The sequence below is a fragment of the Oryx dammah genome, unplaced genomic scaffold (genome assembly GCF_014754425.2).
Source record: "Oryx dammah isolate SB20612 unplaced genomic scaffold, SCBI_Odam_1.1 HiC_scaffold_29, whole genome shotgun sequence".
NCBI classification, from domain to species: Eukaryota; Metazoa; Chordata; class Mammalia; order Artiodactyla; family Bovidae; genus Oryx; species Oryx dammah.
In genome coordinates, this window is record NW_024070213.1 from 101,409,031 (window position 1) to 101,481,119 (window position 72,089).

At 36.7% G+C, this 72,089-nt stretch overlaps 1 protein-coding gene across 1 annotated transcript; it reads left to right on the plus strand.

Moving 5' to 3' along the window:
• Window positions 1-20,183: 20,183 nt before the first annotated feature.
• On the plus strand, window positions 20,184-52,937 carry RASSF9 (Ras association domain family member 9). The gene is made up of 2 exons (XM_040234473.1): window positions 20,184-20,488; window positions 47,617-52,937. The coding sequence occupies exons 1-2, from the start codon at window positions 20,442-20,444 to the stop codon at window positions 48,875-48,877; spliced, it is 1,308 nt and encodes a 435-aa protein (XP_040090407.1). The 5' UTR covers window positions 20,184-20,441; the 3' UTR covers window positions 48,878-52,937.
• The last annotated feature ends 19,152 nt before the right edge of the window (window positions 52,938-72,089 follow it).

Sequence of the window (72,089 nt, forward strand, 5' to 3'; positions counted from 1 at the left end):
TCCTGCTGTATTTAGGAGGAACTTCTGACTGTGACCTTTATTATCCTGAATGGGCCTCTGATTCCTTCTCTGTCTGTATATTTCAAGCACACTGGGCTTCTGACTTTTCCCGAAAGAAGCCAACATTTTCCTTCGGAGATCTTCAATTAATACTGGAATTAGATAGAAACTGAAAGTGTTAGTCACTCAGTCCTGTCTGACTCTTTGTGACCTTCATTCAGCAAATACTCATCTCGTGCACCCTCCCAGAGTGGGTAGAATATACTTCCATACCCTTGACTATGACTTCGGCCATGAGGCTTGCTTTAGTCAAGGATATATTAGTATACAGGAGATATTAGTACACATAAGGAAAACAAAGCCTTAATATCAGTTGCATCTTGGGACTTGCCCTCTTGCTTCTCTGCCACTGCCACAAGAAGAACTTTCCCTGCTTTACCCCAGAATGAGAAGAAACCTCAAGCAAAGCAGAACTAGTCAACTTGCAAAACTGCAATGGTAAAGCAGAGCTTCCTGAGCCTAAGGTAGGGTCATGCTGACTAACTCACAGATATACAAAGAGAATTAAATTATTTAAGTGGCTGAGTTTTAGGGTAGCTTGTTATGCAGCATTTTCGCAGCAATGGTTGACTGAAGCAACTGTCTATTTTAAAACTTATCCCACTGCTACTTGATTCAATCTCTATAGTCTTTATTTGTCCACTTATTTTTGTCTTTTGTGCATAAAAGCAGGACTTTTTTTTTTTTTTGGTCTTAATTTTCATATTACCAGAACATGAAATAATGCTTTTCCATGGTAGGGACTCAGTAAATACTGTTAAGTGGATGAATTAATGAACTAACAAAATTCTTAGTACCCATCCCTGATGGTTTTAGGGTGGCTATTTCTCCTCATCTCTCACAAAGACATTTTCACTCTGCAGTCTGTGTACAATGAAATCCAGGAAGCAAATTTCTTTTGGAGAGAATTTTACTCAAATATATAAGAGAATGCTTCCCTTCAGAGGAGTCTTGAATTTTATTTTTAATTGCAATTAATATTTTGCAAGTTATCATTAAGGAAAAGTGGGAGTATGGTGGTCCTAAAAGCACATGTTGATGTTTCCAATTTGTACAGAAAGTATATAGAGGGACAAGTTGTTAGAGGCAGAGGCCTACAGTCAACAAGATAGCATTCTGCATCTAGAAACAGCCACTGTAACCAATCCACAGTCCTCAGAGTAATAAAAAGATTAAATTTGAAATTTATTTATTGAAAACCTGCACTATGATAGACACTGTGTGAGATTAATTTGATTTCATGTAACATAACATACTATGAAGCAGGGTTCACAGAATGATATTATTCCCATTGTGTTGGTTTAAAAAAACTAAGGCCATGGTGAGTTTAAATAAGGATAAGGAGACTTATTAAGTAGAACTTGGATAGGACTGAACAAGGCTTTCATTTCTAAAGCAACAACTAATCTTTGTAATATTAATGCTGGATCCAAGTACAAGTCAGAGAAATCTTGTATTAACATGCTATAGAAAATGCTATGCCAAATAAAGGGCTGGCTAATACTTTTAACCTAAAAGTACATTTAGTAAAAGTCAGATTGGGTTTTATTTTTAAATTGATTCTAATTCATCAGCTTAGCCTTGTTTTTCTCCCTTTTCAGGTTTAGATGTGTTGCACATATTTAAAAAATGAATAAATAATCATAAAAATAATCTCAGAATCCTCTTCTTCTGAGTCTAGAAACAACCACCGTAACGAATACCATAGACCTCAGAGTAACTTGAAGGTTAAACTTGAAATTTATTTATTGCAAATCTACTCTGTGACAATCTATGGTGCCAAATTAATTTGATTCCATGTGATATAACCTACTATGGAGGAGGGTTCATTATAAGGGCTCTGTTGCATCTCAGTGGCTCTACGTGCATTGAAATGTTTCAACTGGGGCAGTAAATTAGAAAGGATGGAAGAAAAATCAGAAAATTAAGTGAGGTTACAGTTTGTGGAGAGCTGGAGTGAGTGATCTGAAAAGGAGCACACTTCCCACTTCGGACTCTGGGTGGAGGCATTTGTATGTATAGTATGAAAACACCACACAAGCACTCTGGGGAATCAGGTCATATTTTAATGTCATCTTAATTCATGAAGCCAAAGAATGAATTAAGCCAAATTAATAAGCAGTTTTACATTTAAATTTTAGAGAAGGGAATACAGATCTAGACATTCTAAATGAGTTACAAATCTCCTCTATTTTCCAACTGTTCATCACATTGGTCATGATTGCATAGAGTCTAACTTCAATTCTTATCCCAGAGGGAGGTTATTCTTCAATATCAGTCAAGTGATTTTGAGAAATTAATTTATCTTCTATGGGTCTCTCTGTTACAGTACAGCATCCCCACGACAAGCTGGAAAGCATCCAATGGGTATTAGTCCCTGTAGAATGGACTTTTATTTTGGACAGGTCTGTTTTTTTGTCTTCTTTTATGTAAGATCTTTCTTTGGGCATTATCAGGTTTTGTTGCTCTCTTTCAGTAAACACAAATCCTTTAGCTTCTACGTCATAGATTCCTTACTCATATGATCTTTTGTCCCCCCATTCACAGTGTAATATGACCTTTTCCCCTATGTCTTCTCTAGCCCTGAATTCAGAAAAACATGGTCATAAATTAGGTGCATGCATGCCTTCTCAGTCGTGTCCCACCCTTTGCGACACTATGGACTGTATTCCAGGCTCCTCTGTCCATGGGAATTTCCAGGCAAGAACACTGGAGTGACTTGCCATTTCCTCCTCCAGGGGATCTTCCCAACTCAGGGATCAAACCTGAGACTCCTTTGTCGCCTGCATTGGCAGCTGGGTTCTTTACCACTGAGCCGCAAATGCCTTTAGGGACAAGGAGGTGACTTGTCCTATTTAAGTCCTATTTAACGGGACCATCTGTTTGATCCTGGGACTTCCCTGCTGGCTCAGATGGTAAAGAATCCACTTGCAATGCAGGACATCCAGGTTCAATCCCTGGGTCAGGAAGATCCCTTGAAGAAAGGAATGGCAACCCATTCCAGTATTCTGGCTTGGAGAATCCCATGGATTAGCCTGGTTGATTACAATCCATGTGGTGGCAAAGAGTCAGACACAACTGAGCAACTAACATTCACTTTCTGCTTGATACCGAGCTTCAGATGATTTTTTTCCACATGGAAACAGACCCCAAATGGCAAATTTTCCATTTTCTCAGTATTTTCCAAAATTTTAGATTCTTATGGAAAGTCACAATCATTAAATGCAAATATTTTCTTCAATTTTCTCTTTTGCAGTACCAAGCAAACTGAAATGTCTGTGTACTGAATTCAGCCTCAATATCCACCATTCTGCTACTCCCTGCTTTTAGTCCTGTTCCAATAACTTTCTCCTTGTGGCTTTAGACTTTAATTCTCTGAGTCTGTATTATCATCTGTAAATTAAAAATAATAATTTCAGTCTTCCTTGGTGATGCAGATGGTAAAGAATCTGCCGCCTGCAACGTGGGAGGCCTGGGTTCGATCCCTGGGTTGGAAAGATCCCGTGTAGAAGGGACTGGCAACCCACTCCAGTATTCTTGCCTGGAGAATCCCATGGACAGAGGAGCCTGACAGGCTACAGTCCATGGGGTTACAAAGTGTCAGACACAACTGAAGTGATTTAGCACGCACACGCACACATTCCCAGTGAACTTCTCTGACATCACAAATTATTTAAAGCAGGGATAACCAACAGTTTAAATGAACATAAATGCTAACACCAACACTTCTCAATAATTGTCTTTCATTATGTCATCTTAAGAAGTTGTCTGATAATCAGACAACATGATCACCGTATCAGTTTGAGATGCTATCTCAACATTTCACTATTTTAAAATGCATGTATGCTACCTGATTGAATTATCCTTTTCTTAGTAGTTGGAATCCTTCAATAAATTTTATTAAATTGTCTAAGTTATCAAAGTTATTCATATACAATTTTTAGTAATATTTCTTTACTATCTTTTTATTGTCTGAGAATTTCTACAGCAACATTCTCTTTTTCATTGCTGATATTGCTTGTGCTTCTCTTTTTTTCATTTTTTCTTGATCAATTTTGTGACAGATTTTTTAGTTTTATTCATCTTTCAAGAAAAGCTACATTTGTCTTTATTTTTTCTATAATTTGATCTTTATTTTATTGATTTTCAGTCTTAGCTTTATTCCTATTTCCTTTTTCTTACTTTTGGCTTATTCTTCCTTCTCTATCTTTTAAAGGTTAGATTTAGAACGTTAACTTCAAACCTCTTCTTTTTTTCCTCCAATATAAACATTTAAACATTTTAATTGTTTTATCAGATCATGGTTTTAGCTGTTTCTCACTAATTCCGATTAAAGTGTATTTTCACTACGATTTATTTTAAAATATTTTCTACTTTACTCACAGGTTTTCTTTCTGATCCACAAAGTGCTGGATCTTACCCTGAAAAGCCCTTATTGTGTAGACCAGGTTGGAGTCACATAATCAGCATTTCCAACAAATTCCCAAATGATGCTAAGGCTGCACTCAGGCATGGTCCTTATTCTCCAAGGATGGCCCTTCTGAAGATTCTTCTCTCTGGCAGTTTGGAAACCCAATTTCTTCCAATACTGGGCCACTTCCAGAATCTCTGCTCTCACTTTCCGAGCAATTACTGCGTGCCTGTATGTGGAGCCAAGTCTTGCAGGGCATTGCCATGCGTTTGTTTAGTCGGACATCTGGAGGGGCCACTGTGCAAATTTCTGAGGCTCCTTCTCTCTCCCTCTCCCTCTCCCTCATCTCTGCTGGCCTATGCCATGGAATATAGCAGCTTTAGCAGCAACAAAATAGAATCACTGTTTTCTTTGACCAGCAGCTTTGCTCTCTTCCCAGGGAGTTCTTCATCCTTAGGCAGCAGTTTGAATGTGCCCAGGTTAAAAACCGAAGGGAATGTGGGACTCAGTTCTGGAGTTATCCTTCTTTGATGAATTATGGTTGTATGCTGTGTTTCTTCCCAAAGCTTAAAAAGGTGTTTTGTATATTTTATCCTATTTTGTTCATTTTTTATGGCAGGAACATAAACCTGACATTCAGTATTCCACTGTGGCCAGGACTGGCTGTGTATATAAATCATTATCGCAAACTCTTACCCTCAAAGGAATGAAAGATGTTCTCTCAAATAGCTCATTACTTTTCTTTTCCTCCACTCCTCATTTTCCACTCTCCAATTCCTGCTCCAATTGTAAAAGACACAGCAAAATACTCAATACTTGGAACTCAACTAAAAGGGAACGTCAATGAACGAGAAATCATTCTCTAAAGTAACACTTCGATTGAAACAAGGTAAATGGCAACAAACCACCTGATGCAAAGAAAATTGTTTTTTAACTGTTGATTCATTTTAAATTAATTCGTTCCATTTATATTTATTGAACAGTGACTTTTTGTCAAGCACTAGGTTAAAGATTGGGAATTAAACAATGAGGAAGAGAGACATAATTTTTTCTTTCAATTTTAAGAGAGAAAGCCGAAAGAAAAATCTCACAGTGGAAAAAAAAAAATAGAGCATTTCAACCGCCTAGATACCAAGAGTTATCTTTGGTTAGTATCTATATTAGTGAATTTGCCATGATTTAGGATTCAGAAAAATGACCATGTCTTAGTTTTAAATATAATCAAATCCTAGACAACTTAATTCATGATAACTGAACTCACTGAAGAGTAAACAGCAATTTACTCTGAAAGAGCGATTTCTTAATATATAATCTAAACTACCCTCAAAGTCTGCTGCCACACCCTCAGACCAAAACATTCTTTCATTTTATACAAGTCTATTATAATCAAGAGTTGTTTTGTGAAAATGAAATCAGCACAAAGATTGCTAAATGATAAGAATGGTTTCTGGCACCAGGCTCTGGTAATCTAATACTTCGCTTGCACAGTAATAATAGCTAATATTTATTCAGCCGTTATTTTCTCATAGTATTTTGAAGTGGTACATACAATTATAATCCCTGTTTTACAAACAGAGATACTATCTCACAGAAAGATTGAGCACCTAGCAAGTGGTAGAGTTGGCATTCCACATGGTATCTGGCTCAAGGGCCCAAGTTCTCAACTGCTTTGCTACAGGGCAATACAGAGTCACATACAGCATAGCTCCAATGGACTCATATTCCACATAGCTCCAATCTGCTAGAGCTGTCCAGGGCACTGTATTCATTAGCATCAGCTATTAACAATTTCAGGTATTTTCCTTACATAGCCCTGATATGTAGCTTAGCTTGAAGGAATCATTTCTGATATTATTTCATCAAACTGTATATAGATCTAACTTACTATTTTAATAGAGCCTAAAATTGGAGTACATTATTTATTTAAATACTTTCTTATTAAACTGTATTCAAAATGCTTCTTTTTATGAGAGGCAGCCTATTGTAATTGGTAAGAACATAGCTTTGCTTCTCTGTCCGCTGTTTAGTAGCTTTGCAACCTCAAGGAAGTTACTTCACTTGTGCACATTCCAGTCTCCCTTATCTGTGACATAATTATATAAATGTTGAAGCTGAAACTCCAATACTTTGGCCACCTGATGCAAAGAGCTGACTCATTTGAAAAGCCCCTGATGCTGAGAAAGATTGAGGGCAGGAGGAGAAGGGGACGACAGAGGATGAGATAGTTGGATGGCATCACCAACTCAATGGACATGAGTTTGGGTGGACTCGGGGAGGTGGTGATGGACAGGGAGGCCTGGCGTGCTGCGATTCATGGGGTCGCCAAGAGTCGGACACGACTGAGTGACTGAACTGAACTGAACTGAGTTATGCAAAAAATGAGCTTACAGCATAGACCCTCAAAAGAATTAAGGAAAGTGCTAACATGTAATGTGATCGTTACACAATTTGTTTTTCACTATCACATGTAATGATACAATAGTGCATCATTTGGACACTTACAAATACTCCTTTAGGTTAGATTTTTAGAAGCAAAACCACTGAGTCAGAGCTAGTGTACTTTACATTTTTATCGAGTGTACACTGGAAAATTATTCCCCAGACAGATCATTTTTATTAAATACCCACAAAATGTGTATACCCTGGTAAATATTATTTTTAAAATTTGGCCAATGTAATGTTGAAAAAGTTACTTGCCTTTGTTGTTCTATTTAGCATTTCTCTGGTATCTAGTAAGTCTGATTATAACAGTTATCTAACCATATAATATTGTGTAATATTGTGATTTATAATAAGAAATATTTATTTGATTTTCATATCCATTTCTGGCACAGAGGTTGTAAAACCCTTGGAATTTACTAAGTGAGAATGGTAAAGATGTCTCTTCTTATGTAAATGAGGTGAATTTTGGATGGGATAATAAGAAATATATATTTGATTTTCATCCCCATTTCTGGCACAGAGGTCCTAAAATCCTTGGAATTTACTATGTGAGGATGATAACGATGTCTGTCTTTTTTATGTAAATGATGTAAACTTTGGATGAGGGTCTAGTTGCCAGAAGAACTAACCATTTGATTAGAGGTTACACTTGTCCGTCCCCTGCCCCCCCATCGACTCCAGGGAGGGGAGAGGGGCTGGAGGTTGAGTTCACTCACAAATAGCTAATAATTAAGTCAATCATGCCTAGGTAACAACACCTCCATAAAATGTTAAAAGGATGGGGTTCAGAGAGCACCTGCGTTTGAAACTGGGAGGAGAGTGGAGCACTCTGAGAGGGCATAGAAGCTCTGCGTCCTTTCCCCGTACCTCGCCTTGGATGTCTCTTCTATCTGGCTGTTCCCGAGTTACATCCTTTTATAATAAATCGGCCATATGGTCTCTTCTGCCATTATTTGTCAGAAGAAAGTCACTAAGTCAAACCTACGGCTATTAAGTGTGTCTCCAAGACCTGTCAACACACAAGGGGAGGAGAATTAAGCTTCATCTTATTGAAGGAAGGAGCATCAAAAACCTGTGGAAATATTTTTAACACTTCAACACTGGATATTTCTAATCTTTCTATGAACTTTCCGTTTACAAACATGACCATTTATTTTAAAGTCATAGGTTTTACAGCTCTGATGCATCTGAGAATCTCCAAATTGTAAGCCATGAGATTGGAGTAGCAACAGAGTCACGTTTTAAAAATATATCTCTCCCATCAATCACCTGAGTGACTGCCTATATTTATGAGGAAATCTAGTATCACCTCTCCCTCTCTCCTTTACTTTCTTCCTTCTTTAGAAAAACAAAGCAATCCTGCTCACAGAAAATATCGGGAAGGGAACTTTGCAAATGTGAACAGCTTCCTTGCAGTTCTAGATTTTTACCTGTCCCTGTCCCTTTCACTCTCACAAGGTTCCAGTCTCAAAAACTGGAACCGGAAAGTCAGATCTGTGTCCACTGCCCTAAAAAGCAAGTGCAGAAAAGGCAGCTTGGAAGGTCACACATTTCTTCCTAACCTACACTAACAAACATAGGTAGAATTGGAACGTCTTTGGTGGCTGTGCTTTGACAGTTTTCCAGAATAAGTCTTCCCTCACAGACTAGAGTTTTCTGATAGAACACTAGTGAAAAAGACACAACCTGAAAACTTCCTTCAAGTTGACCTTGAATCACCCTTGGCCACCCTGGTATCTTTTTGGTCCAAAATGGCACCTTAATTCACTGAGAAATTCTTTAATATTAAATCTCAAAGGGAAGGTATGGACTAAGACCCCTGCACTTCTCAGGAGGCTCCCAGATCAAAGTGCAAACTCCTCCACCTCTTCTGCAAGAACACAAGGAATATTAAAGGAGGGGGCTTTTTTCTTTGGGACAAAAGGTTCTGGTTTGTTCTTCCCCAAGAAAGATTAGTCCAAATGTATCTGCTTCATATTATTGGTATATTAGTCTGCTTGGACTGTCATAACAAAATATCACAAACTGGGTTACTTAGTGACAGAAATTCATTTTCTCAGAGTTGTGGAAGCTAGAAACTCAAAACCAAGGTGCTGGCAAATTTAGCTTCTGATGAGGATGTTCATCCTGGCTCATAAACAGCTGTCTTCTCTCTTGTCCTAATGACCTTCCTCTCCATGCCTACAGTGAGAGAAGGTGCTGGTGCCTCTTCCTCTTCTTATAAGGACGCCAGCCCTATGGGAGCAGCGCTCCACACTTATCTCATTTCACCTCATTTAGGTGATTCCCCAAATATCCTCTGTTCAAATACAGTCACACTGGCGGTTAGAGCTTCAGTTTATTAATTCGGGGAGGACACATTTCTGTCCATAACTATTGATATTAGTGCTTTGACACATATGAGGCTACTACGTTCTACACATCATAAAGAAAGATGGCTGATAGTGTGGTGAACTAAAAATACATTCACAAAATCTTTACTAAGTTTAAAAAAGGAAACAATCCCAAATGTACTTAATAACATATCTATTAAGTATCATCTGAGGAAAATTTTCCAAAGATCACAGAAGTGATTATATTATAATTCTAAATTATTATTGTTGCATACATTCATAAAATGGAAATAATAATACCTAGTTCTCAGAGCTATTATGATTTTCCTCTGTCTTGCCTTAATAGATTTAATTGCTTCTCCCACATTTCAACACTGTGTTTTATGCACAGCTTAATTCAAGGGATGATGCTTTATATTACCATTGTTTTTCACATTCAACTCAAACTCTTTGAAAACTAGAACAGTGCCTTCTCACCTTTTAAGAGCAGACTTTTAATTCAGTGCCTTGCATACTCTAGTGTCTAATAAACATTTATTCTGTCAAAGAACTTATTAGCCTTAAGCCAATGTGCTTGTTAAACATGAACCAAACATAAATGAGAAGAAATACTAATTAGCAAATTATTAATTTATGCTTGTATCTTTTGACACTAATAATTTAACTGTTTTTAACGTTTGTTAAAAAATCATCAAAATTTGCCATTCTCTAAAATTCTCTGCAAATTACCACAAATTAACTTTAATTTCTCACTCACAAAATGTATTTCAAAGAAGAAAACCCGATTTAAGGTTTTAATTTTGGTTATAAGTAATACTTGAGGCAATCCAAGAATCTTAAGCCAATAGATGATTGCCCTTTATAACATTTTTAAATGCTCTGATTGAAGAATAGTCTAATTATTTCTCATCTTCAACATATAAAAGTTAACTCCTTTTAAATATTTACTAACAATAACTATAACCTAGTCAAACCTGAAGGTTGACAACCAACTTTAATTTTTCGCTAGTAATAATTCTATCAATTTCATGTGTGAGTGGTTGAGGATGTGAAAAGAGAGGAGGTGACCCCAATTCTGTCCAAGAACAATCCATCCAACAGGATAATTTGAGCCTGAGTCATACATTGTACAGGCGGCAGTGATCAAGACCATCCCCAGGAAAAAGAAATGCTAGAAGGCAAACTGATTGTCTGAGGAGGCCTTACAAACAGCTGTGAAAGGAAGAGAAGTGAAAGGCAAAGGAGGAAAGGAAAGATAAGCATTTGAATGCAGAGTTCCAAAGAAGAGCAAGGAGAGATAAGAAAGCCTTCCTCAGTGATCAACGCAGAGAAATAGAGGAAAACAATACAATGGGAAAGCCTAGAGATTTCTTCAAGAAAATTAGAGATACCAAGGGAACATTTCATGCAAAGATGGGCTCATAAAGGACAGAAATGGTATGGGCCTAACAGAAGCAGAAGATATTAAGAAGAGGTAGCAAGAATACACAGAAGAACTGTACAAAAAAAAAGATCTTCACAATCCAGATAATCATGATGCTGTGATCACTCACCTAGAGCCAGACATACTAGAATGTGAAGTTAAGTGGGCCTTAGAAAGCATCACTACGAACAAAGCTAGTGGATGGTATTCCAGTTGAGCAATCTCAAATCCTACAAGATGATGCTGTGAAAGTGCTGCAATAAATATGCCAGCAAATTTGGAAAACTCAGCAGTGGCCACAGGACTGGAAGATGTCGGTTTTCATTCCAATCCCAAAGAAAAGGAATGCCAAAGAATGCTCAAACTATCACACAATTGCACTCATCTCACACGCTAGCAAAGTGATGCTCATAATTCTCCAAGCCAAGCTTCAATAGTATGTGAACCATGAACTTCCAGATGTTCAATCTGGATTTAGAAAAGGCAGAAGAACCAGAGATCAAATTGCCAACATCTGTTGGATCATTGAAAAAGCAATAGAGTTCCAAAAAAACATCTACTTCCGCTTTATTGAGTATGCCAAAGCCTTTGGATCACAACAAACTGAAAAATTCTTAAAGAGATGGGAATACCAGTCCACCTGACCCTCCTCCTGAGAAATCTGTATGCAGCTCAAGAAGCAACAGTTAGAACTGGACATGGAACAACAGACTGGTTCCAAATAGTAAAAGGATCGATGCATCAAGGCTGTATATTGTCACCCTGCTTGTATAACTTCTATGCAGAGTACATCATGAGAAATGCTGGACTGGATGAAGCACAAGCTGGAATGAAGATTGCCGGGAGAAATATCAATAACCTCAGATATGCAGATGACACCACCTTTATGGCAGAAAGCAAAGAAGAACTAAACAGTCTCTTGATGAAAGTGAAAGAGGAGAGTGAAAAAGTTGGCCTAAAACTCAGCATTCAGAAAACTAAGATCATGGCATCTGGTCCCATCACTTCATGGCAAATAGAGAGGAAAACAATGGAAACAGTGACAGACTTTCATTTTCTTGGCCTCCAAATTCACTGCAGATGGTGACTGCAGCCATGAAATTAAAAGATATTTGTTCCGTGGAAGAAAAGTTATGACCAACCTAGACACCATAGTAAAAAGCATACTTTGCCAACAAAGGTCTGTCTAGTCAAAGCTATGTTTTTTCCAGTAGTCATGTATGGATGCGAGAGTTGGACTATAAAGAAATCTGAGCGCCTAAGAACTGATGTTTTTCAACTGTGGTTTTGGAGAAGACTCTTGAGAGTCCCTTGGACTGCAAGGAGATCCATTCAGACCATCCTAAAGGAAATCAGTCCTGAATATTCACTGGAAGGATTGATGCTGAAACTGAAACTCCATTACTGTGGCCACGTGATGCGAAGGACTGACTCATTTGAAAAGACTCTAATGCTGGGAAAGATCGAGGGTAGGAGGAGAAGGGGACGACAGAGAATGAGATGGTTGGATGGCATCACCAACTCAATGGACATGAGTTTGACTAAAGTCCAAGAATTGGTGATGAATAGGGAGGCCTGGCATGCTGCAGTTCATGGGTTTGCAAAAAGTTGGACACAACTGAACAACTGAACTGAGCTGAACATACACACCCAGAGTGGCAGGGACTGCAGGTTTATGGAGCTGACTTGTATTGATCAGGTATAATGTACTTTGAATGTTATCTCTGTTGCTATACTAATTTTCATAATAGTCACATTAGGTGGATTCTATTTAAAATTAGTTAGGAAATTATATTACCTGACAATAGTTCTCTCTCTTAGAACATTTGACCCTTTTCTTAGAGAAGGGAATGTTGACTGGGAGCTTCCATTAACAATATGAACCAAATCTTGAGCACTCACTGTATAGTTTTCTATTTACATCAGTCATAAGATGGGCCATACCAACAGTCTGCCTGTTTACTCAGGCTCTTTGGACCATGTTCTAGAATTTTTTTTTTTTTTCACCCATTTAGTTCATACACAGAAAGCATGTCTTTTGTCTCTGAAATCTTCCTGGTGGCTCTACACTGAAATGCTATTTACCAAATGTAAAATTGTGTATGATGTTCTTGATTCTGTATCATTCTCTTATTTCCCCACATCAACAGGGTTAGAAGCCTGCAAACTATATTTATGAGATGCTTTGCCAAGCTCAGCCATGTCAGACATGACTGAGTGATTGAACTGAATTTGCCAAGCTAGTGGCTTCAGTGCCAACTTTCTCTTAAATTCTGACATTGAGAAATGTGGGCAGTGTTTGGAAAACTGGAGAATCTGAGAGATTTGCAAATATTGACCCAGTGCTATTGAAGTGCACACTCCAGGATTTTCGCCAGGAATAGTTAAAACACAAGTGGAAGAAGTTGAAGAAGTTTCTCCAGAAGCTGAGAATCTGGTGCTAGCTCATGGGTTTCAGTACAATCATGGTAGCAACTTCTTGATATTCTGCTTATATTTCTCCATTCTTTCCAACACCTTTGTAACCAATTTGCTGCATCAAACCTCACTTATCTTGAACTACCTAAAGTAGTGTTTAATTTCCTTACAGGAAACATATCACCTTCTCTTATTCATTCCATATTATATTTGCTAACGGAGAGTTTTGAATGTTAAAATTGTTAGTTTCTGGCATATTAAAACTTGAATAGTAAATTTCTCATAATAAACACATCACATGTCCCTATAAGACAAATAATTTTTGCAGCAAAAACTGTTAGTGCTTCATGAGTTCATAAAATTCCTGTCACTGAATTAAAATAGTTTTCCTTCTTTATTAACTATGAAATAGAGGTCATTTAGGCCTATGAGATTTGAACTGGTCATTTAAATGCTTGAAAATAGATTAAGGACATACAGTTATATAATTTTACAAGAATACTGAATTGGGAGAACTGTGTTTCAAGCCTACGACTGCATTAAATTTGGAAATCTACTCTCCTCTGCACTTAATCAGTAAAATGAGCCCTTGCACAGATGAATTCTAAGGTCCGTGTTTTTAATTATGCTATTTAGGCTGTATATTTTTATTTTGTTCTATTCTAATGTTAATCAAAAAGCTGTATTTGAGTTGTTAATATAGCCAACAAGGTCTGTTCTTGGTTCTACTTCATGCTAACACCTGTTTTTTAGAAAGTGCATTTACAACTGAGTCTCGTCTTCTTCATTTACATAATGAGATATTTGAAATAGAGGCTAGAGCTATGCTTCTTATACTAAAGTCATCTTTGACTCCACATTTTGTTCTTTGTTTTGAGTAACAGGTAAACCATCACATGGCTCTACGCCTCAGTTTTTCTTATTTATAAAACTAAAACAATATTTTCTCTTTTGCTGAACATACTGGGATCAGGTGTATAAATGCTTTGTGTAAAGCACTAAAACTTAATGTTATAATTATACTATTTCATATAACAGGTGAATGTATATTTGAGGATGCTTATATATTCATATACACCCATTTTATTTTATTAAAGTATCTGTGTTTCACAACATAATCATTGAAGTTGATCAATTTCTAGGAATAGCCTTCCTTATGTGGCTTTGTCACTTTATCTCATTTAGGGTTAATAATAGTCATGGCTGTTAAGGGAATAAATTTGGCCTTTTATTTAGGACACAGGTACCTGGCCAACACCCAACAAGCCAGCTTTTCAAATACTGTTTAATCAATTAAAAGCTTGAAGCCACCTATTGAAGCTGTATGACTAACTAGACATGTGCTTACGTAAAACCTTCAAAAGCTTCAAAGTGCCATTCTAAAATTTTTCTTTTTGGAGAATCAAAAGAGCATTGCCACTGTAGAATCCCGGAACTGAAATGAACCTGTGCTTCTGGCCTTTTTTTCCTCAACCATTCAAGATAGTTCTTCCTTGCTCATACTTTTAGAGAGGTTATTTCATAACCCATAACACATCCATTATTTAAAAGATTCTGTGAGAAAAAGTACATCCATTCCCCTTTTTAGACATGCTTTCTACTTCCATGAGCACCCTTAAGAGAGGAACGAACTTTAGAAGATAGACACTTATTGGAATAATGATAACAGTAATAATAGCTCTGGAATTCAATTTAACCACATCTTTCACTCACTTTTTTTTTTTTTTTTTTTTAGATTTTTTACCTTTTGCTTTAAACAGCTCTGTTCCACAGGGTGCCCTTTTGCTGCATCTTGACTGGCCAAAGATTCTCATCCAAGTTTGGATTCCACTCTTCTGGCTAGTTTTAATTATCTCTGAGTTCTTCACTGTCCAAATAAAACAGGTTCTCTGTCTTACTGTGCTATGTTGTGCTGTGCTAAGTCACTTCAGTTGTGTCCACCTTTGTGACCTCATGGACTGCAGTCCGCCAGTGTCCTCTGTCCATGGGACTCTCCAGGCAAGAAAACCACAGTGGGTTTCTACACCCTCCTCCAAGGGATCTTCCCAACCCAGGGATCAGACCTGAGTCTCTTACATCTCCTGAATTGGCAAGTGTGTTCTTCATCACTAGCACCACCTGAGAAGCCCTCTCTGTCTTACTATTCTTCCCTTAATTGAAAGTGGGGTTTTCAGTAAATCAGTAAACTAATTGATTATAACAAGCTGTTATATTTAGTAAAATATAATAACATATAGTATGCTATTTCTTCACAGATTACCATATGGAGTGGAGTGATTAGCCACTCATTCATGTGACCACATGGACAGTAGCCTACAAGGCTCCTCTGTCCAAGGGATTCTCCAGGCAAGAATATTGGAGTGGGTTGCCATTTCCTTCTCCAATGCATGAAAGTGAAAAGTGAAAGTGAAGTCTCTCAGTCATGCTTGACTCTTAGCGACCCCATGGACTGCAGCCTACCAGGCTTCTCCGTCCATGGGATTTTCCAGGCAAGAGTACTGGTGTGGGTACTCATATCTACTACCCTTTTAATGAAGTAACACTGCTAAAGCTAAAAGTCAGCCAAATTCATATAATAAAAAGGCCAGCAGAAGTGTGGACAGGGTTGAGGGAGGGGGAATTGGAGGTAGGTGGTACAAACTTCTAGTTACAAGATAAATAAGTATTGGGATACAACAAACAGCATGATAATTATAGTTAACACTGGTGTATAAGTACATTGGGCTTCCCTGGTAGCTCAGATGGTAAAGAACCTGCCTGCATGCAGGTGTCCTAGGTTTGATCCCTGGATCGAGAAGATCCCCTGGAGAAGGGAATGGCAACCCACTTCAGTATTCTTGCCTGTAGAATTCCATGGACAGAGGAGCCTAGCGGTCTACACTCCATGGGGTCCCAAAGAGTCAGACACAACTGAGCGATTAACACTTTCATTTTCAAAAGGCATACTAACTTGAAGAGAGTAAATCCTGAGAGTTCTCACAAGAAATTTTCTTTTTCTTTTTTTGTTTTCTCTTTTTGTTTTCTCTATAAAATGGATGCTGGCTAAACCTACTGTAGTAATCACTTCACAATACCTGTCAGTCAAACAATTATGCCATTCCCCTTAAACACAGTGATATATGTCCATTGTATCTCAATAAAATTGGGACAATTCTGTTTAAAAAAAAGACTCTCTAGGAAATTCCTTGGTGGTCCAATGGACTGCATGCTTCCACTTCAGGGAACACAGGTTAGATCCCTGGTTAGGGAACTAAGATCCTGCATGGTCCAGCCAAAAAAAAAAAAAAAGTCTTAATATAAAGAGAGGCTCTGAATAAACTGGACCCCAAATTCATACAAATATCATGTTATACCTCCTTCTAAAGCAGGCCTTTCTATCAGAATGCATGTTTTAACAGTTTAGCTGCTGATGACAGCTTAACCACAGATTGCACAGCATTCATATGAGTCAGGGGGACATTCATTCTATTGTCAAGTATAATGCAGCATCTTCCTTGTTGATTTTCATCTTAATTTAAATATATAAGGAAATATACTATTTTTATTTATTTTGGCTGAGCTGCATACTTAACTATGATTAGAGGAAGATTCCATTTTCTACCATCAAAACACATTTTACACGTTTTATTTTTAATGAAGATAGGGATTGTACAGGTAGTTAACCATATTTTTGCTATGAAGATTTCCCATTGGTTCAGAAAAGGATAGATGCATGCTCAGAGTTTTTCTAAAGTATATTATTCAAAAACCTGAGCTGTATGAATCTCATGCAAATATTAATATATAGTGTGCAAGTGTCAATGATTAACGTATTAGTGAGGAATTCAACAGAATTGTAAAGCCAGTCCAAAAGCAGATAGGAAGGACTGTCATATATATTAATAGTTAGTGAATTAAAGAAAGAAGGCTGAAATAGTTCTAAGTTAGATGTAAAACTGGTTGATGTCTCACAGGGCAATAAAACTATAATCTTTTGAGTTATCTTTCTACTTGCATCTTTCTTTTCTTCTGTTTCTTTTTTCTTATACAACTTAAGCCCTTATTTCACAGAGTTTGGGCCTAATCAGTAGTAAATAGTAAGTTCAAAAAATCTCATTCTTCCAGGGAACTGGATAGTCTTTGAGAGGAACTGTTAGAAAAAGTTCCTCTATATCATTGAATGGCTATGCAGTCATTAGTTTGCCTTATTTTCAATATAAGATAATTTTTATACTACTTTTTACCTAATAAAGAAAAATACACAGTTCCTTGTCTAATACTGTGTCAACACTTCACGTGTAATTTTTTATTTAGTTCTCAACAGAGCCTTTTAATGAAATTGAATATTTCCTTAAGAAAAATTCTTATGAGGAAAAACTTGGATAAAAAAGTTCAAATATTTTAAAGGTTATTGATGTACATAGCCAAATTCATTTCTATCAGGGATATGACCATCTGTACTATTTATGTCGAGTAGAATACTCTGACCATCAACTAACACAGCTGAGCATTATCATTTTAAAAATCAGGCAATTTGGTAGATGAAAAATAAAATCTCATTTCAATTTATCTACATAATATCTGGTTAATAGCTGTTCTTTAAAAACATGGTTTTGTTATTTTCTTTCAAATTATTGTTTGCTTGCATTTCTATTTAGATAAAAGTGACCATGTTTTCGATTCCTTTCAGCTTTTGATATCTAAGGGATATTAATCCTTTGTGTTTAATTCTCATGTATCAAAGAGCTTGTCATAAATAGTATTACTAGAATATTTTATGTGAGGAATAATTACATCCTAAATGAGGTTCATTTGTGCTAACATGAAACTCAACATAAGATTATGCTAATAAAGATATAATGTTGTTTCCTCTTGTTCCATTAAACTGCTCTATTAAAAATTGTTTTATATGAAAACTACATATATAAATAATGTTAATAAGGGTCGAGGACTGAAGCTCCAGGAAACGCAAGGATATTTGTAAATGCAAAATTCTTTCCAACTTGGCTGCAGCCATTGTTAATAAGTGAACAGTATAGCTTTAGGGGATTCTATTTTGAACAACTTAGAATAACTGGGCAAGTTTCCATGATAGTATCATTGGGGGGGGGATGTGTTTATAAAATAAAGTGAAGGACTGAAACTGAATTATATCCAAGACTGTTTTATTTATGTTGCATGTAAAGTGTGTATGTATATATATATATACACACACATATATACACACATACATGTGTATGGCGGTGGTGGTGATGGTGGTTTAGTTGCTAAGTCCTGTCTGACTCTTTCCAGTCGCATGGACTGTAGCCTGCCAAGCTCCTCTGTCCGTGGGATTTCCCAGGCATGAATACTGGAGTGAGTTGCCATTTCCCAGGGATTAAACCTGAGTTTCTTGCTTGGCTGGCAGATTCTTTATCACTGAGCCACCTGGGAAGCCCCATACAGGTATAAATTAATATGTATATATATAAACATATAAAACAAAATATGTCATTAATACTTACTACTGTTAGTATTTTAAAGATTTTCTCTGGCATCATTGCCACAGATGCATTTAAAAGATGACTGTATTTTTAAAAAATTATCCTATTCTCCAGGAGTAGATAAAAGGTAAGGGAGCCCTATCAGTGCTTCAGTCCATGGGGTCACAAAGAGTTGGACACGACTGAATGACTGAACCGAACTGAATGGAATTAAAGCACTGGCTATTGTAATAAATGAGCTAACTTATAACAATTAGGGATACATATGTGGCTTGTAATATTTATGTACAATTACAAATAATAAATTTTAAATAATAGTGCTATATAAAATACATATATGTATGTACAGCACAGAGGACTAGGTAAGAATTATGATAGTAAATTTTGGAAAATAGTTTTTTGAGCTCTGTAGAATTCAGTATAAATCAGTGCATATAAAAATTATAGAAAACTTTGAGATCACCCTTTTTTCGGTGTGCTTTTGTTGAGGGTCAGGAGTGTGCTCCCAAAGAAAGTATGAGCCTTTCATGTCCTTTGCTGAGGGCTAGAGATCCACAAGCCTGAAGTGTTACTCAGACTGAAGCCACAGTGCTTTGATTTTTTTCTTTCCCCCCTCCCTTCCTCCAAGCAAAGATCAGAAGAGCGGAGGGGCTGGGGGCGGGCAGGAGGTGGCGCGAGGAGGTGGTAGACGAGAGGGGAGTCGGAGGAGAGGGGTGGAAATGAAATCTGAGAACAAAAATGTCTTGGGAAAATTCTGCAAGGCCTCGCCCCTGGACAGCGCTTTGTTTCTCACGGTGTTTTGCGCAAGCGAGCAACGCCCGCCCGGCACCCACGGGTTGCCGGGGTCCCGGGTTCGAGCCTGCGCGGGACCGGGAGATGCCCCCAGCCCCTCGACCAGCACTACACACTTCCGTTCCCAGAAAGCGCCCGGCGCGTCCTGTCTCAATTTACTCGTCCAGGGGTGAGAGCAAACAGTTGGCTCTTCCTTCAAACTCTAAAAGGGCTAGTCAATGACAAAGATGGGGCGGGGTCGAGACCCCAAACCCTGACTGGTTCCTGTGCCCGTGCTGCGATCTTTCAGCCCTGGAGCTCTTTGGTCCTTCAGGTCTTCCAACTTTTGAAAGATGAACTGGAAGAGTGGAGGAGCTGGGGACCTCTTAACCTCCTGAACTCGGGGGGCTCAGATTCCCAAGTGGTCTTCGAGTCTACCAGGACCCAGGCTCCAGCTTCGCTCCTCTAAGTCTGAAACCCCAGGCAGGGATTTTTGTGGCGAATCGGTAGGCAAAGAATTCTAGAGCCTCACTCCTGCTGGCCTCGGTCAGATTACTTTTCACAGACTGGAGCTGGCTGGGAGGTGGGGGATATTAACTTTTAAATCTTTTGTATGTGTTCACTACACCTTGTGTGGTTGGGTGTGGAGAGCGGGGGAGGGGGTGGTTTCCAAAACTAGTGAAATTCCCATTCGTGGGTATTATCATGCCTGTGGGGTTGGCAGTTCTTTAAAGTTTAGCAAGTCTGCAAATAACTACAGAACACAATACAGTCCCCCTCCCTTCCTCTCTTGCTCTCTCTCTCTCTCTCTCTCTTTTTTTTTTCCTTTTCCTGCCTCCAAACGCCTTCTTGGAGGCTGAAGCTGGGCAGGTCTCCAAAGGTGCAGCAGTCACAACAATCCCGCAGTTCAAAGTTAAGCAGCAGTTGCACAACTTTCAGCCGCTCTCTTTAGGCGGCTACTAATGAGCTAAGAAACCAGGAGCATCTGAGGAGGTGAAGAGGAAGCTTCCAGTTCTCCTCCCTCCACTCTACAAATCCAACCCCCCCACCCCATCCCACCCCCACTCTCAGCCCCGAGAACTTTAAGATATCATCCTTGCTGTTCGCTGGCCTGGCGAACCATGGCTCCCTTTGGAAGAAACTTGCTAAAGACTCGGCATAAAAACAGGTAAAAGTTCAGCGTGTGTGTGTTCGGAAGCTTCTGTGTGAAAGTATGTGCACTGTGGTAGTTAGATTCTGATTAAAAAAGTTCTTGGGGGAATAAAGTCCTGTAGACTCAGGGCTTGTATTTGTACTCCACTGGTAACGATATTGTTGCAGTCGCAGTGACTGCAGTGACCGCAGTTGAAGGATCTCTGAAAATAAAAAATGATGTTTTTAACTCCTTTTTTTCTTCCTTTGGCCACTGCTGGTTCCACCGCCAGCATCCCGCTCTTTGTGCTTGTTGCCTTGCTTATTTGATAGTACTGGAATGGCAAGTTTTCTTTTGTGTCAGACAGGATTTTAATGTATTAGATGAAGATAGAACTAGAATTTATTAGCTACTAATTAGAAAAAAAAAAAAAACAGAACTGCTGATATCATCTGGAAACAATGCTTTGGCTCCCCTTTGAGTGGGGCATTCTTGAAACCTGGAAAGTTCCCAAAGTGAAAATATTCTGTAGAGAAACTTTTTGTGAACTCATTCTTTCGAAAATCTTTGAGAACTAGGTGATTTTAGGCACTGAAAAAGGATTCAAACAGATGTCCTCCTTAATCCTTACTATTTGATTTGATTTGCCATTTTTCAAGCCAGCAATGCCCATAGTGTAAATATATGTATTTCACATACATGCAAATTTTTCTTGATATGTATTTATGTGTGTGTCAGTCCTATTAAATACTTTATTAACTCAAATACCACATTTTTATGCCTAAAAAAATGTGAGGGTAACTGTAGAGATGGGCTTTACTTTTTAAATATATTTTGACACAAGGGCTTTTCCACAACTTTTCTCTCATGCTTGTTTGTACTTGCCATAATTTACTTAGTATAAATTTGAAAGAATGTAATTACATGGCAGGAATTGATATGATTATTTTAGAGGGTCTGCATGACATTATAGTGGTACAACTTTAAAGTCAATCTCTAGACTTTAATTTGGGCCTGAAAGTCTACTTGAAAAACACTGTCATTATCTCTTTCCAAGTGTCTTTAAAATTTGACTAAATTATAAGTTGACTAAAGTAACTTAAGAAATGAAAGCAACAATAATCAGTACTATCAAACTTTCTAAATATGTTTTATTATCTAATAATTTGAATACATATCACAAATATTTCTGATAGTTAATAAGACTATGTATATGTTAAATGTATCTTAAAGAAAGTGAAAGTATTAGTCACTCAGTGTCCAGCTCTTTGTAATCCCATGGACTGTAGCCCGCCAGGCTCCTCTGACCATGGAATTCTCCAGACAAGAATACTGGCGTGAGTAGCCATTCCCTCCTCCAAGGGATCTTCCCAACCCAGGCATTGAACCCAAGTCTCCTGCACAGCGTGCAGGCAAAATTTTTACTATCTGAGCTACCAGGGTAGTCTTTAAAAATATGGTAGTGATAGTTATCAAAAATAGGCTTGTATTTTAGTACTGCTGATGCATTAAAAATTATTTCAAACAATTCCCTATGCCAAAAGAAAATCCTTACTGCTTTTTGAAGGGTATTTCAGTACCATTATTTCTGAAGTGTGTTTGTTTAATGCTGTAAAGATATACAAAGATTACTTTGGGAAAGTTCATGGTGTTATGAAACAAGTTATGTTTTTGGTATAGTGATCTTTCTGAATAGCACCCCTGTAGATCAGAGTTGTTTTGTATTTGTGTGTGTGTGTGTTTTAAATAATTCAAGAATTCTGTCATTGGTACGCCAAATAACAGTACAACAAAACTGGGTACACCCCTGGGACTTCCCCCCACCCATGTCTACTTCCGTTGCCTCAAATTGACTCTTCAACATCTACCCATACAACTGGCTTTTTTTCAGGGAGGTGAGTATATGAACATTTTAATATGACCTTTTCTATGCAAAATTATGGAAAAGTGGAAGCAGACAATGAAAGACGGGGAAGCTTAATAGTATTTTAAGTTGCTCTGAGAAAATGGAATGGTATTGAAGCAATCAAAGGTGATGCTTTATTATGAACATGTGTTTTGGTGAAAGTGGTAATAATCTGTAATGACTGTAATAACTATGTTATTAAAGATTTGTGTTTTTCCAATCCTTAAGAAACACTTAAACCACAGAGGTGACTTGGGACGTAAAACTGTGGGTATTTCCAACTAAGCAGCTAAATAAGCCACGTGGTGTATTGAAAGAGAATTAATGTATGTTTGTTTGCTTCAAGGTTTAGTTTTGCTATAGATGAGATTTTTTTTTTGTTTTGTCTGTTTTGTCTTTCCATATTCTCAAAGGTGAAACTACAAGTGAAGTTTAGTTACAGGATTAAGTTTATCAGTTTCAGTTCCTGAGTTCTATAATGATTTAAATAATTATACTCCAAAACATGAAACCAAATAACTTTCCTTAAATGACAGGTGATTCATCCTTTGATTGATTCATTCTTTGATGATAAAACAGTTATCTGATAACAGCCAATGCATTCTTCAAGTACATAGTATACAATTCCTTGTAAAAAGTAAAGGAAGAATTTGAGCAATGTATTTGTATACACTGTGATATAAAGTGTATGCAGTTAAAAGATTATTTTATCTTTGTCGGCAGGGAAAAAATGAGGATTTTTGGAGGGAATATTAGGATTTTGAGATCATAAAATTTGAAGAAAGTTTGTTTATTGAAGTTTTCTCCATCATGTTCTCTCTCTTTTCAGTTTTGTTCACTCTTATTAATAGAATGATATTTAATCACCCAAGACTGAGTCTCTTAAGGTAGTTCTGTCAGTAGTCTCATAATACATGGATATTTGAGAGTGTTAAAGACAGATGAAAAACAAATGAAACTTCAAAGTATGAAGCATAGAAACTTTTAGAAAGCATGCCCTGTAAATGTTGAGGAGGGTAGAGCCATATCGGGCTGGTCCCCGGTTGGTTCAGTCGCTCAGCCATGTCCGACTCTTTGCAGCCTCTTGGACTGCTGCGCGCTAGGCTTGCCTGTCCATCACTGACCACCGCCATTGTCTACTCCCCATTGGTTCTATTCTCAGAAAAGTGCCCGACACGTGATGGACTTATATAGTACAGCTGTTTATGTAGTTTTATAAACTAAAAGTGTTACTTGTACTCAAATAAAAAAACATGGCAACATTCTATTCTCTCGTCATCGTCTGATATCACCTGGTATTATATAAATGTGAATACTCTATAAAGGATTAGTTGACAGTTGATGCAATCCAAAAACCAGGGAGATGGCCAAAAAAATTATATGGATTTGAACACTAAGCTAATCCTACCCTACCAGAACATATTTTCTAAATGTTAAGAATCAGTCAATTCAAAAACTGGAAAATAGTCTTCAGGAATACTGAGGATAATACTTGGTCACAAAACAATTTTATTTGGACACATAAACATTTTATGCTTTTCATTTCTAACTTTCATGTAAATATTTAAAAGAAATGGAGCCAATCTAAAATCTTTATGCTTCAATCAGAATAATTGTTTTACAACTTTCTGATCGTTATAATATTTAACAGGAAGAGTACACTTTTCAGAAGACCCTTTGGTCTCAGGAAGTGGACTGTTTACTTTGTTTCCAATAATAATTAGAATGTCCTGTGACGGAATCCCAAAGATTGAGGATTACCTTCTTATGCAACTTTTTGTTCACATAAAGAATAAAAATGTTGGAGAGTCTAGATATTTTCTTTTCAACGAGCACTTAAAGTTTATGAAAATGTTTTTTAAAAGTTGCCAGGTGGCTTTTGTTTCTCATAGAAACTCCAGAGAAGCAAATAATGAAGTGTGAATTCATTGGTATTTAAATGAACATTCAATAATTGAATTTAGATTATTAACATATTTAGGTATTCATATAAATTCCATCTGTGAGTGTGCTTATCTTTGTATTGTACTAAGTCACTTCAGTCTTGTCCAGCTCTTTGTGACCCTGGCAGGCTCCTCTGTCCATGGAATTCTCCAGGCAAGAATACTGGAGTGGGCTGCCACGCCCTCCTCCAGGGGGTCTTCCCAACCCAGGGATCGAACCTGCGTCTCTTATGTCTCCTGCAGTGACAGGCGGGTTCTTTACCACTAGCACCACCTTGGAAACCCCTACAATTCCTTGGTGTTTAGTAAAATTTGGGGGCAGAGAATTGGTTGGACTTTTTACCAAACCTTGCTAGAAGCAAAAAATTGCCATTGTAAAGCAGTACTTCATACGTTTATTGGAAATATAAAATTAGAATACTTTTTTCAGGTGATTCACTGAAAATTCACAATAATTATGAAAGAGTCTAATTGTGTGAATAAGACCTTATAATTATCGTTAGGTATCATTCACCTGGGCTTCTCAGGTGGGGCCAGTGGTAAAGAACCCTCATGCCAATGCAGGAGACACGTGTTTGATCCCTGGGTAGGGAAGCTGCCCTGGAGGAGGCCTTGCCAACTCACTCCAGTATTCTTGTCTGGAGAATCCCACAGACGGAGGAAGCTAACGGGCTACAGTCCATGGGGTCACAAAGAGTCTGACATGACTGAAGTGACTTAGCATGCATGGATGCACTATTCAGACAACTTGTCTTTCCTTTGGCATTTTACTATACCTTTATCAGAGGTGATAACAAGCTTTGTCCTAATATCAACTTGAAATCAAAAGTCTCCAAATATTTTGTAAAAAAAATTATTAGTAGTAAATAACATAGCTATATTGTTTTATGATTGACATATAATTTGCATTAAAATTTGCTTTTAAATGAATGAAAACATATCTAACCAAGTTTTCTAAAACCAGGTGCCTCATATTGCTCTCTGAAGCTCTGCATGCCACAAATACTTCATCAGAAGGAAGAATTAAGTTTTGTGCTCATGATAGAAATTGCTGGCAAGCCGGATGTTTTCTTTTTGTAATTAGAAGTATGGTAATTTATGAATTCTGTAAAACAGGAAATTATCATGTTCTATTTTGTCTAACCTCCAGTAAGTATTTGAAATGCCCCTGAAACTGACTTGAGAAATGCCAGATATTTGAGTACGTACATCTTTTCAGTTCCCAGGTGTTCCTGAAAGAGATTTCCCCTGATGATACCTGGTAACTTAAGCAGTTATTACTTGGCAGCAGACAGACAGTGCATTAGGAACAATGATTGGAATTCTCTAACCCTGGCAAAAATACCCTGAGAGCAGTGGCTGTGGTGAAATTGAGCCCTAGGTTAAATCTTGAATTGTTACTCAAAAAACTATAAGCCAACTTAGAGCCCAGTACATAAGATGCTTTATTATGCACCATATTAATTCATGAAACATGTACAGATGAAAATCTTAAGGATTTTTTTTAAGTATTTAAAAGTTTGTAGCTGGTTAACAGTTTTATTTATATGGCCTTTTTATTAGCTAGACTGTATGACTTAGAAAGTTTTGATGTTATTTGTTTGGTATATATTTGGGTAGATCTGATAACAGCTCTAATTCACAAAACTATGGCTCTCTTCTTTTGATTTTATTTCTAAAAATTGAAGAAAGTTGAAGTAGTAGTATGAGTTTACCTCTTCCAGGTAAATGTGGATGCCAGTCCTTGATAAGAAATCTCTTAGTAACATATTGGCTTCCTTAAACAAGGCAACATGCCATCTGCATTGTGTACACGTGACCGGAAAACATTCAGCATACTTCTGTGTAATAATGTTCTTTAGTGTATACTTGCTTAGGAGTTTTAAAAGATATCCATTTGGCCAAACATGCATAACAGATACAACATTGATTTCTTTATATTTCTTTTTTTAAAAAATGGATTGTGATTCAATTGTTGTGGAGACTATTGCAAGGCTACACCTTTTAGAGAAAGTTTGCATATCTGTTGATTGTAATTTGAAGTAATTACTAATGCAAATGGTCACCCAACAGCAAAGTATGTAATAATTACTTGTGTGAATGAAATAGAGTCTTAGGGAGATGTTTAGCATTGGCAGTGATCAGTGAACTATTTCAAGAACAAAAATGAGTGATGGGTATTAAATATGCTGACTGACAAGGCAAATTACTCTCAATGGTTTATATCTGCAGGCTAGAATACCCTCTGTTTTTATAAGTAAAGTGACTTAAGATACTTATAAAAAATTCTCATAGAGTATACACTCAGTGAGATCAGGGACCTCTCCTGTCTTGTTTCTTTCTAGATAAAATTGAGTAGGTGCTCAATAAAACCTGTTGATTGAACAAATGAATTCATATACTCTCCAAATACAGCTGGTCCCCATAAAGCATTTGCATCAGAGTTGTACATTTGTGGTGAACAGATCATGGGTAGTCAAAGAATGAATACATAAATTCATGGCTGACCTCTCATCATCCCTGCTTCTAGGCCCAAGTCCTTGCTTTCAGATGGTTAAGGGCCATCTATGAGAAATAGAGGCTGTAAGAGACTTTTACTGTACTCCTGGTAAAAAACAAACCAAGGCACAGGGTGATTCATTCTTCTCTAGGGATGCTTTCACTTCCGCTCATGCTCCTTGAATGTAGCCATGAATGTATGTGAGTTAGGTTTGGCGGGTGACGGTAGCTGGCTACTCTAGACCCCACTGCTGAATGTAGCACGTTTCCTCCTTCTGTGGAGACAAGAGGGCAATACAATTGGGGAACTGTTTGTTTTCTCACATGAAAGGAGGATTTATGCTCTTTGTATAAGACAATTACAGTTATGAGACAACGGGACAATGCTAGAAATAGGCAGAAAGTAATCTTAATTGAGAACTCCATTTCTTTAGTCACCTAGAGTTTAGGTCTTATCTCGGATTTGCCATCACTGGTTGTGTGCATCTTTTTTTTAGTCTTTATTGAATTTGTTACAATATTGCTTCTGTATTATGTTTTGGTTTTTTTGGCCTCAAGGCATGTAGTATCTTCTCTCCTGAGTAGGGATGGAACCCAAACCCTCTGCATTGGAAGGCAAAGTCTTAATTACTGGACTGCCTGGACAGTCCCTATTTTATCTTTCTAATACAACAATAACAGTAACAAAAGCAAGCAAAGGCAAATTTTTTTTTAACAGAAAACAGAAAAACTCTGTAAAGCAGTTATCCTGCAAAGGCAAAATGTTAAGTTTGACAGTTGAAGAGATTGCTTTTTAAGTAGAGGAAATACACAATTATGATTAATAATACACTAAAGTCATTATGGGGCCTCGGAATGTGACTGTGCAAATGAGGAAGCCCTTATGCCTCAACTTCATTAGATTCAGAGTAAATCCATTTATAACACATCTTAAAACACTTACTATGTGCACTAAGTAATTTACATAATACTTAAAATTGCCCTGTGAAGAAGGTACGAATTTTCCCCCTGTTTCGTACATTAGTTAAGACCCAGAGTAGTGCAACAATTAGTAAGTGGCAGAGACAGAATTTGAATCCATCCTGTTAACCATTATTTTGCATGGTTTATTTAGTATTTATTTTTCTCATCTCTAAAACAGAGTTAATCGTAAACCATGAAGAATTTGGATTAAATCTGAATATAAATAAAAACTTAGCACAGTACTAGGACAGTAAAAATTCAGTAAATATTCACTCCTTGTTCAAGTCTCTTGGATTAAATATGTTATGAAGTATATCTTAATTTTTTAATACCTAAACATGATATTTTGGGCTTCAAAATTTCAACCTTGACTCACTAGAACTCTGGTCTCTTTTCCTGATCACCACTGATCTCTTTTCTTCCCTAGATACAAAGAGGTAACATCAAAAATTACCAAATGTAATTAAAAATAAGTATATAAATGTTGCACAGTACTAACTTTGGATCTTGATGAAATATTTCAATTCTGACAGTTTTAGCTTTAATTGTCACACCTCATCTTAGCAAAAATTATGAGATGATTAATGATTTTGCAATGTATAGAATAGGGCTTCCCAGGTGGCGCTAGTGGTAAAGGACCTCCTGCCAATGCAGGGATCGCAAGAGACATGAGTTCCCTCCCTGGGTAGGGAAGATCCCCTGGAGGAAGGCATGACAACTCACTCCAGTATTCTTGCCTAGAGAATCCCATGGACCGGGGAGCCTAGTGGGCTACAGTTCATAGCGTTGCCGTCAGACATGAGTGAAGTGACTTAGCATGCAGCAATGCTCAGCATAGTTTAAGAGACAGTTCTTTATGTGCCTCTGTGAACTTTAACTAAAATGAAATGATACATAATTTGAATATTTTAGTATTATCTTTGTTTAATAATATGAGAGACTGAATTAGATACTTAAGGTGTCTTGCATGTTTCAAGCTTCTGTGATTTTAAAATTCCCTCTGCAGAATATAATTCAATTTTCTTGTCCTGCTTTTTATGCCTTTTCAAGAAAACTTTTAAAAATGGAATTGAAAGAAAGATTTTTTCTTGTAATTTTATTTTACTTAAACATCTCATGCATTGCCACATAACCTCCACCATGAAAGGTAACATTATGGTAAAAGTCAAATGGTTTATTTTCAATTATAAAGAGACATAATTAGTTTATAAATTATAATATCTAAGAATTATTGAGTATTTGCTAAGCACAATTTTAAGTTTAGTAGCACAAATGTAAAAATATTAGGAATAGCTATCATTTTATTTTATTTCTTCAGGACTGGTAAACTCTGTATTTTGAATTGTACCAAACATGCAAAGACACAACCTCATTCCTAAGAGATTAAACTCCTAATTGAGAAAACAGCACTATAGTAGCTCATGCATGAAATTGTTTTCTAAAAATCACTCTTCCATGGGAAACTATCATTGACAGGGTAAATAAAGTCATAATCTTTATACTACAATTTAAAAAAAGGAAAGTATAATCTTTTAGAGGTGAGGAAGGCTGTTCCTCTGTAAAGTAGCTGCTCACTAAATGGTTTTGATTGACTCTAAATAGAAATGCATAATAGAGAAGTAAATGGAGAAAAATAAAAGGAGCATTGTCATAATTAGATAGTGTTTATTAGTGTTTATTAAACTCCCACAGTCAGGTGACATGCTTGGACAAGAGAAGGGAACACAACAACGTATATAAAGAGAGGTGGGAGAGGACTGAATCATACAAAGCTAAGAATGACTCAGGGTGATCAAAAGAGAAGAACTCAGGAAGCAGGCAGAAAAAGGGTCAGTTTGGCAAGAATCCAGAATCTTGCTTGCGTTGGTGAAAACAATATTTTACAATTGAGAAAAATGTTAAGGATGTGTTTATATAACAGTAATAGACTTACAGTCAACTTTAATTGACTGATGTTTATTCTAATAATCATGTTAAACTGGTCAGTCTATCAGTTTATAGAATTGAGTTGTTCTACTATTTTGTGGATCTTTTTAAATTTTAGCTCTACTAATGCAGATAGTGGTACAATTTCAACAAATTTTCATCCTCACTAATTATGGTTATAACTGGTAGGAATTTTGTGTCTGGGTTTTACTGATGTACTACACAGTATATACTTGGTCTCAACCAATGACTGAGATATTTGATAGCCACCTAAGATGTCTTTGGTTACTCTTATGCTCCTCATTTACTCTGATTTTTTTCAGTCCTTCTAGAATTCCCTGCAGTTATGGTTAACAGGAGATATGTAAGAACTCTTAGCAGTGAATCAGCTTGAGAGAGACCACAGACCTTCTTGGGCTTCCCAGCTGGTGCTATTGCTAAAGGACCCATCTGCCAACACAGGCGACAATAGACATGGGTTTGATGCCTGGGAAGATCCACTGGAGGAGAGCATGGCAGCCCACTCCAGTATTCTTGCCTGGAAAATCCCATGGACAGACGAGCCTGGCGGGCTACAGTCTGCAGGGCAGCAAAGACTCAGACATGACTGAAGTGACTTAGCATGCATACCCCCACAGATTTTGAGAGTAGAACTTGTAGATGTGTATTTTTAGCTTTGTACATAATTGCCTTTGTCTGGAAGCTATGAGAGATGCTATTGAACAACCATGGATGTCTCCATGGAGTAGACATATAATAACTACAATCTCATAAGAAGAAAAGAATTGTACACAATTAGCAAAAGCACTGGAGAAGGCAATGGCAACCCACTCCAGTGTTCTTGCCTGAGGAATCCCAGGGACGGGGAAGCCTGGTGGGCTGCCATCTATGGGGTCACACAGAGTCAGACACGACTGACACGACTTAGCAGCAGCAGCAGCAGCAGCAGCAAAAGCACTTATGAAACTATAGTGGACCTTTGAGTTCTACCATTTTTAATGCACAGTAAGTCAGGCACTTTATAGCAGGCAACCACAAAGTATTAGATTTAATTTCTTGACTGCTTGTTCTTCTACTTTGGTACTGAAAGTCAAAGAACTTTTTCTTAGAATTAATAATAGGCATGGAACTTAGACTAAGTTTTTTTTTTTTTTTTAATGATCATTTTTAGTGGTTCTACTTTTAGTTAGGAGAACTTGCTTAATCGCAGTTTAGAGAATAAAGTAAAATGGCAGCTTTTGCTATGCAATGCCTTATGTAGTCTCAGCATATAATAGTATTGCTTTATTATCTACCTTAGCATCTGAAAATAAAACATTCTCAACTCTCCCACTCTATCAGATTTGGCATCTACTTGTATATATTTCCCTTGTTTGGACTCAAGATAATGGTTATTTGATGATTTTTAAAAATTCAAAACTATCAAATGAACCTCTTTCTTTGGGGGCATTATTAAGATTAAATGTGAATCAAACATGGACCTTACTTTAAGGAAATTGTTGCTCGGTAGACACACAAGCATACTTTAAATAATTAAAATACAGGCAGGTATTTTAAAACATCATAATAAAATCTATGTTTTCAACAAAAATATTTATTTACCTTAAGATGTGTGCCACACGTTTTTCTATGTGTTGCAGATAAAAAAGTGAGAAAGACAGTCAATCTCTCTATTCTTATTGAGGTTATAGTGCCGTGGTGGTCAGGCAGACAGTAAGCAAACAGTAAATGAACAAGAAATTTCAGGTAGAGATTACAGTTATAGGAATCACTACAGAGACAGAACTTAAAAGAATTCAAAACTGAGTGGGAGGGCATGATAGAAAGTATCAGGATGGGAAGAAAGCCCAATCAATGATAACTACAATTTGGGCTGTGAGTAAATAGGAATATAGTCGTATCATCATGAAGAAAAGAAAAAAATGGCAAGAGTAATTTGAGGGAGCAAAGACCATGAGGGTGAAGAGTAAAAATATTCAAGGGGTGTACTTTGGATGTTACCAAATATTCCACCTCCAAACACCTGGTGTTTGGACACAACGCACATTGAAAGCAGCCTTTCATCCAGCCTACTCCCATCCCACCTGACATCCATATGGGACTGATTAATATGGAACATACTGCACCTGGAATGGGACTTTAAAGGCAAAACACACTAGTTTCCCAGCCAAGAGCTTCAAGCTGACTAATCCTATGTTAAACCCACTCATTCTTCATACAGCATTTCACTGCCATCATCTTAGTGAGCCTTCACTCATTGCCTTTGGTTGAAATTACTTCCAAACATGGTCATGACTTCCATGAGATTATGTATTCTACTGTATAAAGACTAGATTATTTTTACTTTCTTTTATTTTTAATTGGAGGATAACTGCTGTACAACAACATGAATCAGCTATAAATATACCTATATCCACTCCCTCTTGAACCTCGCTCACAATATTTTTACTTTCTTATCCCCAGGCCTCCCTGTCCATCACCAACTCCCGGAGTCCACCCAAACCCATGTCCATTGAGTCGGTGATGCCATCCAACCATCTCATCCTCTGCCATCCCCTTCTCCTCCTACCTTCAATCTTTCCCAGCATCAGAGTCTTTTCCAATGAGTCAACTCTTCACATCAGGTAGCCAAAGTATTGGAGTTTCAGCTTCAACATTAGTCCTTCCAATGAATATCCAGGACTGATCATCTCCTTTAGGATGGACTGGTTGGATCTCCTTGCAGTCCAAGGGACTCTCAAGAGTCTTCTCCAACACCACAGTTCAAAAGCATCAATTCTTTGACACTCAGCTTTCTTTATAGTCCAACTCTTACATCCATACCTGACCACTGGAAAAACCATAGCTTTGACTAGATGGACCTTTGTTGACAAAGTGATGTCTCTGCTTTTAATATGCTGTCTAGGTTGGTCATAACTTTCCTTCCAAGGAGTAAGCATCTTTTAATGTCATGGCTGCAATCACCATCTGCAGTGATTCTGGAGCCCCCCAAAATAAATTCAGCCACTGTTTCCACTGTTTCCCCAAAGTGATGGGAATGGATGCCATGAACTTAGTTTCCTGAATGTTGAGCTTTAAGCCAACTTTTTCACTCTCCTCTTTCACTTTCATCAAGAGGCTCTTTAGTTCTTCTTCTCTTTCTGCCATAAGGGTGGTGTCATCTGCATATCTGAGGTTATTGATATTTCTCCCAGCAATCTTGATTCCAGCTTGTGCTTCCTCCAGCCCAGCGTTTCTTATGATGTACTCTACATATAAGTTAAATAAGCAGGGTGACAATATACAGCCTTAACATACTCTTTTTCCTATTTGGAATCAGTCTGTTGTTCCATGTCCAGTTCTAACTGTTGCTTCCTGACCTGCATACAGGTTTCTCAAGCGACAGATCAGGTGGTCTGGTATTCCCATCTCTTTCAGAATTTTCCACAGTTTCTTGTGATCCACACAGTCAAAAGCTTTGGCATAGTCAATAAAGCAGAAATAGATGTTTTTCTGGAATTCTCTTGCTTTTTTGATGTTCCAGCAGATGTTTCAATTTGATCTCTGGTTCCTCTGCCTTTTCTAAAACCAGCTTGAACATTTGGAAGTTCACAGTTCACATATTGCTGAAGCCTGGCTTGGAAAATTTTGAGCATTACTTTACTAGCATGTGAGATGAGTGCAGTTGTGTGGTAGTTTGAGCATTTTTGGCATTGCCTTTCTTTGGGATTGGAATGAAAACTGACCTTTTCCAGTCCTGTGTATATAGTGAGACAAGAAATGAGTCATTAAAAACCTGGAAGATACATATTGTATCAGTTATCATTTACTGATAATAAAAGCATCATAAAAAATAGTGGCTGAAAACAACTTTTTTTTTTTTTTTGGCCACATGGGGTCTTAGTTGCAGCATGTGGGGGTCTAGTTGCAACATGTGGGATCTAGTTTCCCAACCAAGGATAGAACCTGGGCATCTTGCATTGGGAGAATGGAGTTTTAGCCATTGGACTACCAGGTAAGTTCCAGCAATGCGTTATTTGCTTTGATTTTCTGGGTAAACTGGGATTGATTTTCTGGGTAAACTGGGATCGTTATTCTGGTTTTTACTTGAGCTCTCTCATGAGCCACTGTGAGTTAGTCAAGTCTTAGAGTCCAGTGGGTCAACTGGTCAACTGAGATGGCTGGATCTCCCTGTCTCTCCATGTGGTCTTTCATCTCAAGTTTTTTCATTAAACAGTGGTCTCAGAACAGCATTCCAGGAGGAAGAAGGCGAAGTTGCAAGATTTCTTGAAGCCTGGACTCTAGAACTTGCACATGTGGTTTTCATAGCATTCTATTGGCCATACTTAGTCCCAAGGTCTATTCAAGGAAAAAGAAATAGATTCCATGTTTCAATGGAAAAAGCTGCAAAGAATTAGTGGCCACCCCTGCATGACATCTACATTTATTGAGTATGCAGAAGCAAGGGCCACGTCGGAACTGAAAAGTAGAAAGGGAAAGGAAGAAAGAGTAAAGTTATGAAGTCAAAGGAACAGACTACTACAATAATGAGAGGAAAAGGCCACAACAAAAATCTTATAAAGAGGTCAAGTCAGATCAGTTCCAAAAATAGCAATTGGATTTAGAGATTACATCTTTAATAAAGCTAGGAAAAAATGTGTCTGCTGTGGGTGTGTGGTGGTGGAAGTCACTTTAAAGTGGTTGCTATTGGAAAGAGGTGAATTGGAGAAAGTGACTGTGGGTTATTATTTGAGTTTGTGAAGGAAGGATGGTTGAGATGTGTGTGTGGTCAAATTGTGTGACCTGATTGTAGGAAGGACCAGAAGTAAAGATACAAGATATAAAGAGTTTGAAGAGTGAAGAGAAGTCGCTCAGTTGTGTCCGACTCTGCGACCCCATGGACTTTAGCCCGATTTTCCAGGCGTGAATACTGGAGTGGGTTGCCGTTTCCTTCTCCAGGGGATCTTCCCGGCCTAGGGATCGAAACCGGGTCTCCCACATTGCAGGCAGACGCTTTTCTGTCCAAGCTACAAGGGAAGCAAGAAGGGATAAACTGGGACTTCCCTGGTGGTCCAGTGGTTAAGAATCCACCCTGCAATGCAGGGAACAGGGGTTTGACCCCTGGTTGGTGAACTAAGACCGCACATGCCCCGAAGCAGCAGAGCCCCTGCACTGCAGCTACTTAGCCTGAGCTCCACAATTAGAGAATTCTGTGCGTCTCAACAAAAGATCCCACATGACGCAATGAAGATGCCATGTGCTGCAGCTGAGATCCCACTCAGCCAAATAAATAAAAATGAAGTTATTTTAAAACATTATAAAAGAAGGGATAAGTGAAGCAAAGTCCTAGAGGATGTGGAGACAGTGACATTCAGAGGCTATTGAAGAGTTAAAAACTTTGAGAAGGTAAATGGATGTAAGATAATTTTCATATAGATGACCAATGTTTTTCTTTTATGGGTAATATTTTCAAGTAGCTCTTTAAAAAAATGGCATGAGGCCCTGGTATATTCTTATTTCTATAAGTAATTTACTTGTTGCTCTTTAGGTAATTGATTTGTGACTAATGTGAAGAGATGATTATTTTAGATAAAACTTCCAGTTGGAAGTCACAGTTTATTACTGTTTGTTATAGACCATGTTCAGAATGTAGAAATCAGGAGTAAAGGGGCTCCTCTTATGTTTTCAGCTATCCTACTGGAAATTCAAATTCTTACATGTTTCTAGTGCCATTCAAATCTGCCAGCATATTTCAGAACGCATTTAGAGCGGGGACGAGTAGGTGGCTGCAGGCTGAAAATCACTGTCATTAGAAAACAGCTTCCACTAAGAAGGCAAAACCAATTATGGGCTTAGCTGCCAAAAGGAAAACGAATGTTAGTAGTTGACATAACTACAGCTATTGTTAAACTAAATATTCAGGCTGGGTAACTTTCCTTTAATGAATATGCTCTGTTGTTATGAAATATTTCTTTACAAAGTACAAATCAATAAGGAAACTTTAGGTATTTGTGAAGCACAAGTAACGCTTGGAAGTAAGCCCTAGAATTTCCAGTAAGATTAGATATTTTCTCAGAATTTCATCTGGTAAACACTACATGTTAATAGTTACATTTTGAGTATAATCAACTTCCGGAATCTGAACTATACGCTTAGTTTACTTAACCCCCAGTAATCTCCGATACACATTCTTTACACATCCCCTTCCCTTTTCTCTGTTTATGGAAATCATGTATAGTATTTATAGGACGCTGCAGTGATGGAATGTTTAGTTTCTCTTAGCCTATATGACTGGCTTATATTATTACACCCTAGAAAATTAAAACTGGTATTAGTAATGCATAGAACTAGTGATTGTTTCTGTGTATATGTATGCATAAAATGTTAATTTCCAAGATAGTTTTAATATTTTGCTGCCCTTATTTTTCATAGAATGATTAATTTTCTGAAGGACTCTAGTTTTAAAACTATTTGAATAAAATGTGAATAAAATAGTTTGTGCTTAATGAAAACTATTTGATAGCACTATTTTCATGCTTTATCTATCAAAACAGTAATCCAAATTTGCATAGCAGCCTAAGCAAGGACTTGTATTATTTGTGACTGACACGATAGATCTGTGATTATCTCTTCCTGAGACTGCAGTACTATGATCTCAAAAATGTTACTTCAGAGGGCATGCGTTATTCTCTGGGTAAAATAACCAGTTATTTTAGCTTGTGGACACAGAGAGATTTCTTACCATTTGTCTGCTTCGTTAATTTTAGTTGTGTTCAGACTTTGTTTTGTGTGTGTCTAAGTGTGTCGCAAAGAGTCGGACACGACTGAGCGACTGAACTGAACTGAACTGAAGTGTGTAAACCATTCCCTTATATTTTTGGGCTCCAAAATCACTGCAGATGGTGATTGCAGCCATGACATTAAAAGATGCTTACTCCTTGGAAGGAAAGTTATGACCAACCTAGATAGCACGTTAAAAAGCAGAGACATTACTTTGCCAACAAAGGTCCATCTAGTCAAGGTTATGGTTTTTCCAGTGGTCATGTATGGATGTGAGAATTGGACTGTGAAGAAAGCTGAGCACCGAAGAATTGATGCTTTTGAACTGTGGTGCTGGAGAAAATTCTTAAGAGTCCCTTGGACTGCAAGGGGATCCAACCAGTCCATTCTAAAGGAGATCAGTCCTAGGTGTTCATTGGAAGGACTGGTGTTGAAGCTGAAACTCGAATACTTTGGCCACCTGATGCGAAGAGCTGACTCATTGGAAAAGACTCTGATGCTGGGAGGGATTGGGGGCAGGAGGAAAAGGGGACAACAGAGGATGAGATGGCTGGATGGCATCACCGACTCGATGGACATGAGTTTGAGTGAATTCTGGGAGTTGGTGATGGACAGGGAGGCCTGGCGTGCTGTGATTCATGGGGTCGCAAAGAGTCGGACACGACTGAGCAACTGAACTGAAATGTGTAAACATTACAGAGTCAAAATTGTCACTTAATAGTTTTGTTTTTGTTTTTTTTTTTAATTTTATGGGTAGTGTAGAGGAATACAAAGTTTTCCTTGACCCTGTTAAGTTCCATGCCTGGTTCTGAAAATTAAATGACCAAAAACAGACTGACAAGAGAAAAGCATTCAAATTGATTTATTGTAAGTTTTACATGACACAGGAGCCTTCTTAAGGAAATGAAGATCTAAAGAAATGGTTAAATCCCAATTGTTTTATGCTAGGTTTAATGAAGAATGCACAGTCATGGAGAAGTGTGGTAGATAGGTCAAAGAATACAAAGTATGTATAGTAAACTGGGAGAAATTTAATGGAGTCTGTTTGGATTCTTCTCTTCACTTTGTATTCAGAGATAAGAGTGCTCCTTTCCTTCAGATATAGGAAGGGTGTCTCTCACCTGAGGGTGCTAGGATCACTTTCAGGGGAGAGGCTTGGATGGAATGTCCACGTGAACTCCCCATTTCTCCCATTTGCTAGAACTCCTTCCGCTTAAAATACTCAAGGTACGATATTTTGAAGTATCATGTATTGAGTCCCATCAATAGTATATTTGCTTTACTTCACATGGCTTCATGGTGCATTAAGGTGATCAATGTTTAAGTACAGAAAATAGCCCAAACAAAATAGATTTTGAAAGTCAATATAGCTTTAAAAATGTGTTTAGTTTTGATCATGCTGGGTCTTCATTGCTGTGCACAGGCTCTCTAGTTGTGGCGAGTGGGTTTCTCATCGTGGTGGCTTCTCTTGTGGAGTGTGAGCTCTCACGCACCGGCTCAGCAGTTGTGGCTCACAGCCTCAGTTGCCCTGTGGCATGTGGACTCTTCCCAGACCAGGGACTGAACTTGTGTACCCTGCATTGGCAGGTGGATTGTTAACCACTGGATCACAGGGAAGTTCTCAATATAGCTTTTAAATAATTAGGGACATGTCATGCTTTAGAACTTACTAAAAATGTAGTATATGTATAGAAAAAATATTAATTCTCTCATTGCTGGGATGAATAAAGTACTTTTAAAAAAATCTGAATTGAATATGCAATTCAGCATTTTACCCAGATGTCTACTAGAGGAACTACAAAATAATTTTATAGTTGCTTCTTAAAACAGGTGAAAGAATTAGGAGTCTGTGTACTGACAAACCTCCAGACTTCCAAGAAAGTCAGTCATTAAATATCACATTAATAGATGATCCTGTATGTATTGACAATGTATAGAAGCAGGTAAGTAAATATATAAAATACTTTTATCATAATATCACAAAAGTTGGGGGTTTTTTCCCTCTTCAGTAGATGACTATATCTGACTCAGATTTAGTATCTTTTTCCAGAGAGAAACTTCATGAAATATGTTGATTATTGTAGTAGGCAATAGGGAATTCATCAATATGGATTCAATTCTAACTCATTTAATCCAAATTATTCTTATTTTCCTTATTTCTACATGATCTGTATTTTCTCCCACATACTAACTGAGGGTGGTATTGAACAAATTCTTAATTTCTTGTGCTTCAGTTTTTTAATCTTTATAATGAATTTGGTTACACGACATAGCTGATAGGGTTGTGATGAAAATTACATTAGTTGATATATATAAAGCACTTAAAACAATGCCTGGCACATATTAAGCATGCAATAAATGTGCGCTATTGTTATCTAATGTCTCCTTCTACACACACCCCACTGTTCTTTTCACCAGTCACCTTACTTATTTTCTAAGTATCTGTTCCGTAACTACCCAGCCTAAACATCATCATATTAAGTAATAAACTGAAAGAGTCCTCCTCACAGATAAGATCCAAGGATCTTAGATCCAGGATCCAAGATTCTGTCCCAAATGAAATCTCATGAGGTTCTTATACCTAATTTGACTTTAAAGGGTTATGGGAATTGAGAAGGTCTTGAAGATATTGGGGTCAACTTCTATGTCTTATTATGGTTTATTACATATTACCTAACTTTGATTATTATTGCTTTTTAAAAAGTTTTGTAGCATTTTTATACAGAATGTGTTAATATCTCATGATTTCCAATAATATTTCAGATGGTCTTGAATTTTTAAAATCTCTTTCTCTCTAAACATATCTTTTCTCTTTCCCTAGCTACATAATGTATCTCTGAACTTAAAGATCATCTTATCTTCTATAGAATTTTACCCTCATCGTTTATTCACATTTACTAAAAGCATAGTTCTGTTAACACATTATTGACTAGGGGATTTTTTGCAGAAACTAATACCTCTGGTCAGTAATGTGTTAAGAAATGAATGTTGAATCAAGTTACAAAAATATGTATACTATAATTCAAAATGGACAATTTATTTGGGGAATAACTAACTTATTAGTTATTAGGATAGATTTAATTGATTTACATAGAACTTTTTTTCAATCATATATTTAAACTTTTATCTTTACCAGTCTGTCTTGAAATTTCTGTTTGGGTCATTCTGTTTCTCTTACTACAAAGCCACCCAATTATAGTACACAAAATATAAATTTTTCTCTTACATAATAGTAGTGATGTTAACTAATTAATTAGCTAAGCTCATTGTATTGAATTGGATAAAATGTTCGTTTGAGTTTTTCTGTAAGATGTTATAGCCAAACCAGTATTTGTATTGTGATGATTTTGATTACTGGGAAAAGATGCTATTAAATTTGGAAGCTTGACCTTTTAGTTTGAAAAGAGATGTGTCATGTAATTTAAACCTTGACTACCCAAACTAATTACTTATGGCATCCCTCAGTATTTTAAACTTCATAATTGGTATAGAGCTATGTTTGTAAGTTAAAATACCAGTTTATAATCTTTGGTATGGAATGTGATTTAGTAAACCTGCCCTTTATCTTCACCTGCCTTTATTCTTTAATTAATTATATACTTTTATTCAAGACAATGTAAACTTCTACAAGGTAATTTTAGATTTAAGCCTGAGATAAATATTCCGAAATTGAATTTCTTTTATTACTGTATTATAGCTGCCATTCCTAATCATTAGTTCTGAATCTTGCATTGTTGAGTTAGTCTGTCTCCAAGTGTTATTTACTGACTTGTTTTAAATATGAGTGCCACATGCAGTGGGTTATATACTGAAGAGTTCTATAGACTGGATCTAATTCCCTGTGATAGTTTATTTGGTCAAGATATTTTAAGAACAGACTTCATAAGAAGGATTTTTATAATTCCACAGGCATCTATGTTTTCCATGGGAAAATCTGACTATTATGAGGCATTGAAATCTGTTCTCTGTACTGAATCAGAATCTCAGTGCAACATGTATTTTTTTCTCTCTGTATTCTTATTTTTATTACAGGATACATAAATGAATAACATATGTTATATTAATTCTGGTTGTGGTCCTTGCTATGGCTTTGAACTGCATGATGATATCAGGGAAAAATAAATGTCTATCTTTTGAGGAGTTTAAATATATTTTGAGGTTTAATCAAAATTTCAAAGGGAATTAATGTTACAATGTGTTAGGAAATATTAAGGAGATAATTCATACTTCTCTATAGAATGAGAAGTTTGACTGGAAAGCATTCATTTAATTTGAATTGCATGTATAAAAAAATACTAAGACAATATCTTAGTTTGGCCAAAAGTCTGATAAAATTTAGAATAATAACAACCTTTGTTTTGCATTCAGCAATCAGAAAAGCACAATTCATTTGAATGATGTGATTTCAAGACAGTATTATATTCCAGGGTGCCTTTGAATAACGAAAGCAAGAAAATGTTATATTCAGTGTAGTTTTATTGCTAGGGTATTTTTAAAGATACTTTCTAATGTGTCTAGGCATGTCCTACATGCCTCTACTGTCCACAGCCTTAACTAAGTGATAGATTTATATTTTTTTCTCATTTCCCCTGGTTATCTCTGAGAATTTCCCTTTGGTCCTGTAAAGACTGCAAAGCTGAAGGTGTCTCAAAACCTTCATTCCTAATTCCGGTCTTTGGTTGTCCACTCTGTCACAGGGCAGCATAAACCTGCAAAGAAAGAGTGAGGAAGAAATACAATGAATCCCTTTCTGCTAACTTCCAACCCTTTCCATGCCTCTGGCACTGCCCTAGTCTCCTTGGCTACTTCTATCCTGTCATTTCATCCCCACATCTTTTCTTCCTACTCTCCATTCCGCATTTAATGGTCAGCTATTCAAACACTATTTCTTAATGAAGAAGGAAGATTTACTATTTCTTAATGAAATCTATGAATGCAAGTTTGGGTTTTTTCCCCTGAACTAAAATTAATCTTATTCTGAATACTTGTGTTTCTATAGCATCTTAATGCAGCTATCAGTATTCTTTAGGACCAGTTCTGAGACTAACAGAGGGAAGTCCAGTTGGGCAGGATTAATAATAATAATCATAAAGACTGGCCATGAGGATGAAAGGAGAAAAAGTTCCATTGGCAATCTATTAAGTAGAATGCCAACTTACATCACTTATTTTGGAAATGTCTCACTTATTTGTTATTTTTGTTTTAATATATTATACTGTTAGATTCTCCTCAAGATGTAAGAAAAAACAGAATAGACAAAGCTGTGATGAAAGTATATTTTGTTGTATATATGGATCAGGATTCCTCAACGGGCTTCCTCTGTGACTCAGCAGTAAAGAATCCACCTGCAATTCAGGAGCCACAAGAGGTGCAGATTCAATCCCTGGGTGGGTAAGATCCCCTGGAGGAGTAAATGGCAACCCACTCCGTATTCTTGCCTGGACAATCCCATGGACAGAGGAGCCTGGTGGATGTCCACGGGGTCACAAAGAGTCGGACATGACTAAGCAATGAGCCCATGCACACATGCATACACGGTTCTTCAACAGCACCACTGTTGACATTTTAGGCTAGATCATTCCCATGCTCCTAGCGTCCCCAGACCCTAATGTGAAAACCTGAAATGTCCCCACACATTTCAGGCAAAATCACCACTGGTAGAGAACCACTGGTTTAGAAGGAGAGTGTTCAGTTTACATAATGAGCAGTGGTAATAAAAAGAAACAGAACAGTCTTTGGTCAATGAGGCAACACTAAAAGATATGTCCAACATGCCCATAAAGCCTCACCGGTCTGTATCCTTCAACCTGTTGGAGACTTCATCACTGTTTGCAGAGGTTCCACCAATTCTTGAAACTGATAAAAGTATAACTTTTGATTTCCAAGCATGGAATATGATTCTTCAGAGTTGAGCAATAAGAGCATTTCACTTAGAATCACTCCTATATATGGCAGCTAGATTATGTTAGTATCATACTTCCAGGCTGGCCTAGGAAATAAAAAGTTATAATGTAGATTCTTTGGAAAAATGCATTCAGAGATCTAAATATTTTTTATAAATACCGTGGGTTGCTAGTTTACATATACTGGGTTTTAGCATATCTTATAATGTAATTATTCTTAATAATTTCTCATTTTAATGATTCTTATTTTTTTAAAGTAGGGCTCAATATGAAATATTTGTCCTGATAAATTTTATACATCAAATTTCAATTAAACTTCAATGTCTACCATACTAGGAAAAAATGTCATTTTTAAAATTATTCTCCTGGGCCCCAAGTTCATTTTTTTTTTGTACAACTTAATAAAAATAGCCAAATATTATCTATTTATCTTTATTTTCTCTGCCTTCACACTTAATCTTTTTTCTGTAACTAGTTACGTTGTGGATCTTCAATTTGACATTAAAATGTCTTATTTAAAATTTAAGATTTACAGATTTAAATAGTTGATATATTCCCTACTGCTTTATGCACCATAGTTACTCAATGGAAACTTGCTGAAGAAATATTTAGTTGTATGAATTTGCATATGTAATTCCAAGCCAACTCATCTTAATTCTGTGTGGTTTGTGGTATTAAAACTAATTATCAGTGGAGACATTTTTAAGTTCATGATTATGTTGCTGAAGAGTTTCATTTGACATATAAATTTTCTTAATTGTCTGAAGAAGATACTCTAAAAGGCAAAAGCTGAATAATGAAATAGTTATAGAAGAATAGTCAGATGAAATATAAACATATGTATAGATTTATTTTCAGTGTAATAAAGTTTATTACCACAGTGTTAAAATCAGAGAGTTATAAATCAGAGAAAGATTTAAAGGATTCTCAGCTCATCTGTGATCCAAATATTATATTAATGATCCTTTTAAACATCTTTTATTAGATAAACAGTTGTGTTATATTGGAAGTGTACATGCAAAAATATTGACTAGCTGAAAACAGGTAAAAAAATATTGTGGGATAGATTGGAAAATATTTTGAAAATAATACTGTTAACTACTGTAGCAAGCTCAGTAATGTTACTGAATAATACCACACCCTTCTCAGCATTAAGTAATATTAACAGTAATTTTACCATTAGTCTTAATAACCTATATTTACCCAGTACATTTTCCACAATTTTCAAAGCACTCTTCTTCTTTCTCTTATCTGATATTTGAAGGAATCTTGTGAGAAATGTGAGTCAGATATATATATATAGCAGTATTACAGTGATGAGTACAGAAATTCATAAATAAATGTATAAATAAATTCCATACATTAAAATAATTTCTCAGAATTCAACATGAATTAGTTAGTGAAAATGAATTGTTAGTGAAAACTAGGATGAAATCATATTTTAAACTATCAAGTATTTTTCCTACTATTCCTTTTTTGAAAATCTTTACAAATAAATCTTGTTAATGTTTTAGAAGGCAAAAAAGGATTTAAAGCATCAGATAAAAATGGATACTGTGGTCCTATGAGTGTTTATTTTTTCTTTTATATATGTAAATAATTTTTAAGCATATTTTGTGATTATAAACTATTTGAAAACATAAACAGAGCATGTTGTTGTTACTCAGTCTCTCAGTCGTGTCCGACTCTTTGCGACCCCATGGGCTGCAGCACGCCAGGCTTCCCTGTCCTTCACCATCTCCCACAGCTTGCTCAAACTCACATCCATTGAGTCAGTGATGCCATCCAACCATCTCATCCTCTGTCATCCCCTTCTCCTCCAGACTTCAGTCTTTCTCAGCAACAGGGTCTTTTCTAACGCTCTTTGCATCAGGTGGCCACAGTATTGGAAGCATCAGTTCTTCCAGTGAACACCCAGGACTGATGTCCTTCAGAATGGACTGGTTGGATCTCCTTGCAGTCCAAGGGACTCTCAAGAGTCTTCTCCAACACCACAGTTCAAAAGCATCAATTCTTTGGCACTCAGCCTTCTTTATGGTCCAACTCTCACATCCAAACATGGTGGCGGGGGTTTAGCCACTAAGTGGTGTCTGACTCTTATGACCCCATGGACTGTAGCACACCAGGCTCCTCTGTCCATGGGATTCTCCAGCCAAGAATATGACTACTGGAAAAACCCTAGCTTTGACTGTATGGACCTTTGTTGGCAAAGTAATGTCTCTGCTTTTTAATATGCTGTCTAGGTTGGTCACAGAGCAAGTGTCTTTTAATTTTGTGGCTGCAGTTGCCATCTGCAGTGATTTTGGAGCCCAAGAAAATAAAATCTGTCACTGTTTTCATTGTTTCCCCATCTGTTTGCCAAGAAGTGATGGGATTGGATGCCATGATCTTAGTTTTTCGAATGTTGAGTTTTAAGCCAACTTTTTCACTCTCCTTTTTCACCTTCATCAAGAGGCTCTTTAGTTCCTCTTCACTTTCTGCCATAAGGGTGGTGTCATCTGCATGTCTGAGGTTATTGTTATTTCTCCCAGCAATCTGGATCCCAAACAAAACAATACTTAATTAGAATCTTTGGATATATTCAATAATATCAAATTTAATAAAGTGTAAAATACATATATAATTTTTTAAAGTGTACGTATGGGAAAGGTCACAATATATACTAAATAATTATGTAGTATATATTGTGTATATAATAATAAGGATTTCCTAGGTGGCTTAGATGGTAAAGAATCCACCTGCAATGCAGGAAATCTGGATTCCAATCCTGGGTCAGGATCCCCTGGAAGAGGAAATGGCAATCCACTGCAGTATTCTCACCTGGGAAATCCCATGGACAGAGGAGCCTGGCAGGCTACAGCCCATGGGGTCACAAAGAGTCTAACACGACTGAGCAACTAACACACTTTCATACTACATAATTATAGATGCAGTATACTTAGTATACTTATATATTGGGCTTTCCAGGGGACTCAGTGGTAAAAGAATCCACCAATGCAAGAGACTCAAGAGACAAGTCTATCCCTGGATCAGGAAGATCCCCTGGAGAAGAAAATGACCACCCACTCCAGTATTCTTGCCTGGGAAATCCCATGGACAGAGGAGCCTGGTGGGCTACGGTCCATGGGTGGTAAAAGAGGCCAACATGACTTAGTAACTAAACAGCATTTTATAAATCATACAAATATTTCTGTGATCCACATTTCCATGATGGTATCAACCACTGAAGAGATGCTCAGCAAATATTTGTCAAATGAATGAGTGAATAGAAACTTGATTGGAGCCATACTATAAAATAAACATAGTTTGCAAAATCCTAAGCCTGCCATAAAGTAGAATTAAACATAATGAAGTATGGAAGATTTACTGCCTACATTCAATAAAGAATGGTCATTACTTTTAAACATGCTCAGTCAAGTGGCAGAAGTTTTGAAAATTACCTGGTTTGAATGATGATAATAAAAATCCCTCAAAATATGTAGAGAATAATTGACTCAAGAAAATAAAAGGACGTATAGAGCAAACTTTTTTTTTAAGTGTTTGGAACCAGTTAGCCTGTGAGACTATTAATAAAAGCACTCAATTTCTCATATATAATATGGAAATAATAATAATATCTTTCTTGATTGTGCATAATGACTATTAGGGTTATATCATCCACATGAGCTGAAAACTATCAGGTCTCTAGTGGAAGCCATAACATATAAGGCCTTGCTCCTTCCAAAACAAGAGAATCCCAATTAGAGCAAGGGTCATGGAAGAACTGGGGAATTCTCATGTGCGTCATTATTATTCTAGCGTACATAAAGACTCCCTGATCCCTGTTTTCTAGTCTTCACAGCGGCAGTGTAGAGCTGAAGCGTTTATAAATCATGTGTCATCCTTAGCTACAGACCCAGAACTGATGTCTCCCATCTAGAGAAGGGAACAGGACATAAGGATTACTCTACGGAGTTAGCAGTAGGGCTTTTATATTTATGAGAGTTTTGTCAGCTAAGGGAGGCATCCAGGCCAGTCAAAATCCTGTATTGCTGTATTAAAGCAGGAACAGGATTAATCAGAAAAAGGCATAGAAGGTAATACATTTCCACATACTTTTCTCCATGGCTGGCTATTGGGAAATGTCCTTCCTTGACCAGTTGGGTGCTCTAATGAGGCATTATGGTTCCACTGCTATCAAAGGCTAATTTATGTGATAAAGTTCCTCTTTAAGAAGTAGTTTATGATTTTTCTTCCAATTTAATCCACATGTCTAAGCCATTACACTTGTTTTTACAGTGCATCAATTAAAAGTACACTCCAGTCAGCTTTTTTGCTTAGGTTGAATCTTCACTGTCACTACTAACTGTGTGACTTTGTTCCTATGCACAAGTCTCTCCTGAGCTCTCTAAATAAAGTAGACCTCTCCTCTTCCAAGTCATTCTCTATCACTTCATCCTCTTTAATTCTCTTCCTAGCATTTACCACTATCATATATTAATTACACATTTATGTCTCTGTCCGTGTCTCCCTTGCTTATTACTATATCTTTAGCATCTTCAGGCATATCTGGCACATGGTTGACATCCAGTAAATATTTGCAGGATGAAATAATCATTAATTTCAATAATGGACTGTTTTCAATTATTTTACTCCTTTAACATTCTATCTACATTTCCATGGTTATTCCCTAGTCCTATGTCTCTAGCAAAATAGTCTTGTGTGTGCATGCTAAGTCACTTCAGTTGTGTCCTGCTCTTCAATACCCTATGAACTGTAGCTCCTCTGCCCATGGGATTCTCCAGGCAAGAATACTGGAGTAGGTTGCCACGTGCTCCTCCAAGCAATCTTCCTGAGCCAGGGATTGAACCGGCAACTCTTAGGTCTCCTGCGTTGCCAAGCAGGTTCTTTACCACTAGCACCACCCTGGGAAGCCCCAGAATAGTCTTATTCTACCTCTTATTCATCACCACTTTGATTTTTGTCTTAACTCTGGTGATTCTAACTGCAGTTATATTGTGTCTGGCTTTCTAAAGATAAACTAGCCTCCATTATCTTTGACGACAATTTGCTTGTTCCAGAGCCCAATAGGAGTTAAAAAGAAAACTAAGATATTTTTCATGGTCTTAAATTTTATTACCATAAGACATCTGATTCTTATGTCATCTCACCTCAAAATGCATCTCTTACTAAGGGTAAGATTTAGAGAGGGTATTAAAATTAAATCATCTTTCTGAGTTTATACAAGTGATGACAGTAGTATAATGTACTTTGTTTTTCTTTTAGATCTCCAACTAAAGAAATGGATTCAGAAGAGAAGGAAATTGTGGTTTGGGTTTGCCAAGAAGAGAAGATTATCTGTGGGCTAACCAAACGCACCACCTCTGCCGACGTCATCCAGGCTTTGCTTGAGGAACACGAGACTGCATTTGGGGAGAAACGATTTCTTCTGGGAAAGCCCAGTGATTACTGCATCATAGAAAAGTGGAGAGGCTCTGAACGGGTTCTTCCTCCCCTAACTAGAATCCTGAAGCTTTGGAAAGCGTGGGGAGATGAGCAGCCTAATATGCAGTTTGTTTTGGTTAAAGCAGATGCTTTTCTTCCAGTTCCCTTGTGGCGAACAGCTGAAGCCAAATTAGTGCAAAACACAGAAAAACTGTGGGAGCTCAGCCCGGCAAATTACATGAAGACATTACCACCAGATAAACAAAAAAGAATAGTCAGGAAAACTTTCCGGAAACTGGCTAAAATTAAGCAGGACACAGTTTCCCAAGAGCGAGATAGTATGGAGACATTAGTTCATCTGATTATTTCCCAGGATCACACTATTAATCAACAAGTCAAGAGAATGAAAGAGCTGGATCTGGAAATTGAAAAGTGTGAAGCTAAATTTCATCTTGATCGGGTAGAAAATAATGGAGAAAATTATGTCCAGGATGCATATTTGATACCCGGTTTCAGTGAAGTTGAGCAAAAGCTAGGCTTGGAATATGATGAAAGGCAGATTCTGGAGGACCTGAGAGAAAGTGATGGGATTGTACAGCTGGAGGAACAACTGACCTACTACAGAAAACTCATTGATAAGCTCTCTGCCGAAATAGAAAAAGAAGTAAAAAGTGTTTGCATGGAGATAAATGAAGATGCAGAAGGGGCAGCTGCCGGTGACCTTGGAAGCTCTAATTTAGAGAGTGTTAAGTGTGATTTGGAGAAAAGCATGAAAGCTGGTTTGAAAATCCACTCTCACTTGAGTGGCATCCAGAAAGAGATTAAATACAGTGACTCATTGCTTCAGATGAAAGCGAAGGAATACGAGCTCCTCGCCAAGGAGTTCAATTCCCTTCATATCAGCAATGCAGATGAATGCCAGCTAAAGGAAAACAGAGGAAAGGAATCTGAGGTGCCCACCAGCAATGGGGTGGTTTCTCCTTTTACTCAAAGAATATTTAACATGTACACAAATGACACAGACTCAGACACTGGTATCAGCTCTAACCACAGTCAGGACTCGGAAACAACTTCAAGGGATGTGGTGCTGTTGTCAACGTAATTTAAATAGCTTCACTCTGACCTACTTTCATATTGTTTGTGTTTGTTTAATTTAATCGGAAACTTTAAATATTCCACTCTGGAGGAAAATGTAAATCATGTTAAGGAATTCAGTAGCTAGTAAGAACTAGAGAGTTTTGTTTGTTGGTTTGTTTTTGATTTAAGAGTTCCAGTGTTATCTAATTATTACAGGTTCAAACAATGAGCTGTTTATTAGGAATGCAGCAAAAATAGCTTGTAGGTATATAACAGAAATAATTTGATGTGAATTATAATCTGTTTCTATGAGAAGTGATTTATTCAAACTTCAAACTAATTCTTAATATTAGACATCAATATATTGAAACTATACACGTGAACATGTAAAATTAAGATGTATTGTTATAGAGTTTTCAACACTGTATCACTGGCATTTTATAATCTGTAAAGTATATGATAAGTCTTATATTGTAACTGTATTAATTCAAATCATTGTTCATTTCTTTGCTATTTAGAATGTATAGCATCTCTGCTACTTTCTGAACCCCTCTACCTGTTTAGGTTTAGATTACAGGAGATGGAAGGGTCATTATTGGGACATGTACAAATACCTTCAGTGGATCAGACAGTGGTATAAATAAGAAAAGCCAAGTTTTGCAGACAACTGCAACTTTTCTAAAAAAGCTGAAAATCAATAAGATATTTATGTGCTTTCTCTATCTGATATGCAAACCTTTAGATAAAATCAGTCATCTGTGCAGGTTCATTCTTTGAGTGAGATACGGTGTGGGTTACAGAGAAAAATCACAGGGTCATAGTCCTATTTGGTTATACCTTATCTAAAAAAAGTAAAGGGATGCAGCTTGGGGTCCTTTGTGTGGGTAAAATAGAGTTCCATGTACCTTAAGTATCCCCTGGAGGAGGGCATGGCAACCCACTCCAGTATTTTCGCTTGGAGAATCCCATGAACAGAGGAACTTGGAGGGCTACAGTTCATAGGATCACAAAGGGTCAGACACGACTGAAGCAACTGTGCGCACACAAAAACACACCCATAAATATTAGTATTTTTCCTCTGAAAATAGACATAGGAACTCATGTGAACAAAAACCTTTTATTCTGCTGCGCTATAATTCAGATTGTCCGTATGGTCCTTCATCTAAGGTGCAAACAAACAAACGAACAAAAAAAGTAGCTCTACTCTAGCCCACTCTCAAGCATGAAAGTAAGTATCCAACAAATTGGATAGATGATTTAGATTCTGTCTTGACTGACAATCATTATAGTGCCAGAAGAGGCTTGGTTTGGCTTGGTTTTTAGTTAGGAAGTTCCTTTCTTTCTCTTTCTCTCTCTTATCTCCTTCTTTCCCTGACTTATTTCCTGCTATTGAACACATGACATAATCATATTAAAAACTGTTTTGTTGTACTATTACATGAATACAGCTGCAATTCATTTTTCTTTTAGCTAACACCTTTCTCACATGTGAGTAGATAGAAAGATTATTTTACTTAGTTTTAATATGTGGATATTGGTTAAGATTCTCAGTATTTCTCATTTCTTTCCTTTTTATCTTTATGCTTACTGTACTATATGTTTTAACTCAGTTTCCTAATCTTTTTTAAAATTTCTCCATCCTCCAGACATTTTGCCAACCTTTGGGAAGATATTTAGAATTTTCTTAATATTTCAGTTTTGGGGAGTATCTAATGTTACCATTTTTCATACTAAGATTCTGCTGAAGACCTTACTTGTAGTTGCATGGTAAATGCCTTATCTGAAGTTGCATGGTAAGAAAAGTAGGAATTTCCACTGTAGGGAAAGTATGATAATAAGTAATAACACAAACATGGGTTTAATTTGAAATAAGAAGAGAATTAAATAGTCATTTAAGAAAGGGAAGTTTATTTGCCTAATATCTCATTAATCATTCAGTACGATGGGAAGCTGTTGACATTTATTATTCTTTTCTCAGGATTAAACTCAGAAGATCATCATCAAAGATAAAACAGTTGTAGTATATCTCTTTGGATCTCTTTGGATTACTCGCTAGTGAGAAAATAATGAAAAGAACATTGTTATCTGCTATATAATTTGATTAATTATCTGAATCCAAATCTGGTAAGAAATAGAACTAGTTAGATAATGGCATTTTAGAAACTTTGCCTGATTTTATACAATGTCTGATTTTATACAATTAAGCATAGTGATGCATTCTAAGGGCTAATTCTTCTATTTTTTCAGTAAATAATGTTAAAAACTCTTGTCCAAAGGCAAGACCATTGAGTTTTAAAATCATATTAGAATTTCAACTTGTTCTGTTGTTATTCAAATGTATTTGTGCCTTTGATTCATTACAGTATTAAATCATCAATTACCATGGTGAATCTCTAATTTAGAATAATATATTAATACAAATAAAAATACTAAAATGCAGTGCCCTCATCTCTGAATTGGAGAAGGCAGTGGCACCCCACTCCAGTACTGTTGCCTGGAAAATCCCATGGATGGAAGAGCCTGATAGGCTGCAGTCCATGAGGTCGCTAGGAGTCGGACACGACTAAGCGACTTCACTTTGACTTTTCACTTTCATGCATTGGAGGAGGAAATGGCAACCCACTCCAGTGTCCTTGCCTGGAGAATCCCAAGGACGGGGGGGGCCTAGCTGGTTTCTGTCTATGGGGTCGCACAGAGTTGGATAAGACTGAAGCGCCTTAGCAGCAGCAGCATCTCTGGATACTGAGCAATGCAAAATTAAATGAGAATGTAATTCTAAATTTAGAACTTGATAGAAACTTTAGTATTTTATTTATAGAAGTTTTAAAATAAAATGTTTATAAATTCTTGAGTAATCTAACAGATTAGCTATGAAATTGTTATATGAAGCTAGAAATAGCAAACAAAACCTGACTATTTTTCCCTGTAACAAGACAGATTTTCACAGACTGTGTCTTGTTCATTCTCCCACTTGAAATGTCTCTTTTTTTCTTCCATCTGCTATATACTGAAATACCATCCATTTCAAGCTTTTCGATGTGTTATCTCTTTCTATGAAACATGTTTTTCTATTCAACCATTGTAATAACTTATCTCTGAACCCACAATTATTTTAGGTGTATTTTTCATAAAGGACCATTTATATTCTGGCTTAGCATATGTTTATATATGTACTTACCTAACTTCTCTCCCTCAACATTTTTTTATTGTCTTATTACTTGTCTGTCTTGTTAACCTTACTGCCTCTAATCAGTCTCTTTGCCCCTACTCAATTCTGGAATTGAATTGCTAAATTTTAGAAGATTATAACTTTAAAAAAATTATTTCTATACATGGTAAATGATACCGGTGCATTTTATACATAAATATGCATTTTAGCAAACTTAAAACATTAACAATTCTACTTATAAATCCTTTGGAAGAGAGACTACATCTTAGTGTCATTATGAAAAAATGTTACTGTACTATTTTCTATTTTATTTTTAATTCACAGAGTTACCGATTACAAACAATGGGAATATTTTCTTTATAAAAGCATCAGTGGCTAAATTATGGTGTTTTTCACTGCATCCCTGCATTTAATAAAAAATATTTTATACAGCTAGGTTTTAAGTGGTAGACACACAATATAACTTTGAAATATCTTAAATATTTTATTTTCTCTTTTTCATTTAAAATATAAATAAATGGCCTTTCATTGGTGTGTAGAAGCTATTTTAATCCATTAAAATTTTATTTTTATATTTATTTAAACATCTACTGTACATGACAAAATATATATCTGTGGCTGCATTTTCTAATTTTTCAAGGTAGGATTATTATTTTAATTGAAATGTATTTTTCTTGAGACAAAAGGAATACCTTTTAATGTGATACAGATTTCTTTTAAATATTAGGCTATTTCTTTTCATACTACCTGATTGGTTTAATAACTTGATGTGACAAGTACAAAATACAAACAATTTCTTCAAGTGTAACCGGTCCAAAATAATAAAAGGAATAGTTGTATACTTTTATGTGATATTGTTTGTCTTTCGGGGTGTGTTACCTGTCTATATTAAAAATAAATTTTTTATCAGTTGAAATTATATAATTGTCATGCTGACTCACACAAGTTAATATCAGGCATTGTTTCATAACAATATGAATATAGAGCAAAATGATCTAACAAAACTTTTTGTTTTGGGTTTCATACATATTTGTTTCAACTTATCATGAAAGAATGTCCTCATTTTTATACTAGATGGCTGGATTTATACTAGATGGATACTAGATGGCTATCTTACTTTCTATAATGAAATCCAGTTAAAAATAAAAATACTGAAGTATATATCTACCCTGCTATTATTCAGTTTGTCATTACCCTTATTTCTCAAGCAACAGTAATTTTAATTACCTTTAATTTTGGAAATAACTCAATAATTTGGAAAATAAGGAAACTCATTTGTTCACTTTATAAATGACCATGAAATTGCTCTTAAAAGATTGTATATAATATTTAGTAGTGACACATAGAAATAAGTTAACATTGTTTTAGTGTATCTCAGTAGTGAGAGAAAATACACAGTAGTCATTTTCTTAACCTAAAATTAACTTGCGTTTTCAATAACCCTTGGAATTGAGAATCACAGTTTGTAAGGTCCATAATGAATAGTTTCATATCAGAAAGTGAAAAACTAAATGCTTTCATGTTTTTAAAAAAGGAATTTATTGAATTTTTTCTGAATAAAAATATCAGACACATTTTTATAGAAGACTGCTAAGTCTCTCCCTACATCACATATGTAATACCATTGAGTGTGTTTTCAAGTAAAATAGACACATGCTATTCAAATTATTATTTTTACTATAATTCAAATACTCAAAAAATGTGTACCAGGAAAAGTAAGTCTCCCTTCTATCCCATGACTTAATTATCTAGATATCCTCCTCAGAAATATCACTGTTATTTATTGTTTTAGAGATAACCTGTGCATATATATGTATATATATACACACACACATATATTCCTACATTATTCACGTAGAGGTTCAATGGTAGCAGGGAATTCCACTATATCAATCATAATTTTATTTCACTAGTCTTCTTCTGATGGACATTTAGGTATATTCCAGTCATTTATTATTATTAACAATCATTTACTGTTATCTCATCAATGCATTTCTGTTAGGCTAGATTGCTAGATATAGAAATACTGTGTTAAAGAATGAAAAATGGATTTTTAAAAGTTTAATGAACATTGCTAATTATTCTTTAAGGAAATTAGCTCTTTAAGAACTGAATTGGAAACATACTCATTCCTTCCACAGTGTGTGCTGCTTGTTTATTTGAATGTAAAAATTAAAAAAAAAATTATTTTGAATTTATGGATTTTTCTCATTAATAGCACTTGAGGGGTTTTTTTTGGGGGGGGGGTTATTCTTTAAAACCACCTTTCCATTTCATAATAAGTGATTTTAAGACTGTTTCTATCATATCTTTTGTATGCTATATTTGTTTCATGTCTTATTTTTAAACATTTGAACTATCTGAAATTGAATTTACCACAATGTTCAAAAGTAGAAAGACAATTTTTATGATAGTTACTAGAAAGAGAATTATTTTGATAGTTACCAGTTATCCCTCATCACTTACTAAATAAATCTGTCCCACCTTTTTTTGGTGAACCAATCCCTGGTATGTTTTTTGGGTCTATTTCTGGACTTTCTATAGCATTCCATTGATTTAGATGTGTATTTAATTAGAATTTGTGCTTTACCTGGTGATTGCTATAACTAACATTAGAAAGTAATTTGGAAATACTGGTATCTATCAACAACTCCAATTATTCACAGCTTTCAGTCAGTACTCTTATTTTTCATAATAAATGGCAAGAAAATATTCCAAAATTTGTGAAAACACATATACATTCAAGTGTTTATCAAGTTTTTATGAATAATAGTAGATTAAAAGCCCAATAATAGAGGAATTAGGGAAATTCTGAGGTGTTACTTGTGTGAGAAATTTATAAACATTAATACTGATGTTTTTATAAGACCATACAACAGAGAAATCTAGTTTGAAAGAAAGGAATTACAAATATATATTGACCAATTCTGTTTAAAAAAAAACGAAAGCATGCATTGTTGCTGTTGCAGTCGCTAAGACATGTCCAACTCTTTGTGATCTCATGGACCGCAGCACTCTAGGCTCCCCTGTCCTACACTATCTCTCAGAGTTTGCTCAAATTCATGACCATTGAGTTGGTGATACGATCTAACCATCTCATTCTCTGCCACTTCTCCTTTTGCCTTCAATTTTTCCCAGCATCAGGGTCTTTTCCAATGTGTTGACTCTTCCCATCACATGGCCAAAGCATTGGGGTTTCCACTTCAATATCAGTTCTTCCAATGAATATACAGGGTTGATTTCCTTTAGAATGCCTGGTTTGATCTCCTTGCAATCCATGAGACTCTCAAAGTCTTCTCCAGCACCACAGTTTGAAAATATCAATTCTTTGTCACTCAGCCTTCTTTATGGTCCAACTCTCACATCCATATATGACTACTTGAAAAACCATACGACTCTGTTGGCAAAGTGACATCTCTGTTTTTTAATATGTTGTCAAAATGTATATTGACCAATTCTGTTTTTTAAAAAATGCATACCAAATGGCAAATTCATATAAAAATGAAGATACATATTTTTTGCTGAGTTTTTGTATTAAGGTGAAAATTTGGTTCACAATATACTTCATATATACACATCATAACCTAAAGACATTAAAAGTGTTTTCTGTACATAATAGAATATCCCTCTGACTTTCTTATATTTTTTTCTGAGACTTTTTAGACTTTCATGTACATCAAACAGCTAAAGTGATGAATAATGGTAAGATTAACCAACTAGGAACAGAAAGCCTGAATGCTATAAGCAAACCTTCTGAATCCCAGAATATCAAATTCTACCTATAAAATAATATTTTAAAAGAAAATGAAAAGTTAAAAAAATTAATTAGCTAATACACATTTGGCTTCTCTGATGACTGAGGGTAAAGAATCCACCTGCCAAAGCAAGAGACACAGGTTTGATCCCTGGGTCAGGAAGATCCCCTGGAGAAGGAAATTGCAACCCACTTCAGTATTCTTGCCTGGGAAATCCTATGGACAGAGGAGTCTAGGAAGCCAGAGTCCACTTTGCAAAGAGAGGAACATGACTTAGCGACTAAACAACAAAAGCAATGGTTCTTTCTAGCTTGATTAAATTATGTAAGATAATGCATTCAATGGCTTTGGTAAATGACAACAAACACTAGATATATTTCTTGTTTTGGGCTCTGTTCTCTTTCTTTTATTTCTGGCAGCAGCTATGCAAGGTTAAATGAAAATAACCCATTGACGAAAGAAGGAGTTAAAACTAAAAATTCTGCCTTTCCCAATATTTTCACTCTTATCTCTTTCCAAATTAGTTAGGACAGGGCTGTAGGGCTGTTAGCATAGCCCTTGGTAGACAAAGGAGTCATGGTTATGTTAATTAAACAATACGTGGCCAGGGAAAAAGAACATCATTTATGTTTCCAGAACAGAAAAACTATGCTGGAAATAGAGTTGGAGAGAAAAATAGTCTGTATTATTTATATTTCTATTGCTCCAGAATCTAACAGATATTAGCACCTAGTATTTACCCAAAAATTTTTAGTAAAATCAGATGTGTAACTAAGAGTTCTAGCACTGTTCTTAGACCATAAAAGCTGTTCTATAAATGTTAACTATTATTTTGTAAGTAATGCAAAAAGTGAAATTTCTATCCAATAATTTTATTATAATTTAAGTATCTTGGAAAGATTATATCATAATGTCTATCACTCAGTACAAATACACTAGCACTGATACAGAGGCACATTCAAGGTAAAGCTTTTCCCTTCTGAGTCCTATTTTTAAAGTTTATTTTTCATTCTAAGTAGCATTTGTCATACCTCACACAAGAGAATGGAGAGAGTTTTATACCATTTCAGAACTGAAACTAAGACTTTGAAATGCTTCTTAGCATTACCTTTTGCATATGTGAGTTTCATGAATCACTCCTCTAGCAAGTGCAAATGCTTGACATAGTGATTGCCAATCATTTTTCTGATTTTCTTGCCAATATTTTTTCTGATTTTTCAAGTATTGACAAAAAGCTAAATTACCTTAAGAAGAAAGAGCCCAAAGATGGACAGGAAAGCTAACTACCCCCTTTTCAGCATCTACTCACACTACCCACTCCTGAGGTCATCTTCCAAAAGATTATATCATGACAACTGTCAATCCTGAGAGGAACAGCAGTTTCCCTGGGAGGAAGCATGGTAATGCTAACTGGGATTTATAATTCAAAAGTATGTCAGACTAGGGAGGAACATGCCCTGGGTTGGAGAATTAACTTTTTAGGCATTCTGAGCCGTGAAGCTTTCTGCGGTAATTCCCCAAACCTGTCTCCACAACAGACTCACAAAGAGTGCTTGTTAAAAATTCCTAAACTTCACCCTGGAGAACTGGACTAAAGGAGGTCTAGATCGTAGCCCCAGTTTTTGTGCTGTTAAACAGCTACCCTAATGTTTCTAAAGCAACAACATTCAATTGTGTTTTATTAATTCTAGCAGAGCTGGTGAGTAACTAAAGGCTTTACTACACTGAAATAAAGGATGTGAGGAGCAAGAATTCTCAAACTGAATAAGAGAGATCATTGGCTTAGGAAAGATGTAAACAGTTCTAGGGTCTGAAGCCAAGGCAATCTGAAAACAGACACTAAATTTGTTAAAAGGCAGCTCCAGAGATGGCAGGTGCCCAAGGACAGAACCCTTATTGTATCACTTTCAAGCAGCATGTAATATGAGGTGAAAATGATAGAAGAAATTAGACTATTGTGGGGGCTACTGTTGACATATAAGTACTGCAGGTATTTTGTGTGTGTGTCTCATACTCTTTTCCTCAAAGAGATGAGTAAGTAAGCTTGCACATTGAGAATTATAAACTATCCAACCTGTTGTGTTTTATAAGCTCAAATTAAATACGATTTCTTCCATCATAAAATAGCTAAGAGTTTTCACTCAAGAAGCCAGGTCAATTCTTTTCAATTTGGATTTCAGGCTGTTTTCCTACATGATTTTAGTCAAATTGTTCAAGCATTTTGTGCTTGAATTTTCTCAACTAAAAAATTGAGATAACAGTATCTGAATTTTTGTAACGCTTTAAGGATAAATGATGTAGCATAAAAATACCGAGCATGGCACCTGTAGGCCTTTTTTAATTGCAGCAAGTATTACTACAACAATATGTTCTCGATCTTATTGCTTTTTAATATGTTAAGGATAATGAAAGAATCACGTATCATTTCATTTCTGTCAAAAAAATTTTAATGCCCATCGGGTTGAAGAGTAGGTTATGTTACAGATTTTGCTGTCAGTTTTGGGGGATTATTTACAGAGTGTCTATCTATTCATCCCATTTTTCATTTCTGCTATGTATTTACACAGTTTGTACTACACCATAAAATTTCATTTAACACACTTGACTACAATCCAGCCTGAAAATTAAAATTTTGTACAAAATAAAGAATGGAAATAGAGCTATAAATTGAAATATAAATGCAAGTTTTATTCAGTTCAGTTCAGTTACTCAGTCATGTCCGACTCTTTGCGACCCCATGAATCCCAGCATGCCAGGCCTCCCTGTCCATCACCATCTCCCGGAGTTCACTCAGACTCACGTCCATCGAGTCAGTGATGCCATCCAGCAATCTCATCCTCTGTCGTCCCCGTCTCCTCCTGCCCCCAATCCTTCCCAGAATCAGAGTCTTTTCCAATGAGTCAACTCTTTGCATGAGGTGGCCAAAGTACTGGAGTTTCAGCTTGAGCATCATTCCTTCCAAAGAACACCCAGGGCTGATCTCCTTTAGAATGGACTGGTTGGATCTCCTTGCAGTCCAAGGGCCTCTCAAGAGTCTTCTCCAACACCACAGTTCTAAAGCATCAATTCATTGGCGCTCAGCCTTCCTTTCTTGGAGAATGACTGCATTTATACTTAATTTGAAGCGACAACCAAAATTTTAATGAAATTAATAAGATAAAGTTGCACTATACTTGGTCATTGAGACGATTATGAAGAGATTGTGTATTCATAAAACAGACAATTAAAGGCAGCAAAAATTGCCTAGAATCTCAAAATAGACCACAAAATTTTCAAAGTTAAGAAATGTTGGTGTGAGTGAATTATGTATGGTGCAGAATATCTCTCAGACACCAAATGACAATTTTTCAAAAACATCTGACTGATTGTTAGGAAAAATTAATTTCCAATAACATTCAATTATGTTAAGGAATCAAGCTATTATAGAGTGTTTACATTCTCTGTTTCTCAAGATAATGAGATCAAGTTCATAAATATTTGTTATGAAACCAGGATTTTATGTACATATGCTGCTGCTAAGTTGCTTCAGTCGTGTCCGACTCTGTGTGACCCCATGGACGGCAGCCCACCAGGCTCCCCAATCCCTGGGATTCTCCAGGCAAGAACACTGGAGTGGGTTGCCATTTCCTTCTCCAATGCATGAAAGTGAAAACTGAAAGTGAAGTCGCTCAGTCGTGTCTGACTCTTACCGACCCCATGGGCTGCAGCCCACCAGGCTCCTCCTGCCATGGGATTTTCCAGGCAAGAGTACTGGAGTGGGGTGCCATTGCCTTCTCCATAGGTACATATGAAGTAGTCATAATTGTTAATATTTGTGATTTAGAACAATTTAGGAGTTCTTAAGAGGAAGACTGACCTGCACTTTTGTTATAATAGAAAAGTTAGTGATGCAATGGTTGGCTAAAAATGTTATAACATGTAGTGTTTCTTTGATTCCTCAAAAAACATTACTGAACAAATACACATCATTCTATGTATAGTACATTTAACCTTACCACTATTATTTCATAACAGATAACATCACAAAAGACATAATCAAAACCCCAATTTCCAAAGAAACGAAGGCTGCTGACCATCTTTCTCTAATGTTACTTCAGTTTAATTGAGGTAGGAAGGAGGCAGTATGTGACTTCAGCACATGAGGAAGTAGATGATAGTTATGAAACAGCTGGAAACAGCTGGAAAGAGACCAACTCCAATCTCTATCTCCATGTCACATTAACAAAAAGAAAAGATTACTTTAGCAAATCGTATCAGTTATTTTCGAGATTCAAGTAATAAAAATACTACAGGAAAAAATTACTTGGCTATTACCATATAACCAAAGTATCAATGATTAAAGATGAAGAATCCCAAAATGCTATAAAAAGATAAAATATATACTTATTTTGAACTGAAATCTTATGTTTTTTCATATATACACACATAAATAAGTAAGCAACTTTTTTTAATATAATGGAATTGAAGGATGTGATGTGAGTTGAATACTTTAAAGCTTTGATGCAGTGATGTGTCATCCCAAATAGAATTTTACAAGCCCTGTTTCAGGCCTCAGTCATCATGGAAGTTCAGCTGAAACTGGCTCTGTAAGTCTCCGTCTCCACCTTATTGTACTTAATACCACCATTAACTGGGATCATGGGTGGTCATTTCTTTATGTCTTACTCCACTATCTTAAAATTATAATTACAGCCCTTGCTTAGCATTCATCATTCCTTGTAGATACAAATTAAATGAGGCTTGAAGAGTATATGCTTACTCTATGCTAAGTGAGTTATGAATTTTTAATGCATGTGCCAGGGGAATTTTTCTAGATGGGTAGAACAAGAACATGCAAGTCAGGGAAAGGAAAAGAAAAAAGATTGATTATAGTTTTCTTAGGCAATCAGTGCTCAATTGTCAAATATATGAATCACCCTGGCTGCTGCTTCCTTCTCATTTCAGGTGTATTAGGAAGGAGTTAATAGTTAACTAACCTCTCTAAAACATTTACCCAGACATAGGTTATCCAGTTGGAAACCTCAGTAACTCCTTAGACTCTTCACTATATCAAATCCTCACATTAAATGATCCATTATTTTGGTCATCCACGTAGTTCTCAAAAATCCCATATTTATTATGGTCTTATTGCAGTTAGGGGCTTCCCTGGTGGCTCAGAGGTTGAAGCATCTGCCTGCAATGCAGAAGCTCTGGGTTCAATCCCTGGGTCTGGAAGATCCTCTGGAGAAGGAAATGGCAACCCACTGCAGTACTCTTGCCTGGAAAATCCCATGGACGGAGGAGCCTGGTAGCCTACAGTTCATGGGGTCGCAAAGAGTTGGACACGACTATTGCATTTAGGGCCTGAGACAAATTTAAGAGTTCCTGTACTTCATGTTTCTCATATTATGAACAAAATTCCAGACACTTGATGTTTTAAAGACAGCTAGTGGCGGAATTATAACTGAGATTCAGACCTCATTCTTTTCTCTCTTTCTTCATGTTGCCTTTAGGAAAGTAGAATATTTGCAGTCTCTGTATTAACTTACCACTTACTGTCCCAATTCTAATATTCTAAGAATATTTATCTTAGTATCTTTTCCTTCTTTGAGGGAAGAAAAAACAAAAACAAAAAAAACAGAACAGTATTGATAGAGAAGTCTTATGAAGCCCTGGAAGCTTTAGAGTCTGGGATCAAAGCCCCCTGTAACTCATACCACATACTCACAGAAGCAACAAATGGACAAATGCAGTATTTTGTTTACCTTTTCATTCTTAATTACTAGAAAATGCTAGATCTGACAAGTATTTCATGAATATTGGTTGAATTCAAATGAACTAGTCATTTTAAACAACTGGTTATACAATTCAAAGACATGTACCTTCTCCCTATCTCAATAAACAGTTAACATTTTTCAATGTATCTACTACAGGAATATTGAGAGTCCCTTGGAAAGCAAGGAGATCAAACCAGTCAATCCTAAAGGAAATCAACCTTGAATATTCATTGGAAGAACTGGCACTGAAACTGAAGCTCCAATACTTTGCCTACCTGATGTGAAGAGCTGACTCATTGGAAAAGACCCTGACACTGGGAAACTGAAGAGCAGGATAAGAGGGTGACAGAGGATGAGATGGTTGGATGTTACTGTTAGGAGTCCAAAATGGCGGTGGCTAAAAAACAAGGAAGGTCAAAAGAAGGTCAGAGGACCAGAGTGAAGACTTCAGGTAGCACAAACAGCACTCCTGGCTAAGCCCAATTTGCATAGCGCAGGCCCAGGTGGAGGCAAAAACATATAAAAGGAGGAGCCAAAGCGCTCTCTCTTCCTCTCCTGCATGCGTGTGCTCTTTCTCTCTCTCTCTCTGCCTCTCTCTCCCCCTCTCCCACGCGCTCCTCCACTCTCTTCCCTTCAAATCTTTGGGTTGGCATGCCCTCACACTTTGAGGATGGATTCTCCTGCTACCTTCTAAATAAAAGAGCTGTAACACTGATTTGCCTAAGAGCTATAACACGATTTGTCCAAGACCCGAGAGCTGTGACGCGCCAAGGGCTTTAATGTCCGTCACTCCAAATCTTTGTTGTGACGAGACAAAGAACTGAGGAACATACACTTTCGTGACAATATCATCAACTCAATGGACATGAGTTTGAGCAAACTCTAGGAGATTGTGAAGGACAGGGAAGCCTGGTATGCTATTGTAGTCCACTGGGTCACAAAGAGTTGGACATGACTTTGTGACTGAATAAAAATAACTACAGGAAAATCAGCAGCAGTTTCCAAAGGGGCAGAATAAATATTGTTTCTGAATGTCATAAGTATTAGACAATCTTTAAAGAAGTACTATTTCATATTTATCAGATTTTAAAATATTTCATTATTATTTGTTGCTTTGTTGCCATGAATATATTTTACAGAAAGGCTGACAGAGTATCTCTTGTTGAAGTCTACCTTCCTGAGACAAGAGTTTGCACAGCCATAGTCTTTCTTCCGTGGATGCATTTATTTACTCCAAACTTGTGATGGAAATAAAAGAAGAGTTTTCTCTGCTGGAGCCACACCAAGTAACTCCTCTCACTCACTCATTTACTCAACAAATGTTTCTTGCTAAAGGCTTTCAGTTTTGTCAGTCCTTTCATTCTGCAGGGATAAATGACACAGGAACATTCCAGAAGTTATCTGTTAAGCCACTCTCTGGAGTTCCAGTCATTGTGGGGAGTCAGCCTGCATTTTCCTCTCACCCTACCCTTTTTGCCACTCCCAGGGGACACCCTGGGAGAGTTTACTCAAGGTGAAAAATCTCCAACCCAATCTGTTTATATAGGCTCTCCCAGTAACCCATTATCGTAGATAATTGAGAGCTTACTGTACTCTAATTATAATAACAAACATCTTGAGCTTTAGCCTAAAACTTAAGGTACACAACCTTTAGAGATGACTGAAGAAGCTGAACTTAGGTAGGTCCCAGTTTCAGGGAGCATATTCAGCAAGAGAGGAAGGGAAGGAAGAGTAGATCATATCAGGTAAAATGAATGCTATGAAAACATGAAATCATCACTAACAGGAAGAAATTTAAAAAATAAACTAATACTGTAAATCTGGAAGAATTACATCTACACAATATTTATAGTATACACAATGATGACCCCACTTTATAAATAGCAGTAATTGAAACTTTCCAAAAATCTCAAAAGATTTTCATATATGATATCATCCTACCATCATAATTCACATGGAAGAGAGTTAAGTGAATTTACTGTATTTTATAGGTGCTAAAACAGCATATCAAAGCATTTTTCTCCAAGCATTATCCTCCAAGATGGTAGACAGAGAATAAAACTTGTCTTTTAGTTCTCTCATATCAGTTTGTTCTCTCATATCAGTTTCTTATCTTAAACTGTATACACATTTTACTTTTTAAAAACCACATTTTAATTGCTCTTCTTGACCTTTCTTCCTCCCATATTCCCTCCCTTCCTCCCTTCCTTCCTCTCGTTTGTGTTCATTTTTTAAATACCAGAAGTTAGATGGCTTTCTTTTTTTTTTCATCTACAGATTAGGAGCACCCATGAAATTCTTAAATTTTAATTCTTAAAATTTCTTAAAATTCTTAAAATTAATTTAAATTTTCAAGATTTTAGATTATACTTAAATGGAAGAATGTATAACTTATTTAGCAAAATCCATTCAACTAATATTTGATGATCCTAACAATGAAAGCAAAACATGCTTAGTACTGTGGTGAAGATGAAATATGATTTAAGACGGGTGCAGTCTCGAAGCAAGACAAACATACAGCCATGAAAAGAGAGGAAGTGATGATTATAATTAAAAAGTAACATGGCAGAATTTTAAAGAAAATCTGTAGGGAAGGGAAAATCAATTAGGTAAGAAACTTAACACTTTTGAGGATCTATATTTAACTAGAGACTTTCCAATCATTATCTCATTTCAATTGCACAAGGCTTCTATAGATATTATCATCTCAACCATCCAGATTAACAAACAAACAAAAAAAAAACCTTGAGACTAAAAGAGGATAAGCATATTTCCCATGATAATACAGTCAGATCTGAAACTAAGTGCATGATGCCAAAGATCTTATTTTGGACCCTGAAGGACTTGGAAAGTTGTTGTTGTTATTTAGTCACTAAATTGTGTTTGACTTTTTATGACCCCATGGATTGTGGCCTGCAAGGCTCCTCTGTTAATGGGATTTCCCTAGCAGGAATACTTAATAGGCTGCCATGTCCTTCTCCAGGGCATCTTCCCTACCCAGAGATCAAACATCAGGGTCTCCTGCATTGGCAGGCAGACTCTTTACCCTTAGGGAAGTTGGTAGAGAGAAAAAAATGTAAACAAAGGAATACAAAGATTAACAAATGAGAAAGAGATCTGAATAGTCTAGCCTGGCTAAAGGAAACAGACTTGGGATAAGTGATATACAAATGTTGCGTTTGTTTGTATTTAATTTAAATAGTTAATAAATTGGCAATAACATGATCAAAACTTTTTTGAGATTACCATTCTGGAAGGATAAACTGAATAGATGGTATAGCAAAATGTAGTTAGGAGGGAATGAGGTACTAAAGGGTGGCTGCTATTGGGATTATAGAGGGAAAAACAGGAGAAATACTCGGGAATATTAACTGTAGGAAAGTGTTTGAAATATTGGGTTATGGTTGAGGAAGGAGACAAAACATACATAAAATTATAAATTGAGTAGGACTTAATGAGGAATGAAGCAGGGCAAAGACTAATAGAGTTTTGCCAAGAAAATGCAAACACCCTCTTCCAACAACACAAGAGAAGAGTCTACACATGGATATCACCAGATGGTCAACACCGAAATCAGATTGATTATATTCTTTGCAGCCAAAGATGGAGAAGCTCTATACAGTCAACAAAAATGAGACCAGGAGCTGACTGTGGCTCAGATCATGAACTCCTTATTACCAAATTCAGACTCAAATTGAAGACAATAGGGAAAACTGCTAAACCATTCAGGTATGACCTAAATCAAATCCCTTATGATTATACAGTGAAAGTGAGAAATAGATTTAAGGGACTTGATCTGATAGATAGAGTGCCTGATGAACTATGGAATGAGGTTCGTGACATTGTACAGGAGACAGGGATCAAGACCATTCCCATGGAAAAGAAATGCAAAAAAGCAAAATGGTTGTCTGGGGAGGCCTTACAAATAGCTGTGAAAAGAAGAGAAGTGAAAAGCCAAGGAGAAAAGGAAAGATATAGGCATCTGAATGCAGAGTTCCAGAGAATAGCAAGAAGAGATAAGAAAGCCTTCTCCAGCGATAAATGCAAAGAAATAGAGGAAAACAACAGAATGGGAAAGACTAGAGATCTCTTCAAGAAAATTAGAGATACCAAGGGAACATTTAATGCAAAGATGGGCTTGATAAAGGGCAGAAATAGTATGGACCTAACAAAAGCAGAAGATATTAAGAAGAGGTGGCAAGAATACAGAAGAACTGTACAAAAAAGATCTTCATGACCCAAATAATCACGATGGTGTGATCACTCATCTAGAGCCAGACATCCTGGAATGTGGAGTCAAGTGGGCCTTAGAAAGCATCACTATGAACAAAGTTAGTGGAAGTGATGGAATTCCAGTTGAGCTATTTCAAATCCTAAAAGATGATGCTGTGAAAGTGCTACACTCAATATGCCAGCAAATTTGGAAAACTCAGCAGTGGCCATAGGACTGGAAAAGGTCAGTTTTCATTCCAATGCCACAGAAAGGCAATGCCAAAGAATGCTCAAACTACTGCACAATTCCACTCATCTCACATGCTGGTAAATTCATGCTCAAAATTCTCCAAGCCAGGCTTCAGCAATACGTGAACCGTGGACTTCCTGATGTTCAAGCTGGTTTTAGAAAAGGCAGAGGAACCAGAGATCAAATTGAAACATCTGCTGGATCACGGAGAAAGCAAGAGTTCCAGAAAAACATCTATTTCTGCTTTATTGACTATGCCAAAGCCTTTGTGTGGATCACAATAAACTGGAAAATTCTGAAAGAGATGGGAATACCAGACCACCTGACTGCCTCTTGAGAAATCTGTATGCAGGTCAGGAAGCAACAGTTAGAACTGGACATGGAACAACAGACTGGTTCCAAATAGAAAAAGGAGTACATCGAGGCTGTATATTGTCACCCTGCTTATTTAACTTATATGCAGAGTACATCATGAGAAACGCTGGACTGGAAGAAACACAAGCTGAAATCAAGATTGCCGGGAGAAATTTCAATAACCTCAGATATGCAGATGACACCACCCTTATGGCAGAAAGTGAAGAGAAACTAAAAAGCCTCTTGATGAAAGTGAAAGAGGAGAGTGAAAAAGTTGGCTTAAAGTTCAACATTCAGAAAACGAAGATCATGGCATTTGGTCCCATCACTTCATGGGAAATAGATGGGAAAACAGTAGAAACAGTGTCAGACTTTATTTTTTTTGGGCTACAAATTCACTGCAGATGGTTACTGCAGCCATGAAATTAAAAGATGCTTACTCCTTGGAAGAAAATTTATGACCAACCTAGATAGCATATTCAAAAGCAGAGACATTACTTTGTCGACTAAGGTCGGTCTAGTCAAGGCTATGGTTTTTCCAGTGGTCATGTATGGATGTGAGAGTTGGACTGTGAAGAAGGCAGAGCGCCGAAGAATTGATGCTTTTGAACTGTGGTGTTGGAGAAGACTCTTGAGAGTCCCTTGGACTGCAAGGAGATCCAACCAGTCCATTCTGAAGGAGATCAACCCTGGGATTTCTTTGGAAGGAATGATGCTAAAGCTGAAACTCCAGTACTTTGGCCACCTCATGTGAAGAGTTGACTTATTGGAAAAGACTCTGATGCTGGGAGGGGTTGGGGGCAGGAGGAGAAGGAGATGACAGAGGATGAATGGCTGGATGGCATCACCGACTCGATGGACGTGAGTCTGAGTGAACTCCGGGCGATGGTGATGGACAGGGAGGCCTGGCGTGCTGCAATTCATGGGGTCGCAACGAGTCGGACATGACTGAGCGACTGAACCAACTGACTGACTGACTGACTGACTAGTAGAACCAAGGTAGATAAAAAATTAAAGATTCTGATTTGCTGATTTCAAGGTTTGAGGTTTCATTAGAATTTAAAAATTGGTTGCTATCACTAAGAGAAAATTCATGGAGCAGTGGCCTTCAGCCATTCAGTCACTCAGTCGTGCGTGACTCTTTGCGACACCATGGACTGCAGCACTGCAGACTTCCCTGTCCATCACCAACTCCCGGAGCTTTTTCAAACTCATGTCCATTGAGTTGGTGATGCCATCCAACCATCTCATCCTCTGTCATCCCCTTCTCCTCCTGCCTTCAATCTTTCCCAACATCAGGATCTTTTCCAATGAGTCAGTTCTTCGCATCAGGTGGCCAAAGTATTGGAGTTTCAGCTTCAGCATCAGTCCTTCCAATGAATATTCAGGACTGGTTTCCTTTAGGATAGACTGGTTGGATCTCCTAGCAGTCCAAGCTTGAGCCTTGGTTATTCCTTATAATGACTTTAAGAAGAGCTCTGATGATTATATTTATAAAACCAAAGTAGGAGAAAGAAGAAATAGGTTCATTGAAATACTGACTGTGATGCCTAATTATTGGGAATTTGCTCAGGTAAGTAAAGAAGTATAATAGAGGAGATGATAAGAGGAAAATATTTCAGAATTTAAGATTAAGCCATGGAAAGAATTTCCCTGGGTGTCCAGTGGTTAATACTCTGCACTTCCAAGGCAGGGGATGCAGGTTCAAGCCCTAATCAGGGAATTAAGATACCACATGTTGCACAGCATGGCCCCCCAAAATTTTTTTTAATGGAAATTAACACCCAAATACCTTGAGGACTAAAGAGTCAAAAGACTAAAGATCACTGAATTTAAAGAGTTTGAAGCCTTGTGAGGTTATTGTGTAAACAAATTGCATAACATTTCTAATCTACTCTACATAGACCACTAAGTGGAAGCTGCTAAAGAAATAACATGGTAAATAGTCAAGAAAAATCTTTTCTGATATTTTTACACAAGTATTCACCAGGGATTTTTCACTAAAACACTTGTCAGTTATTAGAAAAAAAAAAAAAGAAATGGGGGAGTGCCATGGTCCAATATTTTGGGAAATAGTGTATCCTACTATTACTGGTTGTTTGCAATGCATATTAGCATGTTAAAATATCTGAGAATATCTGTGTTAAAACCAAACAAAAATACACAATAAGAACAACACAATAACAAATAACCTGCTTCATTTAAGATAACTATGTCCAAGATTATTTGGTTTCTGAACTCTATTTTTTCTGTTACATCTATAAAGCATTCACTAAAGTAGCATTTTATGAGACATTTGGGGAAACAATGGCTTGCCTAATGCAAATTAAATTGTATTCTTAGCAATTATTTTTTCACTTTCATTGGGAAGTAAATTATTCTGGAATCTTTTATTTTTTCTGATTTTACTTTATTGAAATAAGTAGCCAGCTAATTTCTCTTTTGTCTTTAACTTAGTAAACAAAGCTTCATTTCTATTGAAGCTTCTATTGAATATTTGATTTTACATTCATTAAAGCACATATTTGTGTACTGGTGTTATAGAAATCTACAAACACTCATATTTCTAAAACAATATGAAAGAATTATTAATTATTACTAATATGTTAGTGTTGGCCCCAAAATGTTTGTAGATACAGAGGAATAGAGGGTACCATGATAATCAAAACTCAGAAGAAGATGTTAACACGTCCATCAACCGTTTTTTTTCTGTGCAATTGTATATACATACATGCCGTACACATACAAAAAATATATGATGAAAGTACATATACTGATTCATGTAAATATAACATAGGCTTAAGAAAAATTAAACGAATACACATTAGAATAGTAGTGTGTGTATGTGTGTGTGTGTGTTTGCTCAGTCACCCAGTAGTGTCTGACTATTTGCAAACCCTTGGACTGTACTCTAGAGAAAATGGTTTCAAAATTTTTTTTTTCCATTTGGTCCAGTTATATATTCTAAGGTTTTTACCATGAGCATATACTATATCTACAAAAAAAAAAAAAAATCCTTGACCAAATGCTCCACTGATCACAAAAGAAATTCAGTTTGGACTTTAAAGGGCTGTTTCACGTTCTCATAGAAAATTACAGACAACTGAAACACAAATGTAAGCCTCAGCAGTGCAGGTCCACACCTGGGTCGAGAGGTAATCTAGTGGTATTATATGTAATACTGTGGTGTCTCACATGTAGACAAATGCTGAAAAATATGATTATAAATGAGTGTGGGAAAGATAAAATCTCACATGCAAAGGTGTTCGATGGATTTTAAAAACAATGTGGGAAAGAATAACTCCTTTCAAGTGAAGAATAATCCAAACATAGGTTAACCTTTCTTAAAAGAATAATTGAACACCAGGTATCCTGCTAAGTCGCTTCAGTTGTGTCCAACTCGGTGTGACCCCATAGACGGCAGCCCAGTAGGCTCCCCCGTCCCTGGGATTCTCCAGGCAAGAACACTGGAGTGGGTTGCCATTTCCTTCTCCAACACATGAAAGTGAAAAGTGAAAGTGAAGTTGCTCAGTCGTGCCCGACTCTTCTCGACCCCATGGACTGCAGCCTACCAGGCTCCTCCATCCATGGGATTTTCCAGGCAAGAGTACTGGAGTGGGTTGCCATTGCCTTCTCTGTATCCTGCTAGATAAAGCAATATTAAGTTACTGTTATTAAACTATTTTTCACTTAAGAAATCTTCAAATTCATTTGGCTTAAACTAACACTTGAACATGCCTACAATCAGGAGGTTAATCATTTACAACAGAATGTATCTACTGAATTGAGGACTAGTTCCTGTGAGAAAATAAATTGAAAATAGAAAGTACTTTGCTGTTTAGGATTGAAAAGTCATTCTGTTGTTTTCCTTTTCTTATTTCCTTGTATCTGATGGAAAGGATTTCCAAGGACAAATAATTAATAGTTTGATTTGTACTATATTTAAGACACATAATTAAGCTACAGGTTGCAGCTATACACAGAAATACATATTACAAGTGATGGGCAGGAATCCAATGAGATGATAGTCTTTGCTGGTGGTTCAGATGGTAAACAATCTACCTGCAATGAGGGAGACCTGAGTTTGATCCCTGAGTTGGGACAATCCCCTGGAGGAAGGCACGGCAACCCACTCCAGTATTCTTGCTTGGAGAATCCCCATGGACATGGGGACATGGACATGAGCCTGGAGGGCTACCATCCATAGGGTCACAAAGAGTCGGACATGACTAAGCAACAATGAGATGAAGGGTTTAGGCCAAATTACAGTAAATGTTTAATTATATAGACATGTAATGTAACTCACCAATAGGAGGAAAGGGCACAGCAATTGCTTTCTTTCTGCTGTTACTTCTACTGCTGCTGCTAAGTCGCTTCAGTCGTGTCCAACTCTGTGCAACCCCGTAGATGGAAGCCCACTAGGCTCCTCTGTCTCTGGGATTCTCCAGGCTAGAATACTGGAGTGAAGTGCCATTGCCTTCTCCAGTGCATGAAAGTGAAAAGCGAAAGTGAAGTCGCTCAGTTGTGCTGACTCTTAGCAACCCCATGGACTGCAGCCCACCAGGCTCCTCTGTCCATGGGACTTTCCAGGAAAGAGTACTGGAGTGGGGTACCATTGCCTTCTCTGGCTTTCTTTCTAGAATGAAGTTGTCTTAAAATAATAAGATTCTCTCTGGTTTCAATCCTCACCTGTTGAAAACTGAGCATATTTTATTTGATCCCATGATACTCTTACTAATCAAGATATTGACCACCTACTTCTTTCATGAAGGTTTAGAGACAGAAATTCTAGGTTAATAATGCTGGTTTATGACTTCTAAATTCTATTAACTTTAGCTACATTCAACTATTTTTTTTTTTTAAAGCTGCTCTTGTTTTTACAAATGATCTGCTACTGTGTCGTAACACAAATATACTGAGCTGGTTTGTTGACGTATAATAGTAACCCCTAAAGCCTTTGTGGTCTTTGTGGCATTTTTGCTTGTTTGTTTTAGTTGTTGTTTGTTTTGGTTTGTTGTGTTTGAATACAAGTTCTTAATTACATAAAGTGAAAGAAGAAATGTTAATATATCACTATGAGGAAAAAAAATACAGTAAATCAAAAAAATAGTAGTGCGTCACAAAGAAAAAAATTGGTCATAAAATTAGGTGACAGATTATGCAGGCAAAGAAAAATCTCAGAGATGTGCCAAAATCAAAAAGCAAATAATCAAGACTCTACGAGGGATATGGAATGGAAAGTTCCATAGGTAAGCAACTTTCCTTAGAAACAACGTAATAGAATATGTGAGAAACGAACTGAGCACAATAAATAAATCAGAGCACATTTAATCTTTACATATAATATATGATGAAATCATTTCTTTAACATCTCTTTTGGCTTGTTTGTTTTTTGCCATACCCTGAGGCATGTGGGATCCTTAGTCCCCAACCAGGGATCAAACCTGCATTCCCTGCTTTGGAAGCATGGAGTCTTAACCACTAATCACTGGGGAAATCTCTAACAGCTCCTTTATACTAAAAAAAATGAAAAAGTTCAAGAAGTTTTGATTATTCTTAGACCTGAGTGATGAAGAAGGTATACTTTGCTAATGATAAATTACCGCACTGCCAAAAGAACAAAAATGTCTGGAGAACACACCAGAAAACTTTATGTTAATATCTCAAGTTCTATGCACAAAAAATTCACATAAATTTACCTAATATGATCATTTATCTATTGGTACATAACAAATTATCTC

What these genes read in the sequence shown, in the direction of transcription:
- RASSF9 (XM_040234473.1), top strand. Translation starts at nt 20,442, where the DNA reads ATGGCTCCCTTTGGAAGAAACTTGCTAAAGACTCGGCATAAAAACAG. An exon ending in AAGACTCGGCATAAAAACAG is followed by an intron (nt 20,489 to 47,616) that starts GTAAAAGTTCAG and finishes TTTTTCTTTTAG; the next exon opens with ATCTCCAACTAAAGAAATGG.